General features: G+C 45.4%; 1 long non-coding RNA gene across 1 annotated transcript; it reads right to left on the reverse strand.

Annotated features, from left to right (window-relative positions):
• Positions 1–8,264: 8,264 nt before the first annotated feature.
• Positions 8,265–44,184, reverse strand: LOC149452430 (uncharacterized). The gene is made up of 3 exons (XR_016314866.1): positions 43,986–44,184; positions 30,211–30,791; positions 8,265–8,430 (listed from the first exon to the last, which is right to left on the reverse strand). It is a non-coding gene; the product is annotated as an uncharacterized LOC149452430 (long non-coding RNA).
• Positions 44,185–72,089: the final 27,905 nt, after the last annotated feature.

Genomic DNA, 72,089 nt, shown 5'->3' on the forward strand with positions numbered 1-72,089 from the left:
TTACTGAAGCATAGTAAACTGTGTTTTTTATGCTTCAGTTCATGAATGAACAAGAAGCCTCAGATTGCTTCCCATATATTCACTGTCCAGTGCAGTTGAAGCGCAGAGAAAGGGACTGATGAATCTATATCAGATCTGTCTAAAAAATAAGACATCAGTGGTCTGCTGAGACCTATCATATTTCACTAAAGCCCCCCAACAGAGCAGTTAAAAAAATATTTACAAAATTATATAAAAAATAAAATTTTATAAAAATGTGATAAAAAATTAAAATTCTAAAAAATTATTTGAAAAAAATTTAGGATTCATTTAAATGCTTTATGCTCTGAAGAGCAGTCAGTATTTGGATTGCTCTTCAGAGAGATTTTGACAGGCGGTGAGGAGGCATATTGCTTCCTTGTCGCCTGCTTTAACCTGGCACCAGCATACCCCAACAGGGGAACTTGCAGGGTAGCACTATTCACTTGAATGGGTCTTGAATGGATCCTTCCCTTAGCACACACACCCCTCTTCCCATATTCATGCCGTACACAGAGCTCTCAAGCCAGTTCTCACACCAGCAATAAGTGCATTAAAGTGGAACTTTAGGTAAAATAGAAAAAAAAAAAGTGAACAGGCAGGAATTTTAATGCAGAAGAGACATGCTTTGTTTCTTTTGCATTAAAATTGCTTTCCTGCCTGTCCGCCCCTGTATATTGAGCCACGCATGCACAGCTCACCGCACAAATTCGGCAATGTCGAATCTGACAGAACTCCTCACCCGACCAATGACAGCATCAAGATGTCAGCAGTGGGGCGGTGAGCAGAAGAACACCGCCTCGCTGGAACTGAGGTGAGTATAGCAGAACCAGTATTTGGGTTATGCCCATTAACCCTTCAGTGACCAACCTCCACTTTATGGGCAGTATCCTCTCAGTGACCAGTCTTTAGTGTATGGATATTAAAGTGGAGCTCCACCCAAAAGGGGAAGTTCCGCTTTAAGTCTTTGTCCCCTGCTCCCTATTAAGGATTGGCACCTTTGGGGAGGGGGGAGGAGAGCGGGTACCCGAATTTGACAAGTACCCGCTCCCACTTCTGCTGCGATCTCCTAAGGCGATCAGAAGTGGAAGTTGCCCTCCTCCCCTCCCTCCCCGTAGTCTTTTGGGACTCATGACAGGCCTCTCACAAAGCACAGCACTTCTTGTGCATGCGCAGTGGGCACCCGGCTGTGAAGCCACAAGCTGTCACAGCCAGGTGCCCACACTGAAGATGCCAGCGCCTGGGAGAGAAGACAGCCGGTGAAACCAGAAATAGTGAGGACACTGCTGGACCGAGGGACAGGTAAGTAACTGTATTTTAAAAGTCAGCAGCTACAGTTTTTGTAGCTGCTGACTTTTTTTTTATTTTTTTCAGCTGGAACTCCGCTTTAACCTTCAGAAACCAAACCCTAGAATGTGCTTTCCCAGCCAGAGCTCTGTGTAGAAGATGGAGCTGGTATGGAAATTGTAACACTTGGGGGTTGATTTCCTAAACGCAGATAGACTGTGAACTTTACAAGTGAAGTTGATTGAATCATGTTTAAGCAAAAATGCATATTTGTTTCCCTTGCATGTGATTGGGTATTTTTTGCAAAGTGAGGCTTTACTTCATTTACTGAACTCTGGAGTAACTGCACTTGCAAAGTGCACAGCCTATTTTCCTTTAGTAAATCAACACATTGGGCAGCACAGTGGCTAAATGGTTAGCACTTCCACCTGGCAGTACTCGGGTCGTTGGTTCGAATTCCAACCACGGCACCACCTGCCAGGAGTTTGTATGTTCTCCCTGTGCCTGCGTGGGTTTCCTCCAGGTACCCCAGTTTCCTCCTACACGCCAAAGACATGCTGGGAGGTTAATTGGCTCCTGTCTAAATTGGCCCTTGTATGTGTATGTATGAATGTAAGTTAGGGACCTTAGATTGTACACCCCTTGAGGGTTAGGGACTGATGTGAATGTACAATATACAGTATATGTAAAGCGCTGCATAAATTGACGGCGCTATGTAAGTACAGTCAGGTCCATAAATATTGGGACATCGACACAATTCTAACATTTTTGGCACTATACACCACCACAATGGATTTGAACTGAAACGAACAAGATGTGCTTTAACTGCAGACTGTCAGCTTTAATTTGAGGGTATTTACATCCAAATCAGGTGAACGGTGTAGGAATTACAACAGTTTGCATATATGCCTCCCACTTGTTAAGGGACCAAATGTAATGGGACAATTGGCTTTTCAGCTGTTCCGTGACCAGGTGTGTGTTATTCCCTCATTATCCCAATTACAATGAGCAGATAATGCTATTTGCATTTGGAATCTGTTGCTGTCAACTCTCAAGATGAGATCCAAAGAGCTGTCACTATCAGTGAAGCAAGCCATCATTAGGCTGAAAAAACAAAACAAACCCATCAGAGAGATAGCAAAACATTAGGCGTGGCCAAAACAACTGTTTGGAACATTGTTAAAAAGAAGGAACGCAACGGTGAGCTCAGCAACAACAAAAGACCCGGAAGACCATGGAAAACAACTGTGGTGGATGACCGAAGAATTCTTTCCCTGGTGAAGAAAACACCCTTCACAATAGTTGGCCAGATCAAGAACACTCTCCAGGAGGTAGGTGTATGTGTGTCAAAGTCAACAATCAAGAGAAGACTTCACCAGAGTGAATACAGAGGGTTCACCACAAGATGGAAACCATTGGTGAGCCTCAAAAACAGGAAGGCCAGATTAGAGTTTGCCAAACGACATCTAAAAAAGCCTTCACAGTTCTGGAACAACATCCTATGGACAGATGAGACCAAGATCAACTTGTACCAGAGTGATGGGAAGAGAAGAGTATGGAGAAGGAAAGGAACTGCTCATGATCCTAAGCATACCACCTCATCAGTGAAGCATGGTGGTGGTAGTGTCATGGCGTGGGCATGTATGGCTGCCAATGGAACTGGTTCTCTTGTATTTATTGATGATGTGACTGCTGACAAAAGCAGCAGGATGAATTCTGAAGTGTTTCGGGCAATATTATCTGCTCACATTCAGCCAAATGCTTCACAACTCATTGGACGCTTCACAGTGCAGATGGACAATGACCCAAAGCATACTGCAAAAGCAACCAAAGAGTTTTTTAAGGGAAAGAAGTGGAATGTTATGCAATGGCCAAGTCAATCACCTGACCTGAATCCGATTGAGCATGCATTTCACTTGCTGAAGACAAAACTGAAGGGAAAATGCCCCAAGAATAAGCAGGAACTGAAGACAGTTGCAGTAGAGGCCTGGCAGAGCATCACCAGGGATGAAACCCAGCGTCTGGTGATGTCTATGCGTTCCAGACTTCAGGCTGTAATTGACTGCAAAGGATTTGCAACCAAGTATTAAAAAGTGAAAGTTTGATTTATGATTATTCTTCTGTCCCATTACTTTTGGTCCCTTAACAAGTGGGAGGCACATATGCAAACTGTTGTAATTCCTACACCGTTCACCTGAGTTGGATATAAATACCCTCAAATTAAAGCTGACGGTCTGCAGTTAAAGCACATCTTGTTCTTTTCATTTCAAATCCATTGTGGTGGTGTATAGAGCCAAACATGTTAGAATTGTGTCGATGTCCCAATATTTATGGACCTGACTGTATCTGCAGTGGTGTATTAGGTTTTGTGCTGCCCTAGGCAACACAAAAATTGTCAGAAAGAGCCAAACATTGACCAAGAACACCCCTGTCCTCCACCCGAGCCTTCCACTACCACTGGCACCATCCCCAGTATACACCAGCCACCATCCCCCATGGCGAGAGAGAGAAAGACACCTTCACAGCTCCGGACATCCCCGGGAATGAGAGTTGGGATGTGCATACACCGTCATGAAACCCACAGCATCTATCGGAACCCACCAGGTCCCCATGCCGCGTGTGTCGCTTCTTCCAAGGGGCAGTCCTGCCCCCCCCCCTGAAAAATGCTGCCCTAGGCAAATGCCTTGTATGCCTTGTGGTAAATACACCCGAGTACCTGTAATAATAATAATAATAACCCCTTTGTGTCTGCATATCCCTGAAGGACCTACCACCCTCCCCCACTAGATGGGCTGCAGAGCCCTGATGGTACCTGAAGCCTGGCTAGAGCCCATCTGCACATGTGCCGAACTAAATACATGGTGGCACCAAAAGGAGGTGGGTTTGAACGGTTGCATGGGCAAAGCTGAAGGGTAATGAAGTTGCTCTTTAACAAGAAGCAGTTAAAACAAATACAAATATATAAAAATCCATGTACAAACTTGTAAAATGTAAGGCTCCATGCACACTGGGTGTCTTAATAATGCTGGCAGCAATAGCTGTGTAAAGTCATTTTAAAAAAGCAAGTTGTTCTGCGTTTTTTTATGGTTTTTGCATTAGCTTTTAGCTAATGCAAAATGTCCAAAAATGCCGGTTCAAATAAACGTCCAAAAATGCCGGTTTGCTGCGTTTTACCACATTTCTCTGCATTTACCAGCGTTAGAGTGTTTTTACAGCTAAAATTTTTTTTTAGAAACCCACTAGTTCACCCCTGCAAAAAATGCTAATTAAAGCCTATGTGTGCATGGACACATAGGATAACATGCTGGGGGGTTTACTGGCTGTACACAAAAATTACAAAAGCCAAAAACAGCCGCTGTAAAAACGTCCAGTGTGCATGAGGACTTTAAGAGTTACTAAACCCCGGACCCTGCACTCACTATATCTGGTCTCCCCGGACCCTGCATTCACTATATCTGATCTCCCAGGACCCTGCATTCACTATATCTGGTCTCCCCGGACCCTGCACTCACTATATCTGGTCTCCCCGGACCCTGCATTCACTATATCTGATCTCCCAGGACCCTGCATTCACTATATCTGGTCTCCCCTGACCCTGCATTCACTATATCTGGTCTCTCCAGACCCTGCATCCACTATATCTGGTCTCCCCGGACCCTGCATTCGCTATATCTGATCTCCCAGGACCCTGCATCCACTATATCTGGTCTCCCCGGACCCTGCATTCACTATATCTGATCTCCCAGGACCCTGCATTCACTATATCCGGTCTCCCCGGACCCTGCATTCACTATATCTGGTCTCCCCTGACCCTGCATTCACTATATCTGGTCTCCCCAGACCCTGCATCCACTATATCTGGTCTCCCCGGACCCTGCATTCACTATATCTGATCTCCCAGGACCCTGCATTCACTATATCTGGTCTCCCCGGACCCTGCATTCACTATATCTGATCTCCCAGGACCCTGCATTCACTATATCTGGTCTCCCCGGACCCTGCATTCACTATATCTGGTCTCCCCGGACCCTGCATTCACTATATCTGGTCTCCCCGGACCCTGCATTCACTATATCTGGTCTCCCCGGACCCTGCAGTCACTATTTCTGGTCTCCCCGGACCCTGCAGTCACTATTTCTGGTCTCCCAGGACCCTGCATTCACTATATCTGGTCTCCCCGGACCCTGCATTCACTATATCTGGTCTCCCCTGACCCTGCATTCACTCTATCTGATCTCCCACAGTACACAGAACATGGAAATGCAATTATTTTAGTAAATATAAACTGCTAAATACCTTTTCTCATCAGAAGTTAGAGCAGTCTTGTGACTTCAGCAGAGCACTGGTTAAAGCTTGTAGGAGGAGTTTTCCTTCTGCTCTAGGAGGATGTAAAACCCCTGAAGCTCTGTCTGGATAGTGCTGATTAGCCCTGTGCTGATCACATGCACTCTCCGAAGAAAAAAGACCCCTCTCTAGCAATACACACCAAACTGAGCATGTGCATGAGACTACGGATTCAGTCTGTATCAGGTGGTCATTTCAACAAGAGGAGGGGCAGATAAGTCAGGATCAAACAGCCTTTTCACACGATTAGGAGGATTAACCCCTTAGGTACTACAGTGAGTATAACAAGCATGCTTTACTGCATATACAGACTGATTTTACTGTTGTGGGTTTAGTAACACTTTAACCGCTTCCCGACCACCCTATAGCAGATATACTGCTACAGGGCGGCAGGGGTGCGCAAAATCACATGTATATATGTGATTTTGTGTTTCCGGGTAGGGGGCATGCGTAAGCTGCGCACGCCCTACTTGCGATGCCATTCGCAGCCACAGCTGTCAATTACTGGGTCCCGGCCGATGTTTCCCCGCCGGCACCCGGTGATTACCGAGCATCTCCGACGAGAAGAAGGACTACTCTGTTTACTAACAGTCCTCCTCCCTGTCAGCTCAGGGACACTGCTCTGGATGAATGTGCACAAAGTTCCCCTGATAGCACAAATACCCCTAATCATCCTTACTAGCATAACCCCCCCTTAAAACAAAGTTCCCCTCCTAGAACAAGTTCCCTTCCCCTCTACCATATCAGCTTTTCTAGTCCCCCCCTCAGACTAAATCCTCTTCCCCCAGCAGCCCTCCCAACATAAATCCCAACACAAATCCCCCATCCTAGCATAAATTGTCCCCCCCAAAGTTTCCCTGCTAGCACAATTACCCCCACTAGCATAGCCCCCCCCTAAAAAAAAGTTCCCCTCCTAGCACAAATTCCCTCCCCCCTCTATCATATCAAAATTCTCTCCCCCCTCTATTAGCTTTTCTAGCACACCCCCCAACCCCCCCTCCTAACCTAAATCCTCTTCCCCCATCTCCCCTCCCAACATAAAATCCCACAAAGTTACCACTCCTAGAACCCCCCCCCCCCATAACTCCTCCTAGAAAAAACACCTCCCAACCAGGGGCGGACTGGCAACTCATGGGGCCCCCGGGCAGTAGGGGATCATGGGGCCCCTGTGTCCTTGACCAAACTCAAAAAAGCCTATGAAAAAGGTAGCAGGGGCATCTCATGGGGCCCCCTACTGAACCCGGGCCCTCGGGCAGTGCCCGAGTTTCCAAATTGTCAGTTCACCCTTGCTCCCAACACAATTCTTCTCTCCCCAATATCCTTGTAGCCTACCCTCCCACCCCCCACAGGATACCAAAGTACCTAGGGCAGCCGCCTTCCCTGCCCACCCCTTGTACTGGCCTTGCCCTCATCCATCCCTGTCTCCATGCTTTATTTTGTTGAGAAATCACTTTGAACCCCCCCTCCCCCCCCTCTTCCCTAGCATTTCTAGCCACCGCTATCCTGAGTTAGTGTAGGTTCACACCTATGTGTTCTTCGCTGCATTTTGCAGAAACACACAGCAGTCCATTTAACATGATTTCCTATGGGTCAGGTTCACATCTCCGCGTTTTCATCCGGTGCGTTTTTTTAGAAAGGGTCAAGGACTTTTTTTAAACACAAAACATTGCGTTTTTGGTTCTATAGACTTCAATGGAGATGCTGCAGAAAAGCATGTAGTGCGTTTTTAATACGTTTTTGAGGCATTTTGTGGTTTATTCTGCCCAGCAACAAGTTGGAAAAAAAAAAACGCTAAACGTGTCAAAAACGCATAACGCACCACAAAATGCACAGCAGAAACGCATCAAATGCAAACTGCATAGGTGAACCTAGCCTAAGGGCTTAATTTAATTTGCATTCCTGGAATCCATATGCCCTTAGCTGAGGCATGCAGGCAGTAGGGCATGCCTAACTGAAATAAAACCCCTCCTCCCCTCCAGATTATTATATTATTATACAGGATTTATATTTCGCCAACAGTTTGCTCAGCGCTTTACAATATAACGGGAGACAATACAGCAACAATACAGTTCAATACAAGAGGGATAGGAGGGCCTGATCCTGGGAGCTTACAATTCAGGAGATGAAAGAAAAAAATGCCCATGAAGACTCCTGGGATGTATGACACATGTTGGCCTAGGCCAGAAACCAGGAAGCAACTGAAGAAAAGTAACAGAAAAAAAAAAGGTTTACAACAAGTAAATATAATTTGCCGTTTCTATCTATTGACTAATGTTAGCAGCATTAAAAATAGTTAATATTGACTGAGAAGGTTTACTTCCGCTTTAATAATAAATCAGGCAGGCTCTTGTACTATGTAGTTGATGGTAAAGCCTAAAGGAGATTGTACAATCAGATTGTATAGTGTATGGACAGTCTACAAAACATCCTAGCTATTTAAAAAGTCGGTCAGTCCCCAACCCTGCAGCTAACAACAACTGTGTTTAGGTAAGCGTACACAGAGCTACCCTGTTACTACGACTCACGGGTGAAGAATCAAATCACGTTTAGAAATAAAAGTCAGAGGAGCAGAACGTGCATTTGTCAGCGGCGGCACACGAGCAGGATACCTTTCCAGAGAGAATCGAGGAGCAGCACAGTCCAGCGAAGCAGGTTTGCCGAATTCAGCTGCTTCATCTTCTCAGGAGTCGCCGTGTTCTGAGGACATTGTTTGCCGGAGCGGTGGGTTGGGAAGAAAGATACAAAGAAACCGCAAGCGCCATTATCTTTTGCATCCATTACCTGTGACAATAAACAGAGAACAAATGCCATTAAGGCTTGCCACATGAGCAAATACATTTATTGTTCCATTCCAATTAGTTCCTCTTATAAAAGCAATAGTCTCCTCCGAACTCTTCTGGGTGCCTATTATTCCAGCCGCGTCGGTTACCTGGCAGTTCTGCCTTCGGAGATTACAGTACATTTCATTCTGACACGTGAGTGATCGACCGCTGGGCAGGACACAATGAACCGTACTCTGCAAATCGCACACTGCGAACGCCGTTTATGTACACTATATATACTCACACATGCTGTATATATAATTATATAGAGGTCTGGGGATTAATGCACATAGTGGTTAATACACTTCATTAAAAGGTCTGTCTACTTCCATTTTGGATAAACATGCACTACTTTTAAAAACACACTGGAACTGCATCAGTACCAACGGTTCACACCGAAATTGGATAGGAACGTGCTTTGCATTGCCAAGTGATTCCTGCACGATTCAGTGTGATGAGATTTTCAGCCCATTCATGAGAATGGGCTGAAATCGCATTGGATCGCACCAAAAAGTACATGCACTACTTAGAAAAAAAACACTGTCTCTGGATCAGTACCAACGGTTCACACTGAAATCGGATAGGAACGTGCTTTGCATTCCCAAGAGATTCCTGCACGATTCAGTGCGATGAGATTTTCAGCCCATTCATGTGAATGGGCTGAAATCACATTGGATCGCACCAAAGAGTACATGCACTACTTTTAAAAACACAGTGTAACTGCATCAGTACCAACGGTTCACACCGAAATCGCACAGGAACATGCTTTGCATTGCCAAGTGATTCCGGCACGATTCAGTGCGATGAGATTTTCAGCCCATTCATGTGAATGGGCTGAAATCGCATTGGATCGCACCAAAAAGTACATGCAGTACTTAAAAAAAAAACACTGTAACTGGATCAGTACCAACGGTTCACACTGAAATCGGATAGGAACGTGCTTTGCATTGCCAAGTGATTCCGGCACGATTCAGTGCGATGAGATTTTCAGCCCATTCATGTGAATGGACTGAAATCACATCGGATCGCACCAAAAAGTTACATAGTTAGTCTGGCGGAAAAAAAAACAAAAGTTCATCCAGTTCAACCATTTAAAAAAAAAGTTATAATCCTATACCCACAGTTGATCTAGAGGAAGGCAAAAAAAACCAAGCAAAGCATGAACCAATTTGCTCCTGCTGGGGATTGCACCAAAAAGTACATGCACTACTTTTAAAAACACAGTAACTGGATTGGTACCGACAGCTCACATCGACATAGGATAGCAACGTGCTTTGCGTTCCCAAGTGATTCCGGCACGATTTAGTGTGATGAGATTTTCAGCCTATTCATGTGAATGGGCTGAAATTGCATTGTATCGCACCAAAAGTACACTCACTACTTTTAAAAACACACTGTGACTGGATCGGTACCAACGGTTCACACTGAATTCACACAGGAATTTGTTTTGCGTTCCCAAGTGATTCCTGTGCAATTGAGTGATGAGATTTTCATTCCATTCATATGAAAATCGCACAGGATCGCACTAAAAGTACATGCACTACTTTTAAAAACACACTGTAACCGGATCAGTGCCAATGGTTCACACCGAAGCTGCACAGGTGCGATTAAATTTTCAGCCCATTCGTGTGAATGGGCTGAAATCGCATTGTATCACACCACAAGTACATGCACTACTTTTAAAAACACACTGTAACTGGATCGGTACTAACGGTTCACCCCAAAATTGTACAGGAACGTGCTTTACATTCCGAAGTGATTCCTGTGCGATTCAGTGCTGAAATTGCATTGTATCACACCAAAAGTACATGCACTACTTTTAAAGACACACTGTAACTGGATCGGTACCATGTGACCCAGTGCAGGCAAACGTACTGCGTTTATTATCTGTGTTTGGGGTGTCATTAGGATTACATTGACACCCACACCGATCACAGCAAAATTAGTGCATGCTTTACTTTTAACCACTTCAATACCGGGCACTTTCACCCCCTTCCTGCCCAGACCAATTTTCAGCTTTCAGTGCTGTCGCACTTTGAATGACATTTGCACGGTCATGTAACTGTACACAAATGAAGTTTTTGACATTTCTTGAGACAGATAGAGCTTTCTTTTGGTGGTCTTTAATCATTTCTGGGTTTTTTATTTTTTGCTAAACAAACAAAAAAAGACAAAAAATTTCTGGAGGCTGCACTGAAGGGCACTGATGAGGCGGAACTGATGAGGATGCACTGATAGGCGGCACTGATGAGGCTTCACTGATATGCACTGCTAGGTGGCACTGATGGGTGACACTGATGAGGCTGCACTGATGGGCGGCAGTGTTGAGGTTGCACTGATGGGTGGCACTGATGAGCCTGCACTGATGGGTGGCACTGATGGGCACTGATAGGCGGCGGCAATGATAAAAGTTCCCATGTCAGAATTGTTACTGATCTATGATCAGCTGTGTCCAAAGGGGGCACATGGGGGGCATGGTTACATAGTTAGCCTGGCTGAAAAAAGTCCATCCAGCTCAATCATTAAAAAAAGTTATAATCCTATACCCACAGTTGATCCAGAGGAAGGCAAAAAAAACCCAGCAAAGCATGATCCAATTTGCTCCTGCAGGGAAAAAAATTTCTTCCTGATCCCCCGAGAGGCAATCGAATATTCCCTGGATCAACTTTACCTATAAATGTTAGTATCCAGTTATATTCTGTTTATCTGGGAAAGAATCCAGGCCTTTTTTTAAGCAATCCACTGAGCTGGCCAGAACCAACTCTTGAGGGAGTCTATTCCACATTTTCACAGCTCTCACTGTGAAGAAACCTTTCTGTTAAATCTCTTTTCCTCCAGATGTAAAGAGTGCCCCCTATAAATATTAGTGTTCAGTTATATTTTGTGTATCTAGGAAATAATCCAGGCCTTTCTTCGACAATCTACTATGCTGGCCAGAACCAACTCTTGAAGGAGTCTATTCCACATTTTCACAGCTCTCACTGTAAAAAAGCCTTTCCATATTTGGAGATTAAATCTCTTTCCCTCCAGACGTAAAGATTGCCCCCTTGTCCTCTGTGATGACCTCAGGGTCCAAGTATACCATGTCCACCGCCACCCCTCTGTCCAAGTATACCGCGTCCACCGCCACCCCTCTGTCCAAGTATACCGCGTCCACCGCCACCCCTCTGTCCAAGTATACCGCGTCCACCACCAACCCTCTGTCCAAGTATACCGCGTCCACCGCCACCCCTCTGTCCAAGTATACCGCGTCCACCGCCACCCCTCTGTCCAAGTATACCGCGTCCACCACCAACCCTCTGTCCAAGTATACCACGTCCACCCCCACCCCTCTGTCCAAGTATACCACGTCCACTGCCACCCCTCTGTCTAAGTATACCACGTCCACCGCCACCCCTCTGTCCAAGTATACCACGTCCTCCGCCCCCCCTCTGTCCAAGTATACCACATCCACCGCCACCCCTCTGTCCAAGTATACCACGTCCACCGCCACCCCTCTGTCCAAGTATACCACATCCACCGCCACCCCTCTGTCCAAGTATACCACATCCACCGCCACCCCTCTGTCCAAGTATACCACGTCCACCACCACCCCTCTGTCCAAGGTTTTGCTCACCTCCTCATAAAAAGAAATCAGATTTGTTTGACAACTTCTGTCTTTCATGAATCCATGCTATCTGTTGCTTAAAATATTTTTTCGAGCAAGAACTCATCTATGTGGTCTTTTAATAAACTCTCCAGTATCTTCCCAACTACAGAAGTTAAACTAACAGGTCTATAATTACTTGGTAAAGATTTTGACCCCTTTTTAAATATTAGCACCACATTGGCCTTACGCCAATCCAGTGGTACTATGCCAGTCATTAAAGAGTCACTAAAAATGAGAAACAATGGCTTTGAAATGACAGAGCTCAATTCTTTAAGGACCCGTGGGTGTATGTCACCCAGTCCAGGTGCTTTATTCACCTTTATTCTGTCTAAATAGTTCTGGATCATATCAATTGTGAGCCAATGTGGATCATCTGGAGCTGTGTCAATACCATGCCCATTATGGACAAGAGCTCCCCCATGATCCTTTGTATACACAGAGCTGAAGAAGGTATTTAATACATTTTCATTCTCTTTGTCCCCAGTCACCCACTCTAGATTATTTTGTAAAGGGCCTACATGCTCGGACCGGACCATTTTACTGTTGATATATTTGAAGAATTGTTTGGGGTTGGTCCTGCTGTTGCAATCTGTCGTTGGCTTTCAATTTTTGTGGCCTTTATTTCTTTTTTGCATATTCTGTTATATTCTTTGTAATGTTTAGACGATGATAGCGTTCCTTCATTTTTATATTTAATAAAAGTTCTTTTCTTATTATCTATAGCTTTTTAACTTTGGCCGTAAGCCACATAGGTTTGATTTTTAGCCTTTTAAACTTTTTGCCCATGGGAATATATTTTGCAGTGTGTTCACATACAGTCTTTTTGAAGAATCCAGTGTTGCAACTTGCTCCTCCAAATCTCTAAGGGCTTGTTCACACTTGAATATAAATAAAGGTGCAGCGCTTATATAATTAACAGTATATATCATGCAGTCAGATGATACCATGAAGATTTATAAAATACAATCATGTGTTAGGTACACAAAACAAAAGTCCACATAAAGGTCAAGAGTAAATATATGGTAATGAGGATTTCTTCCCAAAAGACTTCTGGTGATAAATAAATAAATTGCGCACTCACCAGATGCACAAAGTTATTGCGCATTTGAGAAAACAATATCTCAGTAGGTCAGCTAAAGCGTCTTAAGGGTGGCCTCTCCCATCTGATGTGGATTCCTCCCTGGGTACCTCGTGGGTGATAATTCTAACACCTAATTCCTGCCAAAAGTTGGCAAATCTGCAAAAGATCTCATGAAATGACATAAAATCTATAGTGATGGTACTGGATGGGGTCCAACCATCCGAAGAGTTCTTTGCAGAGGAGAAGGAAGCTGCTATCACCCACTAGGTATCCAGGGAGGAATCCACATGAGATGGGAGAGGCCCCCTTAAGACACTTTAGCTGACCTACTGAGATATTGTTTTCTCAAATGCGCAATAACTTTGTGCATCTGGTGAGTGCGCAATTTATTTATCACCAGAAGTCTTTTGGGAAGAAATCCTCATTACCATATATTTACTCTTGACCTTTATGTGGACTTTTGTTTTGTGTACCTTACACATGATTGTATTTTATAAAACTTCATGGTATCATCTGACTGCATAATATAAGCGCTGCACCTTTATTTATATTCTGGTTTTAGAGAGGTTGTGTTTGGTACCTTTTGGTGTCCCAGCTGCTTCGATATATATAGCACTCACTTTCTTCCTTTTGCTTGTTCACACTTGACTAATTTTCCAACTCTTGCCAAATGCCCTTATAGTGTTTGACAAGCGTTGGTCCGCTCCAAAAACGGCGCATGCACCGTTTAGCGGTGGTTGGTAGGAGTTTGCCAAGCGTTAATGCCTCGCAAATACCTCGCAACCGCACTGCAAATGCCGGCCGGGCGTTTGCGAAGCGGTACCATAGACTTGAATAGGAGGCTTCAACTCCTCCTGACTCGACCGGAGGTGTCCGTTTTGCTGCAATGCGATGCCACGCTATCGCTCCCGTTTGAACAGCACTATGTGCTGCAATGTGAAGAATTTTTCCAAGCGTTTGGGAAACGGTAAACACGCTTCCCAAACGCCTGTCTGCCGCTTGCTAACAAGGCTAGTGTGAACGTAGCCTTAAGTAAGCTCCCAGAAGGGCAAGCCGCTCACATCTGTTGAAGTGGTATCCATCCTGGGGCTGTTGCTCCATTGTTGCATACATGTGGCACACTGCACTGCACAACACCTTCCACCCCGCCAGCACACATTATCCCAGTGACAATATTAATAGGAAATATCAGTTGTCACTTACAGGTTAGTAGGATCCTGTTATAATCTCCTGTTTTCCACTCCGGTTGTTTAACTCCATGTATCAAATGTCCACCTAGTCAAAGGTCCAGTGAGCACAATACAGGCAAGCTCAAGAATGAGCAAGAATGGTTCTGGAAGGACATCCATGGGTACCCTCCCAGAACTGGACGACCGCACTGTAGCCGTCTTTTGGCTATAGCGCGGTCAGGAAAAACCTCACTGTAACCGGATCACATGATACTGCGGCACCATGTGATCCAGTGCAGGCAAACACACTGCATTTGTGATCTGCATTTGGGGTGTCGTTAGAATTACACTGACACCCTGAGTGTGCCGGAAACTAGCACAGAACGGGGGTTTCCCGCATCGCGCCACGGTGTGAGCATGCCATGACTTTTGTTTCATTTATTGCACTCCATGAAGAGACACAACAGAGATGAATGGAATCTGGATGTCTTGAAAGATAAAACAGGTCCAGCCCATCAGTATCACACAGAACCAGGGGCAGACTGACAACTCATGGGGCCCCCGAGCTATAGGGGATCATGGGGCCCCTGTGTCCTTGCCCAAACTTAAAAAAGCCTATGAAAAAGGTACCAGGGGCATCTCATGGGGCCCCCTACTAACCCCGGGCCCTCAGGCAGTGCCCGAGTTTCCGAATGGTCAGTCCGCCCCTGCACAGAACTGAAATTCCAGTTTTGGTTTACTAAACCTTTAGACTTAGTTTACGCTTAACCACTTGCCGCCCTGCCACTGTATATATACACGTGTGCAGGGCGGCACTGGGGCGCAAAACCACGTTTTAAAACGGGCTCCGCACTCCCGACGTTTTCGCTGGCAGGGGGCACGCTCCCGCCGACCCATGGGTGACACCATTCGATCCCGGAGGGATCAATCATTCGATTTCAGCCAGTGATGTCTGGCTGAAATCAGATGATCGGTCCCTGTTCTATCCTGTCCTGTGTTGACATTTACACAGGACAGGATATGATGTCATTCTTCTCTGCCTGGACACATTCCGTTCCAGACAGAGAAGAAGACATCCAAACAGTGAGTAAAACAGCACATACCCACAGTTAGAACACACCTAGGACACATTTAACCCCCTGATCGCCCCCCCCCCTCCAGTTAACCCCTTCACTGCCCTGTCACCAGTGTCACTGATCAGTGAACCGATTTTTACTGATCACTGTATCAGTGTCGCTGGCGACTTCCGATAGTGTTATCGCCCCTCCCAGATAGCGCCAGATTTCCCGCTAATACACCAGTAATCCCGTCTAACCCCTTGATCGCCCCCCCGAGTTAACCCCTTCACTGCCCTGTAACCAGTGTCATTGATCAGTGAACAGATTTTTACTGATCACTGTATCAGTGTCGCTGGCGACTTCCAATAGTGTTAGCGCCCCTCCCAGATAGCGCCAGTTTGCCCACCAGTACACCAGTAATCCCATTTAACCCCTTGATCGCCCCCCCCCCCCAGTTAACCCCTTTACTGCCCTGTCACCAGTGTCATTGATTACAGTGAACAGATTTTTACTGATCACTGTATTAGTGTCACTGGTGACTTCCGATAGTGTTAGTGCCCCTCCCAGATAGCGCCAGTTTGCCCGCTAATGCACGGGATTTTTTTTACCAAAAACATGGAGCAGAATACATTTTGGCTTAAATTTATGACTAACTTTGAGTTTACTATATATTTTTTATAGCTGAAAGTAGAAAATATAGTTTTTTTTCAAAATGTTTGTGTTTTTTTTGTTTATAGCGCAAAAAATAAAAAGTGCACAGATAAAATACCACCAAAAGAAAGCTCTATTTGTGTGAAAAAAAGGACGTAAATTTCGTTTGGGTGCAGCATTTCATGACCGCGCAATTATCATTTGAATTAGTGCAGCGCCAAACAGCAAAAAAAGGCCTGGTCATTAAGGGGGGTAAATCCTCAGGAGCTCAAGTGGTTAAGGTAGGGGGGGGGGGCTTTAAAAACAGGTGGTTTCGCTTCATTTTTACCCCTCCCCCCTCAAGTTGCCAAGACAGCTATATGGCGGTGGCTGGAGGTGTGAAGCTTTGCGTCTGCGATGCTTTGCAAAAATGATCTCCACCCTGTTACATTCGGTGAGTAGTACCTCCCACCGAACGCAACCTATTCAAGTAAATATGTGCAATGCATGCCATTATAGTGCAGGCTACTATGGGTTAGAACTGGCAGAGAGGAGGCAGCATAATGCCTCCTTACTGGCTGTCAAATGTCCTCTGAAAAGCAATCCATCACAGATTACTCTTTACAGGGCTAACCCATGTGTAAACAAGCCCTTACCCTCTTTTTTATGTCCTTTCACATCATACTGCACATAAGAAAATGGAAAATGTGTGGGTGTTGAGGTGCATGTAACACGCATTTTCATGTGGATTGTGTGATGTTACGTAATGTTTTTATGTCATCCATTGAGAAGAGATGTCAACATATTAAGGCTAGGGTCTGTCTGGCAATCCAATGGACGTGTCTGGGTTTGGTGGTTGCCAGGAGAACGGTACTTGCCTGACTGCATTGTGCCAAGTGCAAAGTTTGGTGGAGGGGGGATTATGGTGTGTTGTTTTTCAGGGGTTGGACTTGGCCCCCTAGTTCCAGTGAAGGGAACGCTTAAGGCGTCAGCATACCAAGACATTTTGGACAATTTCATGCTCCCAACTTTGTGGGATCAGTTTGGGGATGGCCCCTTCCTGTTCCAACATGACTGCACACCAGTACACAAAGCAAGGTCCATAAAGACGTGGTTGTGTGAGTTTGGGGTGGAGGAACTTGTCTGGCCTGCACAGAGTCCTGACCTCAACCCGATAGAACACCTTTGGGATGAATTCGAGCGGAGACTGCGATCCAGGCCTTCTCATCCGACATCAGTGCCTGACCTCACAAATGTGCTTCTGGAAGAATGGTCAAACCTTCCCATAGACACCCTCCTAAACCTTGTGGATGGCCTTCCCAGAAGAGTTGAAGCTGTTATAGCTGCAAAGGGCGGGGCCAATTCAATATTGAACCCTACGGACTAAGACTGGGGGGCCATTATATGTGCGTGTAAAGGAAGGCCGACCAATACTTTTGGCAATATAGTGTGTTTTAGTCCTGTGCAAATCAATGGCTGGCGCCAGCGCTTTTCACCAATCAGGGGCTCTGATTGGACCGACCATAGCATACTGCGGCCATAGCATAGAGTGCCGCTGCGTCTAGATGCAGACTTGAGCCACATCGGAACGCTACAATCTGGCAGCTTTCATTTGCCTGCCTGAATGAGGCCTTACTATGAAATCTGTCATGAACGACGACTAATATTTTCAGAAGACTAGCAATGCTGTAGAACTCCAGACAAACAGCTAAATACGCCATTGAAATACATATATCACCCGCTAAATGGTTTGAATTTCTGTCCATCCAGTTCTGAGATTTATACAGCCATGACAGATGGCATAGCTATCCTGAAGACATAACTGCTGCAGTCAGTGCCGGGACAAGGTCATCTAGAGCCCAGGGCGAATATGTCAAATTGTGCCCCCCTCTTCAAGATGTATGAGCATTATGTGTCAGCAAAAATCCCCCCCCCCAAAAAAAAACAAATCAAGCACTAATCTGCTTGCCAACCTCCTAAGCATAACTCCCCCCCCCCCTCCACAAATCCACCCACTTAATGAAATCCTCCCTCCCAGCACAAAACCCCCCCCATCTCAAATCCTCCCCATATGCCCCAGAACAAATCGCACTCCCCCAAATCTCCCATCCTAGCACAAACCCCTTCCCCCCCCCCCACACACCATATTACCTTTTCTAACACAAACCCCTAAAATCCTCCCTCCTAGCTCAAATCCTCTCCCCCCCCCAACACAAATTCCCTCAAATCACCATTCCTAGCACACATCTTCAAATTTAAACTCCTAGAGCAATTATTACCCCCTGCCACCCCCCAAATTCCCCCTCCCAACACAAAGTACCTCCCCCCAATCCCCTCGTGGTGCCCCCACCTCACATGGTACCACAGTGACCAGTGCATCGCCCCTCCTGCCCACCCCTCGTCCCGGCCCTGGCTGCAGTTAAGTAACACTGCTAGATCACCTCCCAGCCCCCATCCTATAATGGGACAGTAAAGAGGCAGCAATGTAATCTCTCTGCTCTCCCCTCCTGTCAGCATGTTCCTTTTCAGCAGATGTGAGTGCAAGACACCTGATGGATGGAAATGGCTACCCCTTCTTCTCCTTGAATGTTTTTTATATTACTTGAATAGGTGTAGCCAGGTACTGGACTACAGAAACATGGAGGAGACATTTCCGTCTTTACAATTAGTTTATGGATCTTTACAATACAATTCCCATAGGACATTGAGGAGGAAGGAAATGGAGGAACAGCTTTTACCAGACTGCACTGGAAACCTCTTCTTCTTTGCAATGCAGGAGCTGAGATGTGCACATCGGTCCTGGAGCACATGGATCATCCACGGGGTGAGTGACCAGAGACTGAGACCTTGGGCCAGAGACACCCAAGGCAGCCCAGACCAAAGTGACTGCATTTGAGCTGTTGCCGCAGGGCAACCAGAGCATCCATTTACCCTTACCCTCTGCTTCCCACTACAGAATTTCCAGAGGTCTTCTGTGGAGAGACTTAGGGGGCTCCTCTTCTACAGCGAGAGGTCACTACAGCATCCCAGAGACTGGTGAGAGGGCTATTCGCCCATTGCTGACACTGTTAGCAGGGACTGAGCCACTGAGAGTAGGACAACAAGTGTATCCAATCCATATTATACCCATACTCTATACTGCACCTATTCCAAACCTAGACTTCACTTATACCAACCCTAGACCACATTCTACCAAACCGTTACCACATCTGAACCACATCTCCCCTGCATCTGTGCATACCATATCTGTACTGCATGCAGGGTAACTAGGACTGATGTTAAGTGCACCAACGCTCTTAAAGGGCCCCGACAATAGCTGGCAGAAGAACATCTCAAAGGACTCTGTAAGTCCCTTTCTTTCCCCTGAAACTCCCCCGGTCCACAACCACCACCACCTCTGCCATCCTCCTTTTCCTTTGGACACTGCATAACCAGTCAGTCTAGGACTTGCAGCACCGCCATAAATGCAATCAGTTCCAGCACACGGTAGATTCAGCTTTGCTGCTCACCGCCGTATTTGACACGGCCTTGCTATTGTTTATACTGATCTGAACACCACATGTCATCTTATGCCTTCACCTTACTGTTAATCACTTTGTATCCTAAATTGTGTTTTTTCCATTATTAATCCATTTTATGTTTGCCTGGTTACAAACCATATTGGTTGACAATATATTTAGTTGGCCTTTACTATCTTGTTTGGTTTTGTTTAATACAGCGCTACTACTGGCTACTAAGTATCACCTTCAGTGATTTCCTGTGATATTGCATGTTTATACACTCACCCTGGTGGGTTAGAGGTGCTGAGGTTTTTTAGAAAACATCAATGCAAAGAACAGAGACCCCATCCTAATTAGCAGCTCCTATGGGGGTAGCGCTACATAGGCAAATATTTTCCTGCCCATCATCCCTGCTGAGATATCTGCTTGTCCCTGATCATTAAGAACCATCCGAAATCTGCATAATATAGGTTAACGTGTGATCTGTCCAAAATTTGTTCTGTGGGTGGCCCTGTCACTATTCTCCCGCCCGACATCCCCTAGCTGAAAAATCAGAGCTAGACAGAAAATAGTCAACATCTGATTGGTTGCATCTATTCTACAGGTATTCTGACAGCGATTGATACATAATTACTGCTGCAGATATCCATCTGTGTTGCATATTATGGAAGAATCTGTTAGATTTTGTTTTTTTGTTCAGCCCACAGGCTGTGCAAAAATGTCTGAACTGTGTATGACCAGCTTCGGGCAGACAAACACAAGACCAGGGGCGGACTGACAACTCATGGGGCCCCCGGGCAATAGGGGATCATGGGGCCCCTGTATCCCTGCCCAAACTCATGAAAAAGGTACCAGGGGCATATCATGGGGCCCCCTACTGACCCCGGGCCCTCGAGCAGTGCCTGAGTTTCCAAATGGTCAGTCCACCCCTGCACAAGACTGAAAGGGGAGGATGACCAGCACTGCTCTGCTGGATCCCTCCGCTGGATAAAACAAGTATGATACACTGTACAATCTGGGGAACCGAGGAGAGGGAAAAGAGATATGATGTTACCATACAATAATATATTTTAGGTTCACATTTTAAATACACCAAGGCTGACCTCTCTTCTGAAAATTCTGGTTTCCTGGCTGCAACACTGATATATAGACATATGATCAGGGGTGTATTTATCACAAGGCAAACAAGGCATTTGCCTAGGGCGGCATTTTTCTGGGGGGCAGCACCACCCTCCTGGAAGAAGGGATGGAAGAAGGGCCACATGCGGCTTGGGGACCAGGTGGGATCTGAGAGAGGCTGCGGGCTGCTTGACTTTCATTCCCAGGGATGTCCAGAGTTGTGGAGGTGACTGTCTTTCTCTGTCCCACTGGGAGAAGAGTGGCCGGTGTATGAAGGCAATGGTAGCGGAAGGCTCTGTTGGGTGGGGCAGGGGTGTTGTTGATCAATGTCAGGATCTCTCAGGGAGGGGAGCAAATTTTGTGTTGCCTAGGGCAGCACAAATCCTAAATACACCACTGTATATGATGAATAAAACCATTTTACCTCCAAAAGTCTGATTTTAAGCCCTCAGGCACACTGGGCGTTTTGATAACTCTGGTAATGTTAGCTGTGTTTTTTTATTGTTTTTGCATTAGCGTTTAGCGGCATTTTGCGTTTGCATTTTTTAGCTGTTTTTTTTACCCCCCAAATTGTTTTTTCTCCAGCCAAAAAATGTCTCTGCCAAAAAACGTTGATTACAGTCTATGTGTGCATGGACACATAGGATAACATGCTGGGGGGGTTTACTGGCTGTAGAAAAAACCATCAAAAGCCAAAAACAGCCGCTGTAAAAACAGCCCGTGTACATGAGGACTAAGTCCTCATACACACGGGGCGTTTTGATAACGCTGGTAACGTTAGCTGTGTAAGTCACGTTAAAACGTGAGTTTTTCTGCTTTTTTTTAGCGTTTTTGCATTAGTGTTAAGCATCGTTTTCCCGTTTTTTTCCGCTTTGTGTTCTTTAGCATTTTTTTTACCAGCAAAAAATGTTTTTGGAGGGTCCAAAAAAATCCAAAAGCGCTGGTTTGCGGCGTTTTACCACGTTTTTCAACGTTAGAGCGTTTTTACAGCTAAAATACTCCTCTAGAAACCCACTAGTTCTGGGTTTTTTTCCGAGCCAAAAAACCTGGATTACAGTCTATCTGTGCATGGGCACATAGGATAACATGCTGGGGGGTTTGCTGGCTGTGGAAAAAAACGTCAAAAGCCAAAAACAGCTGCTGTAAAACCTCCCGTGTGCATGAGGACTGAGTTCGAGATTTACCAGCTGCTATCTTGTCAAAGTGTAATTAAAAGCCAGAACTGTATGGAGCACTTAGTGCGGCAGAGCTCAGCGTTGTCGCCTTCACTGCGTACTCTATTGCCTTTTTAAGCCTTTGTTTGCTTTGCATTCCTCTCTTGCAAAACCTCTCTTCCTGGCTCCTGTTCTCGGTGGCTTCCTCCCAGGGGCCGACTGACAACTCATGGGGCCCCCGGGCAATAGGGGATCATGGGGCCCCTGTGTCCTTGCCCAAACTCAAAAAAACCTATGAAAAAGGTACCAGGGGCATCTCATGGGGCCCCCTACTGACCCCGGGCCCTCGGGCAGTGCCCGAGTTTCCAAATGGTCAGTCCGCCCCTGCTTCATCCCCGTAGGCTCATCACACACTTTACAATCTGATTATCCTCTCCCTCTACTTTAGGGGGAAAGCCAAGCTACATGCTTAGATAGGGGTCTGGTATTTACTTTTTTGGGGGTCCATGCTGTTCTTTTATTTTGCATGGGCCCCCCCCCCACATCCACACCAGACCTGAAAATCTCACACCATTTATCCCTGCGCCTTTGTTTACATCCACCTGTCAGCCGGGAATCCCTGACTTTGGAAGGATACCCCTCTCTTCTGTTGTGGTAGTGGGCTAAACAACTGAAGGCAAAACGTTTTGTTTTGGATGTTGTGGAGAGGGATTAGAACCCCTGTCAGTAGTTCTTGCTGTCTGTGTCCCCGTTAGAGATATTCACCCTCTCTATTTGTCCTGTTTACCATTATCATCAGAAGCAAAAGAAAATCCCAAATATTGAGTTGTCCCCAGAACAGGAATAGAGGGGAAATCTTCCAATGGGGACACTCAGGGATTCCCTCTATTTGGAGGGAGTTTCTCTCACTTCCTGTTGTGGCCATTGGACAGGAAGTGAAGGTAAGTCTCCCTAAGAGGTCACAGATTGCAAAAAAACCCCCCAAAAAATCCTCTCCTCTTACTCTATCCAAAATAACAAGAAATGTTTTGCCCATAGTTCTAGTTTAAACCACTTGCCAACCACGCTATAGATGAATGTTGGCTACAGAGCGGTTGTCCAGTTCTGGGAGGGCGTCATATGACATTCTCCCGAACGCACCCTCCCACGCGCCCCCAGCAATCACATGATATGGTAAAAGGACAATCACAGCAGCCTTTTATCACGTGTCCAATGACATAGCAAATCACCAGTAAATGCAGTTGCCGGTTATTGGCTGCACTTTCCTTGCGCTGTCACAGCGAGAGGAAAGTACTGCCGATAACCAGCAATTGTCAGAGGACGGATCAACACCGATCATCAGTGCCCATCAGTGCTGCCCACAAGTGCCCAGCAGTGGCACCCACCTGTGCCAATCAGTGCCCAGCAGTGCCACCCACCAGTGCCCTCATCAGTGCTGCCCATCAGTGCCCAGCAGTGCCGCCAGTCAGTGCCACCCATCAGTGCCGCCTATCAGTGCACATCATTGTTGCATATCAGTGCAGTATCATCAGTGCCAGCTCCTCAGTGCTGCCCATCAGTGCCACCTCATCAGTGCTGCCCATCAGTGCCACCAGTCAGTGCCCAGCAGTGCCACCAGTCAGTGCCATCAGTCAGTGTCACCCATCAGTGCTGCCCATCAGTGCCGCCTATCAGTGCCCATCATTGTTGCATATCAGTGCAGTATCATCAGTGCCAGCTCATCAGTGCTGCCGATCCATGCCACCTCATCAGTGCTGCCCATCAGTGCCATCAGTCAGTGCCACCCATCAGTGCTGCCCATCAGTGCCGCCTATCAGTGCCCATCATTGTTGCATATCAGTGCAGTATCATCAGTGCCAGCTCATCAGTGCTCATCAGTGCTGCCTATCCATGCCACCTCATCAGTGCTGCCCATCAGTGCCACCAGTCAGTGCCCAGCAGTGCCATCAGTCAGTGCCACCCATCAGTGCTGCCCATCAGTGCCACCTATCAGTGCCCATCATTGTTGCATATCAGTGCTCATCAGTGCTGCCTATCCATGCCACCTCATCAGTGCTGCCCATCAGTGCCATCAGTCAGTGCCACCCATCAGTGCTGCCCATCAGTGCCGCCTATCAGTGCCCATCATTGTTGCATATCAGTGCAGTATCATCAGTTCCAGCTCATCAGTGCTCATAAGTGCTGCCTATCCATGCCACCTCATCAGTGCTGCCCATCAGTGCCACCAGTCAGTGCCCAGCAGTGCCGCCAGTCAGTGCCATCAGTGCCACCCATCAGTGCCGCCTATCAGTGCCCATCATTATTGCATATCAGTGCAGTATCATCAGTGCTAGCTCATTAGTGCTCATCAGTGCTGCCTATCCGTGCCACCTCATCAGTGCTGCCCATCAGTGCCAATCAGTGTTGCCTCATCAACGTACATCAGTGAAGGAGAAAAAATACCTGTTTTCAGATTTATAATAGAAACCGCGTAATTGTCTTTCAAATTGCGACAGCGCTGAAAGCTGAAAATTGGCCTGGGCAGGAAGAGGGTATAAGTGCCCGGTAGGGATGTGGTTAATCAAACGATATGGAGAATCTTCCATATCTATGTGACATCTCGGAGACATGTACTGCCTGGTATACGAGGGGTCTGACATAAGGACCTTCAGCCTCCTATCTTTTCTACAAAGCCCAGTCTACGAGACAATTCATCTTCTACCTCTCAGCATGTCAGATGACCATAGAGAGACATTTTATGGCTGGTTTCATGGAGTGCACAAGTTACTGTCCAGCTCTATATATAGACAAGTATTCCATTCTTGGCAGACGCCGAGACACAGACCAGCAGTAATATAAACGACTCTAAACAGAGAAGAATACCACAAAACACCACGACTGAGAACACCTCCCGGACCAGGACCATCCCTCTAAGTGACATTATATTGTATCACTGCCAAAAGTGATCCAATCAAGTGAATGGGGCCGTGCCGCAACCGCCTGACACTCTGTGTAATGTGCGCGTTGTCAGTGTACATTTACCAGCACATCAGAGATCGTCAAATAGTTTCCGATGGTTTTATTCAAACGGGATCAAATTGCAACGGAAAAGTGCAACATTATGGGGAAACGCAGGACCACCTCATCAGGCATGTGATGCAATGGGGTCCTGTGTGGCCCCGGAAAACATTGCAGTTTTCCGCTGTGATGTGATCACATTTGAATAAATTCTTGGCATGCTATTTTGAAGATCCATGATGTGCTGGCCAATATGTCCATTGGTCTGTGGTGTTTCCAGTTCCCGGCTGGCTGTTGCTGCAGCTCTGGCTCTCCTTAAAAACGCTTCCTGATCACCCTATAGCAGAACTACTGCTACAGGGCGGCAGAGCTGCGCAAAATCACGTGTATATATACTTGACTTTGTATGTCTGGGTAGGGGGCACGCGTGCGTCCTCCCTGCGCCGCCATTGGCGGCTACAGCTGTCGATCACTGCATCCTGGGCGGAGATTCTCCGCCGAGGAACAATGACAGGTGAGAAGTCTGTATGTAAACAATACAGATCTCTACCCTGTCAGCTCCAGCACATTGCTTTGTATAGCTCTGCATGGCAGAGCAATACAAAGCAGCATGCTTACATAGTAAAACACACACAGCACAGTTAACCCTTTGATCGCCCCAGATGTTAACCCCTTCTTGCCCTGTGTCATTAGTACAGTGTCAGTATTAGTGTGACTGGGCATGTCAGTGACAGTTAGCCAGTTCCCCCCCAGTGTCAGAATGCCCGCCACAGTCCTGAAGTCCTGCTATAAGTCGCTGATCGCCGCCTTTACTAGTATTTAAAAAAAAAAAAAATCCCACTATTTATGCCACCATTTGTAGACGCTATAACTTTTACATAAACCAATTCATTTACACAGATTGGGATTTTTTTTTAGCAAAGACATGTAGCAGAATTTATGACAAATTTTAATTCATTACATTTTTTTTACTGGATATGTTTTATAGCAAAAAGTCAAAAACATATATTTTTTTTCAAAATTGTTGGTCTTTTTTTGTTTATAGCGCAAAAAATAAAAAACACACAGGCGATCAAATACCACTGAAAGAAAGCTCTATTTATGGGGAAAAAAAAGATATAATTTTCATTTGGGTGCACGGTTGTATGACTGCGCAATTGTCAGTTAAAGTAATGCAGCACCGTATCGTAAAAAATGGCCTGGTCAGGAAGGGGGGTAAATCCTCTGGAGGGCAAGTGGTTAAAGTGGTTGTAAAGGCTGAAGATTTATTACCTTCATATATTCTATGCATAAAGGTAAAAAACCTTCTGTGTGAGCCATTGGCTCCCACTGCTGTCAATCACAGCCAGTGAGCCAATGAGGAGAGGGGCGGGGCTGAGCCCTGGCTCTGTGTGTGAATGGACACACAGAGCAGCGGATGCCCCCTTAGCAAGCTGCTTACTGGTGGGGGCACCCGACAGGAGGGAGGGGCCAGGAGAGCCTACGGGGGACCCGAGAAGAGGAGGATCCGGGCTGCTCTGTGTAAAACTACTGCACCAGCCTCTAGAATCACTTTAAGCCCATTTCAAGAACGTGTACAATGGGAATATTGACATTGATATCCATGCAGTTGTAAGGCAGTGTTTAAAGGATTAAAAAAGGAGGCAACAGCTGACTGTCAACTGCCATATGAAAGGTGATCCACCACAGATCACTTTTCAGAGGGGCGGAAGACACCACTGAAGATGTAAATGAGCCCTAAAAGTCTGGTTGCTGTGGGCGGTGCTGGTAAGTTCTTGTTTTCAGATACTCAATAAGATCAGTTATTGGTAGGACTGTAGTTTTGCTCCTGTACAGGATGTGTACAGAGTGGTATAAACCTGAATTAGGCCAAGCCCACATCTATGCAGATCGTTTGATTTCACAGTGCGTTTTGCAATTTTGAACACATGTTTTTGATGCATTTTGCAATAGGAAAGTTTTGACTTTGATGCGACTTTGCATGGGTGCCACTTTGATGCAACTTGGATGCAACTTTGGATGGCTGCAACTTTGATGCAACTATTTATTTATTTTTGGCTAATAGGAAAGTATAACAGTTCTGTTCATGTAGTGCAACTTTGATGCGACTTTACACCTTCAAGTAGCATCAAAGTCACACCAAAGTAGTGCTAGCCCTTAACCCCAACCCCAGCCTTAACCCAAACATGCAACTTTGGACACATAAAGGTTCCTGCACTACTTTGATGCAGCCTTGATGCTACCTGCGTGTCAGAGACTGTGAAGTTGCATCAAAGTCACATCCATCCAAAGTCGCATCAAAGTCACATCCATCCAATGTCACATCAAAGTCACATCAAAGTCAATACTTTCCTATTGGCAAAAAAAACCCCACAAAACACAACACTTGTGTTTTTCATGCAGGTCCATTGAAGTCTATTACACACAAAACTCAGTCTGTTGCGGGAAAAAAAGTACCTGGCCCTTTTCAAAAAAACGCTGCAGCTCAAAACACACAGATGTGAACTAGATCCATAGGAAATCATATTAAATGGACTGTAGTGTGTTTCTGCAAACTGGAAAACGCTCTGAATCCACACAGGCTAAAGTAGATGTAAGCCCAGCCACTAATCCTTATGTGTTTAACATGTAAATATAATTTCAAAAGCCAAATATCTTTAAATCTGTGTAACCTGCTTCTCCTGCCAATGTCCTTGTTTAGGCACTTCTGTTATGGGGTGACAACGCTCTGTCCTCATCTCTCAGCTGCTCCTCTGTGTTGTCACCTTGTCACATGCAGGGGCGAGCTGACCATTTGGAAACTCAGGCACTGCCCGAGGGCCCGGGGTCAGTAGGAGGCCCCATGAGATGCCCCTGGTACCTTTTTCATAGGCTTTTTTGAGTTTGGGCAAGGACACAGGGGCCCCATGATCCCCTATTGCCCGGGGGCCCCATGAGTTGTCAGTCCGCCCCTGGTCACATGTGCTTCTATAGAAGTGCTATGCTCATTATGCTGGCATGGTCCACTGTTGTCACTATCAGGAGGCCGGTTCTGAGCAATGAAATGCAGCCACTGATCAGGAAGTGTCTGCAAAGAGGCTGCATGAGATTGGCAGCACTGGGTTGCAAAAAATGGGCAAAAGGTGAAAATATTATAAAAGGGAAAAAAAAAGCATTTGTATATACCAGGGGCGGACTGACAACTCATGGGGCCCCTGGGCAATAGGGGATCATGGGGCCCCTGTGTCCTTGCCCAAACTCAAAAAAGCTATGAAAAAGGTACCAGGGGCATCTCATGGGGCCCCCTACTGACCCTAGGGCCCTCGGGCAGTGCCAGAGTTTCCAAATGATCAGTCCGCCCCTGGTATATACTGTATGTGGGCTGCACAGTGGCTTAGTGTTTAGCACTTCTGTCTTGCAGCACTGGGGTTCTCAGCTCCAAACCTGGCCAGGTCATTATTTGCATGGAGTTTGCATGTTCTCCCTGTGCTTGTGTGGGTACCCCAGCTTCCTTCCACACTCCAAAGACAAGCTGGTAGGTTATTGGCTCCTGTCTACATTGGCCCTAGTATGTGTATGTGTGAATGTGAGATAGGGCCCCAACCACACAGTGCAGTTTTATCAAATTACGAGAACAGCAAAAGCCTAAAATCTGGTGTTAAGCCCACCATACACTATACAATCTGACTGTACAACCTCCTTTAGATCGATCAACAAGCATGTAGTGCAAGGGTCTGCCTGAGCAGGCACAGACTGAATTAATTGTTCAGGTAGGTTCTTCTAGTAAATCTAATGCTGAAAAAAAAATAGGCCGATTTTTGCACTGTTAGTGGATTAATTGGTCGGCCGTTTTTTGGGTTTTTTGCACTTTGAGATTATCGGTCATGTTGGAAAATGTGCGGCCGATTTGGATGATTGGCCGATTTTCCCGGCAATGATGGCCAAATCGTTTTAACGATAAAAAAATGGCGCATGAGCCGTGACCTGCAAGGGACAGAAGTTGTGGGGTGAACTTTATGATTTAGTCGGCTGATTTTTTTCATCATTGGTGGTAACGTCGGCCGAATGAATGACCGATTTTTCGTTTATCGTTCGAAAAATCGTCCGATATTCGACCCGTCTATGGCCTGCATAAGGGTGGGAAAAGCAGACGGCTGAGCCGTGGATTTACTGCACCCTGACCTCCCACCCAAGGCTAGTTTTAGATCTTTCCATGCAAAATCACACGCTTTCTCTACATGCAGAGACATACATTGCTGTTTAGCAGATGTGCAGCGATGCTATTAATCATTAATGTCACCTGCAAACACCAGAGTGCAGTACCATGCGATTTGGCGCATTTTCAGAAAAGAGTCAGAGACTTTTCTTCCATGTTTCTTGCGCATAGGGCATCCAATTATGAATGCATAGGCTGCCCTACACAGAATGTGCAAAAAACGTGCAGAAAGGCACCCACACTCGGTGACACCAGTCGGTGGAAATCATGCCTAAATTCTTACGTTGCTTTGCGGCCGATGCAATTTTCAGCTTAGCTTGCAGAGTTTGACAACCTCACCCACTGGGGTCAACGCCGGTCAGACCAAAGATTGGCACGGTATTTTAATACAAATCCCACATACAAAAAATACAGACGTTTATAAAGTGTCAGAATCACCTCCTGAACGCATGACAGCCGCTGCTCTATTGCCCTGTGGTGAATCGCTTTTCAGAGGGCGGTATGTACTACCACCAGGGGCGGACTGACAATTCATGGGGCCCCCGGGCAATAGGGGATCATGGGGCCCCTGTGTCCTTGCCCAAACTCAAAAAAGCCTATGAAAAAGGTACCAAGGGCATCTCATGGGGCCCCCTACTGACCCCGGGCCCTCGGGCAGTGCCCGAGTTTCCAAATGGTCAGTCCGCCCCTGACTACCACCCAAGGGCCGACTGACCATTCGAGCACTCGGGCCCGGGGTCAGTAGGGACTCCCATGAGATGCCCCTGATACCTTTCATTGGCTGTTTCATAGGCTTTTTTGGATGTGGGCGAGCACACAGGGGCCCCATGATCCCCTATTGCTCGGGGGCCCCATGAGTTGTCCGCCCCTACTACCACCCGTGTGAAAGACCCCGAAAGGAGATTGTACAATCAGATTGTATAGTGTATGGCCATCTCTAGATAAGATTCTTGAGGGCAGGCAGTGGATGTTCAGTATGTAAAGCGCCGCGTACTGTGAATTGTCGGCGCTATATAAATGCCTATAGGAAATTATAAGCGTCTAGGGTAATAGGGGTGTAGATCTAATGTAAGCAGTGCTACGCTCAACGGCTCTTTCCAATCAAGAAATGTAACATCTCCTAGAAATAGCAGCCAGCAATCACAGGCAGTACTGGAAGCACCGAGGGCAGGAGGAGTGAGACTTACGCGCAGCGGTGATGGATGGGTGCAGCTCCATTCTGCTGGACAGCTCCTTTGTTTTCAGCAATGCACTGCCAGGAGTCCTCCTTCCACTCTACACCCCACAGGGGTGTTCTGCCGGCTCTGCTCCCGACCTTTGCCCCGTCTTCTCCCACTCAAAAATAAAAAAAAAAATCTGGAGCTCGCCCGAGGTAATTTATTAAAATGAATTCAGCAGCTAAACGCTTTAATTAAACCGGAGAGGGGGGGGGGGGGGGCTGGAGCAGCCGATCGCACCGAATGACACCGCCGGCCGCCCTGATGGATGGGAGGATGGAGACTTTTCATTAGTTTTGCTGTTGAGAGATCCAGTGGCTTCTATTTCCAGAAAAGTGATGGAAAAGTTACCGGCTCCGGGGCAGCGGAGGCAGCTGACGTCACTTCGGTCCCGTCGGTGCAGTTGCCGAGGCTCATCTGTCAAGAGGTTGGGTGGAGGTGGCACAGGTGTGTGGGTGGAGGCTTCATGTTAAACATTCTCACTAGCTCCGGCTTTGTTTCAGTGACCTTTGGCTAATCGCTGTATTCTTCTGCTCCGTAGCAGTGAGTGGCTTTAAAAGAAAAAAAAAAAATAGATTGTAAGCTCTTAAGAGCAGAGCCCTCCGATCCCTTTTGTATTGAATTGTGGTGTGCTTGTACTGTCTCCCTTTATATTGTAAGGTGCTGCACAAACTGTTGGTGGTATATAAATCCTGTATAATAATAATAATAATATTAATTCAACACCACTTTTTTATTTTTACAGTCACTACCTTTCGTATCACTTGCCCCTCCCTTTTAGATTGTAAGCTCTCAAGAACAGAGCCGTCCGAACCCTCTTGTATTGAATTGTATTGGAACTGTACCGTCTCCCTTTACATTGTAACGCTCCGCAAGAAATGTTGGTGCTATAGAAAGCCTGAACTATAATAATTCAACCCAGCGTCTTCATTTTTACAGTCACTACCTTTTGTATCACTTGCCCCTCCCTTTTAGATTGTAAGCTCTCAAGAACAGAGCCGTCCGAACCCTCTTGTAGTGAATTGTATTGTAACTGTACCGTCTCCCATTACATTGTAAAGTGCTGCAAGAAATGTTGGTGCTATAGAAATCCTGAACTATAATAATTCAACCCAGCATCTTCATTTTTACAGTTACTACCTTTTGTATCAATTGCCCCTCCTTTTTAGATTGTAAGCTCTCAGGAGCAGGGCTGTCCAATCCCTTTTGTATTGAATTGTAATGTAATTGACTGTCTCTCTTTATTTTGTAAAGAGCTGAGCAAACTGTTGGTACTATGGAAATCCTGTAAAATAATAATAATTCAACTCCACTTTCACAATTTTTACCTTTAGCACCACTTGCACCTCCATTTTAGATTGCAAGCTCCCATGAGCTCCCTACCAGGGGCGGACTGACCATTTGGAAACTTGGGCACTGCCCGAGGGCCCGGGGTCAGTAGGGGGCCCCATGAGATGCCCCTGGTACCTTTTTCATAGGCTTTTTTGAGTTTGGGCAAGGACACAGGAGCCCCTATTGCCTGGGGGCCCCAGGAGTTTTCAGTCCGCCCCTGCTCCCTACCCTTTTGTATAAGAACAGAGCCCTCTGATTTATATTATAAGGTGCTGCACAAACTGTTGGTACTATGGAAATCCTGTAAAATAATAATAATTCAACTCCACTTTCACAATTTTTACCTTTTGCACCACTTGCACCTCCACTTTAGATTGTAAGCTCCCATGAGCTCCCTACCCTTTTGTATAAGAGCAGAACCCTCTGATCCCTCTTGTATTGAATTGTGTTGTACTTGTACTGTCTCCCTTTATACTGTAAGGTGCTGCACAAACTGTTGATGGCAAATAAATCCTGTATAATATTAATAATAATTCAACACCACTTTTTCATTTTCACAGTTACGGTACTACCTTTTGTATCACTTGCCCCTCCCTTTTAGATTGTAAGGTCACAGGAGCAGAGCCCTCCAATCCCCCTTGTATTGAATTGTATTGTATCTTTACTGTCTCCCTTTATATTATAAGGTGCTGCATGAACTGTTGGTGGTATAGAAATCCTGTATAATAATAATAATTCAACCACACTTCTTAATTTTCACAGTTACTACCTTTGGTGTCACTTGCCCCTCCCTTTTAGATTGTAAGCTCTCAGGAGCAGAACTATCCCATTGAATTGTATTGTAATTGTACTGTCTCCCTTTATATTGTAAAGCAATGAACAGACTGCTGGCGCTTTAGAAATCCTGTATAATAATCATTAAACCCCACTTTTCACAATTTTTACCTTTTGTACCACTTGCACCTCCAATTTAGGTTGTAAGATCCCATGAGCTCCCTACCCTTTTGTATTAAATTGTACAATTTCCCTATATAATGGAAAGCGTTGTGCAAACTGTTGGCGCTATATAAATCCTGTATAATAATAATAGTAATAGAATCTCTCCATGTACTCAGGCAGGAGGTACGTAATTGTATATTGTTATTGCAGAATATTCATAAAAAATGTATCAGTTCACTAAAAGATGTTGACATCACTGAAACAAGGAGCCCATATGGACTTATGTAATAGCAATGTAAAGTGCTGTTTTGTGCATTAGGTATTAACCAACCAATCAGGAATCAGATCTGAGGCCCCTAAGGGCGGCTGTATACCTTGATTTTTTTTTTTTTTTGCAAGCAAACACTTCTAAAAGACAGAAAATGCATATTATTATGAAAAGTGCTCGTTAGCAGTTACAGAGATTTCCTGCCATGTTGAAAATTGCTTTTACTATAAGGCTGAATTCCAGGCAGACATAAAAATATCAATTACTGTATTTTCTCAACAATAATTAAAGTGGAACTCAGCTTCCAAGCAAGCAGAATTTCTTTTGTGTTTTCTTTTCTTTCTATTTTTAAAACTTTAAATATTAGTTTTTTTAACCCCGCTGCAGCCTAGGCCAGAATAATGTGTACCTAGTCCGTCAGGTGCACACGCACTTTCACTTGTCGCCTCCGATAATGAGTCTAGGGGTTGTTGTTTTTGTTATTTTATTATTGGAGAACCTGGATAGGGATGGGGAATTTAGTAGGATACTCCAGAGGTAGAACTAATTGTAGTTGAGGACAGAACTTCTTTAAAGTGGAGTTCCACCCAAAAGGGAAAGTTCCACTTTAAGGACTGGTCCCCCACTCCACGTTAAGGAATGGCACTTTTGGGGAGCCAGGGGTGGGGTGGGGGGTACCTGAATTTAGAAACGGAAGTTATTCTCCCTGTAGTCTTCTGGGACATGTGACAGGTCCCAAAAGACTATGGGACCGTTCAGCCGGGTGCCCACACTGAAAATATTGGTGCCCGGAACACAGTAAACGGTCTGTGAGATTGAGGGGCAGGTGTGTGGCTGTTTTTTAAAAACCCATGTGGACTATGAAGCACCAGAGGGGTAACAAAGTACACAGTCTCCAAGTACTCACAAGGCCCAAGGACAGAACGGTTGCCTCCTAAGGCTACAGCTTCCTTCCGGGTTCGGTTTGAACACAAGTTCAGAGCAAACCAAAGTTCATTCCAAGATACCTTGATTGGGCAACAGTGGGCGGGGTTGACATCTTCCTTCTAGGTTCAGTCTGAACCAAGGGCGGACTGAAAACTCATGGGGCCCCCGGGCAATAGGGGATCATGGGGCCCCTGTGTCCTTGCCCAAACTCAAAAAAGCCTATGAAAAAAGGTACCAGGGGCATCTCATGAGGCCCCCTACTGACCCCGGGCCCGAGTTTCCAAATGGTCAGTCCGCCCCTGGTTTGAACCCATTGTTGGGGAAACCTAATCTCATCCCTAATGGTATCCTACCGGGACCCTAGGGACGCCCTTGTCTAGTAACCAATAATGTGTAATGCATGCACATGTGCTGGCAAGAAATTTTCTGACAGGAGGAGAGAGGAGAGAGCAGTGTGGGTAGTGGAGTGAACTGTTGCTTCTCTTTCTCTGTCCAGTCACAAGCTGAGGCAAGGAGATGACCAAGCTTTATTGCTTAACTGCAGCAGAGAAAAGGCAAATCAGCAGTTTGGCTGTGTTGAGTTGCAAGGCTGTGTACATTTTAGAACTGGATGGACAGAAATACTAATCCATCCATAGGTGTTATTTAAATTCGGAATTCAGATGCTTACCTGGAATTAATATTGAATACTCCTGGGCAGGGGTGGACTGACAACTCATGGGGCCCCCGGGCAATTGGGGATCATGGGGCCCCTGTGTCCTTGCCCAAACTCAAAAAAGCCTATGAAAAAGGTACCAGGGGCATCTCATGGGGCCCCCTACTGACCCCGGGCCCTCGGGCAGTGCCCGAGTTTCCAAATGGTCAGTCCGCCCCTGCTCCTGGGTGACAAGTTGCAGAAGAAAGAATGGTGTGCTGTCTGAAGATCACTTGCTATGATCCCTATTAGAATATGTGAACTAATACAAATGTTTTCTGATTGTTTGTTGCACAAAACTGCTCTTTGCACAGTCAGGAAAAATATATTCTGGGTTCCTGAATCACCTAAAGTGTATGTAAACTCTAACAATAAATCTCTTGTATTCTCTTTGATTTGTTAGATATACAATTGAAAGTTTTATTCAATTTGTTCAACAAGTGCAAAAAAATTGCTGTTCATCAAGAAATCTTGCTGATAACTTCCCGTACTCTGCCTCTGGACTGTCATCAATTGGCATTTCTCCCTGTCATCTACATCTACAGACTACAAAACACCCCCCCGTTATGGAGAAGGAGGATTTGTATAGTCCTTACACTGTGTTATGTAGTCTTAACACACTCCCTGGCCTACGGTGACAACACTGCTCAGTACAGTTGTCACTCCAGAACAGGAAGTACCGGATGTAAATGGCAGGATAAAATAAAGGAAAAAAAGAAAACGAATGCAGATATGATATCTAAGAACTGCTAATCTGCAATACAATCAGTTTTGTTCTTGGGTTTAGGTACGTTTTAAATAATGGTCAGCCTTCCTAAAATTCTGCCTCTCCGAAAACTGTAGAATAAGCCAATAAATAAGTGACAAGAGCCATAAATGATAAATTGTAACTTGCAGGCGTAAGGGTATAGTGTTACATTGAACACAGAATGTTAATCCTCCAAGGGGTTCCTTTATTCTGTTGAGTGAACATTTTCCCTGGAGACAAAGTAAAAAGATGAGGTTTCCCCGCTCATAATGAGCTCAGTTCTGCAGAGTGACATCTGGCCCTACAGGCAGCCATAGCTAGAGGGTTTCAGTCATTCATTAGCACACTGCTCATTATTGAAGGGTTAATCTCAGCTTTGCTGGGAGTAATAAGTAACTAGTAGGCTGAGACTTGTAGGACCACACTGGTGTCCATACTCTTGTAATGGCACACCCATAAACAATCTCCTATTCAGCCAATGTCTGATTGTGCTATTGGAAAGACCAGATCATAATGATGAGACAAACAGTTCTAACACCTAACTAAACTTTTATTTTAACCCAGTGATCTCTAACCTGAGGCCTGTAGTCAGGATTTGGCTCTTTGCTTGCCTTTTTCCAGCCCTTGGGGCACTAATCCTTCCAATTATATGAGGCTCTATGCCTTCCACTGACACCATTGATGGGGCATTATCCCCCCCACTAACATGAACGATGCGGCACTATTTCTTCTACATACACCAAAGATGGCACACTATTCTTCCCATTGACACCAAAGATGGGGCACTATTCCTCCCACTAACACCGATGATGGGCCCCTATTTCTACCACTAATACCATTGATAGAGCACTATTCCTTCCACTAATACCAGTGATGGACCACAATTCTTCCCACTAAAACCAATGATGGACTCCTATTCCTTCCACTAATACCAATAATGGACCCCTATTCCTTCCATTAATAACAATAATGGGTCCTATTCCTCCCACTAATACCAATGATGGACCCTTATTCCTCCCCAAATACAAATGATGGACCCTATTCCTCCCACTAATACCAATCATGGACCCCTATACCTTCCATTAATACCATAATGGGTCCTATTCCTCCCACTAATACCAATGATGGACCCTTATTCCTCCCCCAATACAAATGGTGGACCCTATTCCTCCCACTAATACCAATAATGGACCCCTATTCCTTCCATTAATACCAATAATGGGTCCTATTCCTCCCACTAATACCAATGATGGACTCTTATTCCTCCCCCAATACAAATGATGGACCCTATTCCTCCCACTAATACCAATAATGGACCCCTATTCCTTCCATTAATACCAATAATGGGTCCTATTCCTCCCACTAATACCAATGATGGACCCTTATTCCTCCCCCAATACAAATGATGGACCCTATTCCTCCCACTAATACCAATGATTGGCCCTTATTCCTCCCATTAATACCAATTATGGACCCTACTCCTCCCACTAATACCAATGATGGACCCTATTCCTCCCACTAATACCAATGATTGGCCCTTATTCCTACCATTAATACAAATGATGGTCCCTACTCCTCCCACTAATACCAATGATGGACCCTATTCCTCCCACTGATACCATTGATGGACCCTATTCCTCCCACTAATACCAATGATTGGCCCTTATTCCTTCCATTAATTTGAATGATGGACCCTAATCCTCCCATTAATACCAATGATTGGCCCTTATTCCTCCCATTAATACCAATGATGGACCCTATTCCTCTCACTAATACCATTGGTGGGCTCTATTCCTCCCATTAATATCAATGATGGGCCCATATTCCTCCCACTGATACAAATGATGGGACACTATTCTTCCCACTAAAACCAATATTAAGCCCTATTCCACCCACTAATACCAACGATGAGGTATTATTTCTCTCACTGATACCAATGAGGGGCGATACTCCTCCCATTAATACCAATGATGGGGCACTATTCCTCCTCATACTGACCACAGAGGGTGTGTGGGCCCTCTTCAGAGAGACCAGTGATTCCTCAGAGCTAGGACGCTGGCAGGGAACTTGGAATGCATTCTGTTGATTTAAACTGAAAGTACATTTGGGCTTTAAAAGTTGGCAGTATTTATTTGTTAATTGCTTGACTTGGCAGTTTATGATGATGCCTACCAACAAAGTTATTTTGTTTAGATCGTTCATGTGCTGCAGAACTAAAGCAAGAGATCAGATTCAATTTTCATCCTCATCTTGCAGGTTATATGTGTAGTTGGTCTTAGGTATAAGAGGAGATTTCACACAGAAAGTTCTAGATCAATCTGCCTGATACCTATGAAAGCTTAAAGCATTTCTAAACCCAATAACAAAACATGAATATATTGTAGAGTGCCACTCTTTAGATATGATGTCTGGATTAATTTTAATTATTCAGGCTAACAACATTTTCAGCAAATATATAAAATATTTATTGATTCTGCCAGAAATGCAATGTCCAGATAAATTCCTACAAGCCAACCTAAAGCAAAAAGAATATCAAACTTACACTATATTGCCAAAATTATTGGGCCACCCCTCAAAATCACTGGATTCAGGTGTTCCAATCACCTCCATGGCCACAGGTGTGTAAAATCAAGCACCTAGGCATGCAGACTGCTTCTACAAACATTTGTGAAAGAATGGGTCGCTCTCAGGAGCTCAATGAATTCAAGCGTGGTCCTGTGATAGATTCACATATAGAAAGGTGCAGCGCTTATACGTTAAACATGCAAGATATCAAAGTGCAAATATGTATCACTGCAAAACGCAGGTGGGGTATAATTGTTATAATACCCCTTATAGTCTCAATTTGCCACACAAATATATAGTTCACAATCTCCCAGTGAGTAGGGTGAGGTGAAGGATCGAATGGATCCCTGTTGACACACGGTGATAGCAAAACGGTGATGTATGGTGATATACAAAATTGGTAAAAGATTGTGCACTCACCAGATGCACAACCAATATGCGCATGTAAGAGATAACCTGCTTTGCAATGCAGGATGGAGACAGCAAGACAAGGATAGGTGTTTGATCTTGGTCAAGGCACCATGAAAACTGAGTGTTACTCAATACAAACAAATCTAAAGAGCAGTTTGAAAAGTCTAAGCAAGGGAGATTACCTACAGTGCCATGGGTTGTAAATTCTTGACAATGTTGCGCACAGTGAACACGGGAACATTAAGATCTGTTATTTGATAAAGGGGCTCCCTGGTGAGCTTCAAACTACCTGCAGAGCAAAGAGCAATAGGGGGCAGAGCCATGCATGACAGCTGAGGGTCTACATCGTAGAGATTGACCAGATCTTGCCTTTGATGAGTCCTGGAACCATACCTTGAGAGGGGTTATCTCTTACATGCGCATATTGGTTGTGCATCTGGTGAGTGCACAATCTTTTACCAATTTTGGATATCACCATACATCACCGTTTTGCTATCACCGTGTGTCAACAGGGATCCATTCGATCCTTCACCTCACCCTACTCACTGGGAGATTGTGAACTATATATTTGTGTGGCAAATTGAGACTATAAGGGGTATTATAACAATTATACCCAACCTGCGTTTTGCAGTGATACATATTTGCACTTTGATATCTTGCATGTTTAACATATAAGCGCTGCACCTTTCTATATGTGAATTTTTTGGAGGTTGTTTTTGGTACCTTTTGTGTTCAGCGGCTTCGTTATCTTTAGCGCTCACTTATACCCATTTTTACAGTATATCTCCTGTGATAGATTGCCACCTGTGCAATAAGTCCATCTGTGACATTTCCTTATTACTAAATATTCCACGGTCAACTGTTAGTGGTATTATAACAAAGTAAAAGCAACTGGGAACAACAGCAACTCAGCCACCAAGTGACAGAGCGGGGTCAGCGCATGCTGAAGTGCACAGTGCGCAGAAGTCACAAACTGTCTGCAGAGTCAAAAGCTAAAGACCTCCAAACTTTGTGTGGCCTTCAGATTAGAATGACAACAGTGCGTACAGACCTTCATGGAATGGGTTTCCATGGCCAAGCAGCTGCATCCAAGCCTTACATCACCAAGTGCAATGCAAAGTGTCGGATGCAGCGGTGTAAAGCACGCCACCACTGGACTCTAGAGCAGTGGAGATGTGTTCTCTGGAGTGACCAATCATTCTTTTTTGTCTGGCAATCCGATGGAAATGTCTGGGTTTGGCGGTTACCAGGAAAATTGTACTTGCCTGACTGCATTGTGCCAACTGTACAGTTTGGTGGAGGGAGGATTATGGTGTGGGGTTGTTTTTCAGGGGTTGGGCTTGGTTCCTTAGTTCCAGTGAAGGGAACTCTTAAGGTGTCAGCATACCAAGACATTTTGGACAATTTCATGCCCTCAACTTTGTGGGAATAGTTTGGGGATGGCCCCTTCCTATTCCAACTTGACTGCACACCAGTGCACAAACCAAGGTCCATAAAGACATGGATGAGTGAGTTTGGAGTGGAGGAACTTGACTGGCCTGCACAGAGTCCTGACCTCAATCTGATAGAACACCTTTGGGATGAATCAGAGTGGAGACTGTGAGCCAGGCCTTCTCATCCGACCTCACAAATGTGCTTCTAGAAGAATGGTCAAACCTTCCCATAGACACCCTCCTAAACCTTGTGGACAGCCTTCCCAGAAGAGTTGAAGCTGTTATAGCTGCAAAGGGTGGGTCAACTCAATATTGAACCCTACGGAGTAAGACTGGGATGCAATTAAAGTTCATGTGCGTGTAAAGGCAGGCAGTCCAATACTTTTGGCAATATAGTGTATCTTTCTTATAAACCATCTTCCAATTCCTCTTACCCATGTCAATAAACAAAGGAGAGCGGCCTAGGTGACAACCATGGCTCCCTCCATAGATACAGTGGTGGAATGAGCATAGCCATCCTAGGACATGGAAGTGTTACCAACTAGGTCACCAGGTGAAAATAAATGTAAAAAGCCTGAAAAAGAGACAGCCAATGTAGTCATCACATCTAAGGGCTGTTAAGTTGCAGTATATTAAAGTGGATCTTTAATTATTTTCTATTTTAGTTTTGGATAGGGAATGCTGTGACCTATGTCGTACATTTTATTGTTGTCCCTGTTTGGTAAAATTTTACCCAGAATAAAAAGTGAGGGCAATCCCAACAAGGATTCTGACCGTCCCTATTTATATAAAGAAAAAAAATGTGGGTGTAGATAGACCTTAAAGCAGAGTTCCATTGTGAACAAATACAAAGTCAGCAGCTACAAAAACTGTAGCTGCTGACTTTTAAAAAACAGTCACTCACCTGTCCCTCGGTCCCGCGGTGTCCTCCCCGCAGCCCATTTCACCAGCTGTTTGGTGTTCCAGGCGCTGGCATCTTCAGTGTTGGCACTCCGCTGTGACAGCTTGCGGCTCCACAGCCGGGTGCCCACTGCGCATGCGCGAGAAGCCCTGCGCTTCCTGAATGGTCCCATAGTCTTCTGGGACCTGTCATGTGTCCCAGAAGACTACGGGGAGGGAGGACAGGAGGACAACTTCCGCTTCCGATCGTCTAGGCGGTTTCAGCAGAAGTGGGAGCGGGTACCTATCAATTTCAGGAACCCGTTCCCCCCCCACTCCTCAAAGGTGCCAATCCTTAATGGGCAGCGGGGGACCAATGTTTAAAGTGGAACTTCCCCTTTTGGGTGGAGCTCCGTTTTAAGACAGCTTTTACATGGGCAGAACCCCTACTGAATTGGAGCAGAATGGAATAGAAGTCACTTTTGTGTCCAGTCAGTTTTTTATTGCTGCAGGAAGTTTCTGGACCCATTTTAGGTCTATGGGTCTATGGATATACAGGTTTTTTTTCTATAGAAAAATCAACCACAGCCTGAGCAGAAAAGCCTGTGTCCTATTCTGTACAGAAGGTCCTTTGCTCTCTGCTTGGAAGCAGTAGCCTCTCTGTAGAGGACCCACATGCCTCCTGCTGGGTCAGAACTAGAGCTCTCCAATCAGTAAAGGTCATGATAATGATTTGAGAAAGGGAAAATTCATTGTAAGACCTGTTGTGTGCAAAGTCCTACAGGAGAAATCCGTCTTCTCCTCCTCTCTCTCCCGCTGCATTCAGGGACTGCAAGAGAAAAATGTACATTATGCTATTCAAAAAAAAAAAATCTAAATTGTGAACCATTTTATTTCATTGTGACCCGCGACCGGTTACCAAATCACTTAAAAGGCCCTCATTCTTCAAAAGGATGAGCAACTCTGATATAAATTATTCCATTTATAGTTAAAGCGATAATAAACCCAAAACCAAAAATCTATTTTATTGCAGCCTAGTAATTCTTAGATGTGATGGCTGCATTAGTTTTATCTTTTTCCCTTTATCTTTACCTGATGATCCAGCTGGAAAATTTGTTAACTGATCACGTTGTGCACACAAAGTGGCAGTAAGAGGGTTTAGACAAACCATTTAACACTGATAGGGGTGCTTACAATGGTCAGCTTGTATTCATTTATGTAAAATCCTGTCCCAAAAGACAAAAAAATACTTTTTCTGTAAAGAAATATCTGGAATATAGCTTGAATATTTTAATCTATTTGTCCATCTAAAGCTGGTCATACATGGTTAGGAAATTGTTAGAAAAAAACAGTTGTATTTGATAAAGATCTGTCGAACGTGCATGTGATAATGTTATCATTCTATCAAAATGTTTCCCTCAATTGTCAACATATTATCGATTGTTAACATAAATGGTACACTTTTCATCGTCGTGTATTTAAAAGAAAGATCTTTCTTTTTGTTTTAACACATTCATGCACTGTAGATTTTTTCAAACTGTTTCAGATCGATTCCATTACTAACGCTTAGAAAATAGATAATTTTCTACAAAAATCCGACATGACTGTTCATTTTTGACATAAAACGTTACATTTCAAGAATTGAAGTGATCCCACTAATGTTTCTAAAGTTGATGTTATAGAATGCTTTTTCAAACGATTTTCTAAACATATATGGATGCCATTAATCTGCAAGTCCATCTAATACAAGATTGAAAAATGCTGCTGTTCAAAGGTGTCTCTGTTGCTCTTCCATCCAGAGTGGAGACACTCTAAGGCTAGGTTCACACCTCTTGCGTTTGATCTGTCTCTGCAGTGCGTTTTGCGTTTTTGCCGCGTTTTTTTTTTGTTGCTAGGCAGATTAAAACGCATCAAAAACACAGCAAAAATGCACTACATGCTTTTCTGCAGCGACTCTGTTGAAGTCTATCCAAAAAAGCACCAGGTGAAAACGCAGAGATGTGAACCTGTCCCATAGGAAATCATGTTAAATGGACTGTAGTGCGTTTATGAAAACGCACACCGCTGTGGAAAACGCATAGGTGTGAACCTAGCCAAAGACAGGAAGTCTGCTACTGGCTGGATCACCAGGTGAAAATCAAAGAAAAAAAAGCCTAAGCCCCCGGTCACATCAAAGCTGATTTTGAAATCGAGCGACTTACAGTGAAGTCGTATGATTTCAAAATCGGGTGACCTGCCGATTTCAGTTGCGATTTGCTGATACAGATGTCTATGCAAATCGCAACAAACTATGTCTATGCAAATCGCAAGAAACTGGTGCAGCTCCGACCAAGTCGCACTGATATGACCGCTCTAATAGCGGATAATAGGGTGCGACTGGGCATACAATTTGCAAGTCGTCTGGCATGCAAATCGCTTGCCAAGTCGCACCCAATGTGACCGGGATGTAAAAAAGAGAACTAATGCAGCCACCACATTTAAATCAGAGCTCCATCCAAAAGAAGAAGCTGCACTTTAAGTCTTTGACCTCTGCCCCCAATTAAGGATTGGCACCTTTGGGGAGCGGGGGGGAGAGCATATCCGAATTTGAAAGGTACCAGCTCCCATGTCCGTTGTGATTGCCTAGGTGATCAGAAGTGGAAGTTGTCCTCCTCCCCGTAGTCTTCTGGGACATGTGACAGGTCCCAGAAGACTACAGGACCATTCACAAAGCGCAGCACTTCTCACGCATGCGCAGTGGGCACCCGGCTGTGAAGCCACAAGCTGTCACAGCCGGGTGCCCACACTGAAGATGCCGGCGCCGGTGAGAGAAGGCAACCGGTGAAACCAGCCATGGTGAGGACACCGCTGGACCCCAGGACAGGTAAGTGTCTGTATTTTCAAAGTCAGCAGCTACAGTTTTTGTAGCTGCTGACTTTTATTTATTTGTTTTTTCAGCTGGAACTCCGCTTTAAGGATTGGTAGTCTTCAATATATTACACTTTTGCTTTTGGGTCTAATACTGCTTTACATTTTCTCCTGATTAGCTTGAATCGGATTCTGTGGAATTTTAGTGATAGAAGAGGAAAGAAAAAGAGTATAATGTAGATAAATTAAAAAAATTTAAAAAAGGCATAATATAATGCAGCAATGCACAAAGTTCCTGTAGGGTGCTGTACAAAGAAGGAAATCTACAGGAAAAAAATAATCATAGAATATGTACTGAATACTAATATATATATATATATATATATATATATATATATATATATATATATATATATATATATATACTGAATGTCCCAGTTTGAGTTTTCTGTTTTAAATCAAAATTTTAGATTAAGTTTAAAGTTACATTTTCTGATCAGCCGATTTGCTTTTTGTTGAATTTTAGTAATATAAAAATAAATAAAATTAAAAAAAAGTATAATATACAATGAATGTACTGCATAATGTAAAATAAAAGAAATATTATAAATTCATATTATAAATGTCCCTATAAGATGGTTTACAAAGCATGGGATCCTGGAAAGATGACTCGATCACAGAAGACTTCATTATAGGCTGTACCTTATAAATATCGTCCATTGTCTCGTCTCGGGATGAGGATTCTTCTTATCTTGCCCGCTGTCTAAAACTTCCTCTCTGTATCTTGCGTCTCATTAGCCATCGCGGATCCAGTGCTGCCAACTTTCTCAGAAATTGTTTTTAAGGAAACAGACAAAGCACTGACCTCGATTACACGACACAGTTTTGAAGTATATTAAAAAAAAAAAAAAAAAAGGCCTTTTATATGGAGGAAATCCTTCCCAGCATCTGCATATGAGCTGAGTACAGCTGCTTTTCCGGCTCCTCTGGGGTCCTGAGCTGAACAGCAAAGTGTTTTGCACAAATTGAGTCGCTGTGGGGACCTTAATTCCGCCCCGGGCCCTCCATTTAAATTTTAAACTAATCCAGTTTCTATGGATATATGTACTTTCTGTGCAAAGGATACAGCAGGCACCAGCAAAGAAGTTTTGTGTGTGTTTGTATGTGTGCGCCTTTTAATTCAATCACGGCATTTTAAAATGGATCTGGCTTGGTGATGTAATTGATGGTTTGTTTCCACTCGCAGGCTGCCAGCCCTTGATAATTATTCCTCTGGGAGAGACGGAGGTACTGTAAGTGCAATACAGCCTTCCATCAATACAAGAAGACTTGCTCTCCATAGCAACAGAAGGGATTCCAAAGTCTTTGCTGGTCCTGATGCTGCAGATTTTGGGAGATATGCTCCAGGTAGCAAAAAAGAAAAAAAAAAAAAGTGTCTGTTAAAAAGTCTTCGGGGGTTTGGCAAAAAAAAAAGAAAGAAAGAAAAAAACAAAATAACATGCAAATTAATATCAGTTACACCCACAGGGACCCGAGAGCAGCTGTGCAAAGTCCTCTATGTATCCTAATGAACAGAATAATCTGCTAGAATGGAAAATATCAACTGCCACTTTAAAGTGGAACCCCAAACAAACACAACTAGGCAAATTATTAGCCCGTTAAAAGATAAAACTAGAAAAAAAATGATGTTTTTTGCAATATTTTAATTCAGAGATTTCCATGTAGTACTTATTTTGTACCACAAGATGCCCTCAGTCTGATAGCCAGCATTACTCAACCTATTTCCTCTGAGCCCAAACTGTCCTGAACCTGCCCCCAGCCTGTGATTATACAGTGAAAAGGAGATGTAGCGCAGTGATGAGCTCATCTCTCTGTCACTCTGCCCTTTCCTCCTATGAGCATGCTCCTTGTCAGTCCATGAACTGATGGGCTCCTTCTGCTTCTAGTCTGAGCTGTGCTGTACAGGAACTGCAAAAGGCTGATACCACGTCAAATGCAGGTACTTATACTGCTTGTGTTTACACAATTTATTAAATGATTTATTAATGAGTACAGAGCTGCATTAATTTGTGACTTCGGGAGTTCAGCTTTAAACCTGAAAGAGCTATACAGTATATGTTTTTCCTTAGTAAAAAGTATCTAATGTGATCACAGAAAAAGGAGAGTAGTCACAGCTATCTGCAATCTTTATTGGTATACAGTGCCTTGAAAAAGTATTCATACCCCTTGAAATTTTCCACATTTACAACCAAAAACGTAAATGTATTTTATTGGGATTTTATGTAATAGACCGACACAAAGTGGCACATAATTGTGAAGTGGAAGAAAAATGATAAATGGTTTTCAGAATTTATTACAAATAAATATATGAAAAGTGTGGTGTGCATTCATATTCAGCCCCCCGGAGTCAATATGTTGTAGGACCACCTTTCGCTGCAATTACAGCTGCAAGTCTTTTTGGGGATGTCTCTACCAGCTTTGCACATCTAGAGAGGGATATTTCTGCTCATTCTTCTTTGCAAAATAGCTCAAGCTCTGTGAGATTGGATGGAGAGCGTCTGTGAACAGCAATTTTCTTGCCACAGATTCTCAGTTGGATTTAGGTCTGGACTTTGTGCCATTCTAACACATGGATATGCTTTGATCTAAACCATTCCATGTATGTTTAGGGTCATTGTCCTGCTGGACCTCCGCCCCAGACTCAAGTTTTTTGCAGACTCTAACAGATTTGTTTTCTAAGATTTCCCTGTATTTGGCTCCACCCATCTTCCCACCAACTCTGACCAGCTTCCCTGCTGAAGAAAAGCATCCCCACAACATAAAGCTGCCACCACCATGTTTCACAGTGGGGATGGTGTTCAGGGTGATGTGCAATGTTATTTTTCCGCCACACATTTGCTTTTAGGCCAAAAAGTTTAATTTTGGTCTCATCTGACCAGAGCACCTTCTTCCACATATTTGCTGTGTTCCCCACATGGCTTCTTGCAAATGGGACTTCTTATGGCTTTCTTTCAACAATGGCTTTCTTCTTGCGACTCTTCCATAAAGGCCAGATTTGTGGAGTGTATGACAAATAGTTGCCCTGTGGACAGATTCTCCTACCTGAGCTGTAGATCTCTGCAGCTCCTCCAGAGTTACCACGGGCCTCTTGGCTGCTTCTCTGACTAATGCTCTCCTTGCCCGGCCTGTCAGTTTAGGTGGACGGCCATGTCTTGGTAGATTTGCAGTTGTGCCATAGTCTTTCTATTTTCAGATGATGGATTAAATAGTGATCTGTGAGATGTTCAAAGCTTGGGATTTTTTTTTATAACCTATCCTTGTTTTAAACTTCTCCACAACTTCCTCCCTGACCTCTCTGGTGTGTTCCTTGGCCTTCATGATGCTGTTTGTTCACTAATGTTATCTAACAAACCTCTGAGGGTGTCACAGAACATTTGTATTTATACTGAGATTAAATTATACACAGGCAGACTCTATTTACTAATTAGGTGACTTCTGAAGGCAATTGGTTCCACTAGATTTTAGTTAGCGGTATCAGAATAAAGGAGGCTAATTACAAATGCACGCCACACTTTTCAGATATTTATTTGTGAAAAATTTTGAAAACCATTTATCATTTTCCTTCCACTTGACAATTATGTCCCACTTTGTGTTGGTCTATCACATAAAATCCCAATAAAATACATTTACATTTTTGGTTGTAGCATGACAAAATGTGGAACATTTCAAGGGGTATAAATACTTTTTTAAGGCACGGCACATACAAAAAAATTACACCCCAAATACATTTTGCTATTCCACCTGAGTATGGCGATACCACATGTGTGAGACTTTTTCTCAGCCTGGCCACATAGAGAGGCCCAACATCCAAGTAGCACCTTTAGGCATTCTAAGGGCAAAAAGTACACGTCTAATTTCCTGAAAACCTATCCTGTTTTTCAAAGCCTTGGAGCACCAGGAAAGTAGAAACACCCACTAAATAATCCCATTTTGGAAAGCAAGCTCTCCAACTTATTTTTTTTTTCAAGGTATAATAAGTCTTTTGAACATGTTATTTTTTTTCCACAAGTTTTAGAAAAATGTTGAAAGAAAATGGAAATATGTTATAAGTGGACAACTTTGTGTAAAAAAACATTTTCAACACATAGCATGTACATACCACAAATTACACACCACAATACATTCTGCTACTCACATGTGTGAGATATTTCCACAGCCTGGCCACACAGAGAGGCCCAGAAACTGAGTAGCACCTTTAGGCATTCTAGGGGCAAAAATTACACATCTAATTTCCTGACAACCTATCACACTATTGAAAGCCCTGGAGCACCAGGAAAGTGGAAACACCCACAAGATGACCTCATTTTGGAAAGCAAACAATCCAATGTATTTTTTTGTGAAGCATAATGAGTTTTTGAACATGTCATTTTTTTCCACAAGTTTTTGGAAAATGTGGAAGAAAATTAAAATGTATTTTTTTTTTAACACAAAGTTGTCAATCTACAAGATTTTTCTAACAAACAGCATAATGATACATAAGAAGTACACACCAAAATACAATCTGCTATTCCTCCCAATTATGGGGATACCACATGTGTAAGACCTTTTCAATGTCTGAACAGATTATGTACCCAACATTGCAACCTGTGTAACACAGAAATCAACAAACACTGTATAGAAAACAATGTAAAATAAATATTACCTGTGGTTTGAGGAGAGCATTAGCCCAGGAAGCAGGCAGAGACGTGGCCACCAACAGCCAAAGGAATCTTCCAGGCAACAGGCAGGAACAATATGCTCCATAAACATGCCAGAGTCAATACATGCAGCAGGCTGGCATCTAGGCAGCAGGCAGGAACAACTCCATAAAAAGTCCTTGGTCAGTACAGGCAGCAGGCAGAGATATGGTCAGCACAGTCAAAGAATTGGTCCAGGCAGCAGGCAGGAACATGGCCCATAAAAAGTCCTGGGTCATTGCAGGCAGAGATATGGTCAGCACAGTCAAAGTATTTGTCCAGGCAGCAGGCAGCAACATGGCCCATAAAAGGTCCTGGGTCAATACAGGCAGTAGGCAGGGATATGGTCAGCACAGCCAAAGCATTGGTCTAAGCAGCAGGCAGGAACATCAGGCTTAGGGCCTCGGTTAGGTGGGACCAGGGCACAGGGATAGGTGCTTTGTCCCGCCAAATCTCTTCAAAGGCTCCGAACTAACAGACCCTGAATTACAAAACCTGGAGAAAACCAAAAACTGTTTTTCTCTACTCAGAAGCCAGATGTGAGACCCCTGTGTTATTTTGAATACCACTACTACAGTAGCAGGGCAAAAGATCAATCCAAGTGGCAGGCAAAAAATATGGTTGAATGACAGGTCGAGGTCAGTGCAGGAAAAGGCAGAAACATGATTGATAAACAATTCAGACGACAAGCAGATGCAAAGTCAATAAACAGGCCAGGGTCAGTTCAGGTGGAAGGCAGAAATGTGGTAGAAAAACAATGCAGACGGCAGGCAGAGGCATAGTCGATAATCAGGACAAGGTCAGTTAAGGTGGTAGGCAATGGCATGGTTGGTTAAGGCAACAGGCAAATGAAAAGCAGAGATATTGAAAATGGGGAAATGGCAGGCTGTTAGAAATATGGGCTAATAATTTAGTGATGTGTGAAAACATCAGAAGCAGTCTCTGATGCGTAGGCCAGCTTGGGAAGGACATTGGGGACAATAAAAAATGGTGTCTTTTCTAACTCCCCCTCTGCGGCTGTGTGACGTGTACTCTGCTGATGGTGGCTGTGTGACGTGTACTCTGCTGATGGCGGCTGTGTGATGTGTACTCTGCTGATGGCGGCTGTGTGACGGGTACTCTGCTGATGGCGGCTGTGTGACGGGTACTCTGCTGATGGCGGCTGTGTGACGGGTACTCTGCTGATGGCGGCTGTGTGACGGGTACTCTACTGATGGTGGCTGTGTGACGGGTACTCTGCTGATGGCGGCTGTGTGACGGGTACTGTGCTGATGGTGGCTGTGTGACGTGTACTCTGCTGATGGCGGCTGTGTGACGGGTACTCTGCTGATGGCGGCTGTGTGACGGGTACTCTGCTGATGGTGGCTGTGTGCCGGGTACTCTGCTGATGGTGGCTGTGTGACGGGTACTGTGCTGATGGTGGCTGTGTGACGGGTACTGTGCTGATGGTGGCTGTGTGACGTGTATTTTGCTGATGGTGGCTGTGTGACATGTATTCTGCTGATGGTGGCTGTGTGACGGGCGCTCTGCTGATGGCGGCTGTGTGACGGGTACTGTGCTGATGGCAACTGTGTGACGGGTACTGTGCTGATGGCAACTGTGTGACGGGTACTCTGCTGATGGCGGCTGTGTGACGGGTACTTTGCTGATGGTGGCTGTGTGACGGGTACTCTGCTGATGGCGGCTGTGTGACGTGTACGGTGCTGATGGCGGCTGTGTGACGTGTATTCTGCTGATGGTGGCTGTGTGACGGGTACTCTGCTGATATTGGCTGTGTGACGGGTACTGTGCTGATGGTGGCTGTGTGACGTGTACTCTGCTGATGGTGGCTGTGTGACGGGTACTTTGCTGATGGGGGCTGTGTGATGGGTACTCTGCTGATATTGGCTGTGTGACAGGTATTCTGCTGATGGCGGCTGTGTGACGTGTACTGTGCTGATGGCGGCTGTGTGACGGGTACTCTGCTGATATTGGCTGTGTGACGGGTACTCTGCTGATGGTGGCTGTGTGACGGGTACTCTGCTGATGGTGGCTGTGTGACGGGTACTCTGCTGATGGCGGCTGTGTGACGGGTACTCTGCTGATGGCGGCTGTGTGACGGGTACTCTGCTGATGGCGGCTGTGTGACATGTACTCTGCTGATGGCGGCTGTGTGACGTGTACTCTGCTGATGGCGGCTGTGTAACGGGTACTCTGCTGATGGCGGCTGTGTGACGGGTACTCTGCTGATGGCGGCTGTGTGATGGGTACTCTGCTGATGGCGGCTGTGTGATGGGTACTCTGCTGATGGCGGCTGTGTGATGGGTACTCTGCTGATGGCGGCTGTGTGACGTTTACTCTACTGATGGAGACAGTGTGATGTGTACTCTACTGATGGCGGCTGTGTGACGGGTACTCTACTGATGGCGGCTGTGTGACGGGTACTCTACTGATGGCGGCTGTGTGACGGGTACTCTACTGATGGCGGCTGTGTGACGGGTACTCTACTGATGGCGGCTGTGTGACGGGTACTCTGCTGATGGCGGCTGTGTGATGTGTACTCTGCTGATGGCGGCTGTGTGATGGGTACTCTGCTGATGGCGGCTGTGCGACGTGTACTCTGCTGATGGCGGCTGTGTGACGTGTACTCTGCTGATGGTGACTGAGCCCCCGCCTGTCCATCATTCCACATTATGGTGGGCAGGAGCCAGTTAAGCCAGAGTTTAGGCTCCATTCACATGTCATAATTTGGAATTGCAGGCAGAATTGCCATGATTCTGCCCACAATTCAAAATGACATGGCAATCACAGCACAACACGTGGCACACATTTGGGTGCCATTATCCCTCAATGGCACCCCAAACACAATGCGATCCTGCCGCAATTTTTGGCCAACAGGATTATGTGGCAAACCTTGTCTTTAAAAATTCTATGAAGCTTGTCACATGGAAAGGAGTTTCTTTTCAGGTGACAAATGCACATACGGCAGCCATTCAAGTGAACAACAATGGAGAATAGCATGAAAATCACACTGTTAAAATTTCGGAGCAGGAAGAAGCGTGATATGAATGGGACCTTTTTAAAACCATTGAATCTGAGGCCTCTGAAAATGCTTCTCATCATATTTATAATTTCATATATAAGAGATGAAGTGAACCCTCCCTGGGAATATCTCCTTTGCGTCTGCTATGTGTAATGTTCAGGAAAGTGGAAAAGTGAGATCACTCTTAGTATCATTTTCTTTTCCCGGACATATGTAAACGCACAGACACTACGACTTCCTTTCCTTTCTCTGGCATTGTTAGATCTGCACTTGTAATAATCCCATTTACAGTATCTGTGTGTCTTCAGAGACTGGGGAACAATACAGACCAGATAAATACCACCACCCTACACTAATAAATTCTGAATGCAGCAAATGTGATCTTTTATATACGCCTACTTTGATATTTCATATATAAAAGGAATGTACACCAATTAGCCATAACTTTATGACTACTCACCTAATATTGACTAGGTCCCCCTTTTGCTGCCAAAACCACCCTGACCCATTGAGGCATGGACAACACTAGACCTCTGAAGGTACGCTGTGGTATCTGGCATCAAGTCATCAGTAGCAGATCCTTTAAATCCTTTGTGTGGGGCCTCCATGGATCAGACATGTTTTTCCAGCACATCCCACAGATGTTTGATTGGATGGAGATCTGGAGAATTTGAAAGCCAAGCTAACATCTGAAACTCGATGTTGTGTTCCTCAAACCATTTTTGATGTTTGAACCATTTTTGAACCATTTTTGCACTGTGCCAGGGTGCATTTTCCTGCTGCAAGAGACCACAGCCATCAGGGAATACCGTTTCCATGAAGGTTTGTACTTGCTCACCAATAATGTTTAGGTAGGTGGTATGTGTTAAGTAACATACATGTAAATGGCAGGACCCAAGGTTTCCTGGCAGAACTTTGCACAAAGCATCACACTACCTCCGCTGGTTTGCTTTCTTCTCATACTGCTTCCTGGTGCCATCTCTTCTCTAGATAAGTGAAGCACACGCACCCGACCATCCACATGATGGAAAGAAAACAGTGTCCATCAGACCAGGCCACCTTCTTTCATTGCTCTGTGGTCCAGTTCTGATGCTCACATACCCACTGTACGGTCCTGGCCAAAATTTTTGAGAATTACACAAATATTAATTTACCTGCAAGGAAACACGTGCGGTCATCATTGCTTTGCACAAAGAAGGGATTCACAGGCAAGGATATTGCTGCTACTAAGATTGCACTTAAATCAACCATTTATTAGATCATCAAGAACTTCAAGAAGAGAGAGGTTCAATTGTTGGCTTCAGGACACCCAAGAAAGTCCAGAAAGTGCCAGGACTGTTTTCATAAAGTAGATTCAGCCGCGGGATTGGGGCACTACCAGTGGAGAGCTTGCTCAAGAATGGCAGCAGGCAGGTGGGAGTGCATTTGCATGCACAGTGAGGCGAAGACTTTTGGAGGATGGTCTGGTTTCAAGAAGGGCAGCAAAGAAGCCACTTCTCTCCAGAAAAAACATCAGGGACAGACTGATATTCTGCAGAAGGTACAGAGATTGGACTGCTGAGGAGTGGGGTAAAGTCATTTTCTCTGATGAATCCCCATTCTGTTTGGGGCATCTGGAAAAAAACCTTGTCTGGAGAAGAAAAGGTTAGACCTACTATCAGTCCTGTGTCATGACAACAGCAATCTTGAGACCATTCATGTGTGGGGTTGCTTCTCATCCAAGGGAGTGGGCTCACTCACAGCCATGAATAACGAATGGTTCAAAAACATCCTCTGAGATCAACTTCTCCCAACCATCCAAGAACAGTTTGGCGATGAACAATGCTTTTTCCGGCATGATGGGGCACTTTGCCATAAGGCAAAAGGAATAATTAAGTGGTTGGGGAACAAAACATCGAAATTTTGGGCCCATGGCCAGGAAGCTCCCCAGGCCTTAATTACATTGAGAACTTGTGGTCAATCCTCAAGAGGCGGGTGAACACAAATTCTGACAAACTCCAAGCATTGATTATGTAAGAATGGGCTCCCGTCAGTCAGGATGTGGCCCAGAAGTTGATTGACAGCATGCCAGGGCGAATTGCAGAGGTCCTGAAAAAGAAGAGTCAACACTACAAATATTGACTCTTTGCATAAACGTAATATAATTGTCAATAAAAGCCTTTGACACTTCTGAAATGCTTGTAATTATACTTCATAGTAACATCTGACATTAATAATTTTGTCATTCTCAAAACTTTTGACCACGGCTGTATGCACCTTTGGCTGTGGACATGGGTCAGCATAGGCACCCTGACTGGTCTGAGGCTAAGCAACCCCACACATCAAACTACGATACCCTTTTTCTATTGCTTTCAACAATTCAACTTCAGGGATAACAAGTTTTCTGGCTGCCTAATATATGCCACTGACTTTCAGATGCCATTGTAACAAGATAATCAATGTTATTCACTTAACCTGTCAGAGGTGATAGTTATGGCTCATCCGTGTACAGCCTTTTCAATGTGCGGTTTAGGTACATTTTGTAAGACATCAATTTAATGTAAATAATTTTTGTCAATATACGTTATATATCTAAATATAGTTTATAATGATTTGTATATGCATGCAGGCAGCCATATTAGCTCATTGTATATGCAGGCTGTACTTTCTGCTTTGCAGTGCAACATAATGGTTACACTTTACTGCTCCTTCGCACAATACACAGATACGAGTCAGCCAACTGAATGAAAAAAAAATGTGTGGATAATTCATCAGCTGTTACATCAGCTCCAAAAAAAGTGAGTCTAAACTCATAAAGCCTCCAGCAGAATTGTCTGCACATAACATACTTTACAAATGTGTTGGGTGCCTTTTCTCCCCCTCTACATTTGATGGTTCCTTCCACCAACACTTATGTCCCTGCTGTGCTCTGTGACCACATAGGGCCTGTAGATGAAACCACAGCGGGCAGTGGGGGACACGGGTATCTGACATTCCTACAAGTGTTGAATGCTGAAGATTCTGAGAGTGAAGTGTGGACAGGTTGCCCACCAGACAGGTAAGTATTCAGTCTTCTAAACAACAAAATGTTATCTCCTTAACCCCTTCCCTCCCTGACATCCCTTTAAAGAGTTCTGAACATCAGGGGGCAGGAAGGAATAGAGATCATGTGACCACTGTGATTGGCTGTCACCATGTATAAATACATCAGTGGTTCATATAGTGAACTCGGTGTAGAGCTATTCACCCTGAGGTCATCACAGAGGACAAGGGGGCGCTCTTTATGTCTGGAGAAAAAGAGATTTAAAGTGAAGTTCCACCCAAAAGGGGAAATTCCTCTTTAAAGAATTTTGGCACCTTTGGGGAGCGAGTACCCGAAATTGACAGGTACCTGCTCCCACTTCTGCTGTGATCACCTAGGCGATTGGAAGCAGAAGTTGTCCTCCTACTCTCCATCACCGTAGTCTTCTGGGACACGTGACCGGTCCCAGAAGACTACGGGGTCACTCACAAACCTCAGCACTTCTCGCGCATGCGCAGTGGGCACCTGGATGTGAAGCCACAAGCTGTCACAGCCGGGTGCCCTCACTGAAGATACCGACACCTGGAACACAGGACGGCTGGTGAAACGGGCTATGGGGAGGACACCGCGGGATCGAGGGACAGGTAAGTGGCTGTTTTTTTAAAAATCAGCAGCTACAGTTTTTGTAGCTGCTGACTTATTTTTTTTACAGTGTGAGTGGAACTCTCGCTTTAAGGTCTATCTACACCCACATTTTTTACTTTATATAAATAGGGACGGGTCAGAACCCTTGTTGGGTTTGCCCTCACTTCTTATTCTGGGTACAACTTTTTACCACACAGGGACAAATATAATAATGCTTTAATCTCCAAACACGGAAAGGTTTCTTCACAGTGAGAGCTGTGAAAATGTGGAATAGACTCCCTCAAGAGTTGGTTCTGGCCAGCTCAGTGGATTGCTTTAAAAAAGTCCTGGATTCTTTCTTAGATACACAGAATATAACTGGATACTAACATTTATAGGTAAAGTTGATCCAGGGAATATCCGATTGCCTCTCGGGGGATCAGGAAGGATTTTTTCCTTGCAGGAGCAAATTGGATCATGCTTTGCTGGATTTTTTTGCCTTCTGCTGGATCAATTGTGGGTATAGGATTGTAACTTTTTTTTGGTTGAACTGGGTGGATTTTTGTCTTTTTTCAGCCAGACTAACTATGTAACTATGATTGGGAGGCTGTCCCGCTGGCTACCAATCATTACTCCGGATAGAGAGCCGTGGCTCGATCTCTATGCTGGGAGCGTGTGTAGAGTGCGCTCTCCGCACAGAAACATCAGCCGTCCAATGATGAATATGTGCAATGTGTGGTCATTAAAGGCCAATATTTCACCGCTGCACATATACAGTATGTTACGCAGCACAACATGTTCTGAGCTGGTTTACACTAACATTATCCTCTGAAAAATGATCCGTGATGGAGGGCCTTACATTGCCTCCTCACTGACCTGCATTGCACATGGTTGTGGGGTGGTTGTAGCACGGCCCCATTTTTTCTGCACCATGATGCAAAGCATCGCTGACACATTATGTGTATATGTCTGTTTAGCTGCCTTTGCAGCCTCTTTTTACCTCCCCTGCAACCACAAGTGAAAACTTGGCCAACAGGTGAAAGTCAAAATTTAATACATTATAATTTTACTTTAAATTGATAGGGCAAAGAGAAAATCATAAAGTGCAGAAACTTTTACAACTGTTCAGTAATTATCAGTATTGGTTTGAACATTCTTAGGAGATGAAAAGTAACACTGAAAGTAGTGACTGTTTTGGTTTTCTTTTTTTTTAGGCGTTTTCCCTTTATTTTCACCTGGTGATCGAGCCAGTAAACACTAGTACACACAATCAGAAAATCCTGCTTTCAAAGCGATCATACAATAATCTGATTGTTAGTACACAGCTTTAGTCTAAAATTATTTGAAGGACTAGCACAAACTTTTTTCTCGTACAATACCAGATTGTACGATTTTCATTTAATCAGCACAGTTTTTGGCTGAGAATACAATACAAATACCATACATCACTTCCAAATTTTTATTCTGTCATACGAGTAACCTCTTCACTTTCAATATGAGACTAGAATGCAAAAAGCCCCAAAAAATGGACAATCAATCAAGCCAAGCTGTCAAGCAGAAGTGACAGAAGATAGAGAAAAACCATTTAACACTGACAGGGGTGCTTACAACGATAAACGTCTTAACATTTATGTAGAACCTTCATCCCAAAATGACATAAAACTGTCGCTGTAACTGCCTAAATATGTTAGCTGGAATTCAACTTTAATTTGTTGGTCCATCCAAATCTGCTGCACTACCATCTTTCCATACTGAACAATGCTGCTGCCCAAAGGCGTCTCTACTGCCCGTCCAGTAGCATGGAGACACTCTAAGGCAGGGGTGTCAAACTTGATTTCATTGCAGGCCGCATCAGCATTATGGTTTCCCTTAAAGGGCCAGTTGTATCTGTAAGACTAGATGTCTGGAGAACCCCACTCCCCCTTACATCAGATGTCAAGAGCTCTCCACCCTCCCTTACATCACAGTGCATCTCCCTTATCTTGTACTGCTGCCAGGCAGAAGCTGGGGGAGGAGCTGGGAAGCAGAAAGTGCAGGGTCTGGAGGAGGACCAGAGGAGGGCTGGAGTCAGCTGTCAGAGTTCGTTGAATGCTGAGATCAGAGGAGGTGGAGATGAGGGGGTGCTGAGGCTGCACAGAGAGGCACAGGATCTGGCTGAGCTGCCCCCCACCCCACCTTCTAGCTGTCACTTGTCCTCCACTCCTCTGCCCTTGGGTGATCGGTGATTTATTTCCCCGCATGCCCCAGCCACGCCCACCTCCGTCTGGGTCTGCCTGCAGCGAGATCACCAAGGAGCCGGAGAGAAGACATCCGGGCACAGCACAGCTCCTAGGACAGGGGTTAAGAAGAGGCTGTGGCTGGAGGAGTGGATCCTGGCAGCTCATCCTTCTCTATGACTGCCAGGTGAGGGGAACAAGCGTACGTCTCTCTCCCTCTCTCTCTTTCTCTCTCCCTCTATTTCTTTCTCTCTTTCTTTCTACAGTTCTTTCTCTCTCTCCTACAGCTTCTTCTTTATTTCTCCCTCTCTTTCTTTTTTCTTCTACAGCTCTTTCTTTCTTACTCTCTCTCTCCCTCTTTCTTTCTCTCTCTCTCCCTCCCTCTTTCGTTCTCCCTCTATTTCTACAGCTTTCTCCCTCTCTCTCTCCCTCTCTTTTTTTCTCTCCCCCTCTCTTTTATCTCTCCCCCTCTCTTCCCCCCCTCTCGCTCTCTCTTTTTTCTCGATCTCAATCCATCTCCCCCTCTTTCTCCCCCTCTCTCTCTCTCTTCTCTCCCTCTCTCCCCCTCTCTCTCTCTCTCTTCCCCCCCCTCTCTCTCTCTTCCCCCCTTCTCTCTCTCTCTTCCCCCCTTCTCTCTCTCTCCCCCTCCCCTTCTCTCTCTTCCCTCTCCCCCTCCCCTTCTCTCTCTTCCCTCTCCCCCTCCCCTTCCTCTCTCTCTCTTCCCTCTCCCCCTCCCCTTCCTCTCTCTCTCTTCCCTCTCCCCCTCCCCTTCCTCTCTCTCTCTTCCCTCTCCCCCTCCTCTCTCTCTCTCTTCCCTCTCCCCCTCCCCTTCCTCTCTCTCTCTCTTCCCTCTCCCCCTCCCCTTCCTCTCTCTCTCTCTTCCCTCTCCCCCTCCCCTTCCTCTCTCTCTCTTCCCTCTCCCCTTCCCCTTCCTCTCTCTCTCTTCCCTCTCCCCCTCCCCTTCCTCTCTCTCTCTTCCCTCTCTCCCTCCCCTTCCTCTCTCTCTCTTCCCTCTCTCCCTCCCCTTCCTCTCTCTCTCTTCCCTCTCTCCCTCCCCTTCCTCTCTCTCTCTTCCCTCTCTCCCTCCCCTTCCTCTCTCTCTCTCTTCCCTCTCTCCCTCCCCTTCCTCTCTCTCTCTTCCCTCTCTATCTCTTCCCTCCCCCCTCTCTATCTCTTCCCTCCCTATCTCTTCCCTCCCTCTTCCCTCTCTATCTCTCCCTCCTCTTCCCTCCCTCTCTCTTTCCTCCCCTTCCCTCTCTCTCAACCCCTATTCCCTCCCTCCTCCCCTCTTCCCTCCCTCTCTCTCCCCCCTTCCCTCTCTCTCTCTTCCCTCCCCCTCTCTCTCCCCCCTCTTCCCTCTCTCTTTTCCCTCCCTCTCCCCGCCCCTTCCCCCTCTCTTCCCTCTCCCCCCCCTCTTCCCTCTCTCTCTATTCCCTCCCTCTCTCTCTCTCCCCTCTTCCCTCCCACTCCCCCCTCTTTCCTCTCTCTCTCTTCCCTCCCTCTCTCCCCCCCTCTTCCCTCCCTCTCTCCCCTCCCCCCTCTCTCTCTCTTCCCTCCCTCTCTCCCCCCCTCTTCCCTCCCTCTCTCCCCTCCCCCCCCTCTCTTCCCTCCCCCCCTCTTTCTCTCTTTTTTTCCCTCTCATTTGGGGGGGGGGCACCCAATTTTTGTGTTGCTTACGGCAGTATAAAAGCAAAATACACCACTGAGGCCTGAGGCACTGACATTTGACCATGATCATTTCTGGATGTAATTTCAGGCATTTCTATTGTGTGCATTTGAACGTACAATACATTCCTAGGCAAAATCCATTTACATGTATGCTCATATGCGTGTATTTGCTAGTACTGGTGCAAAATACTGACCAAGAATTTTTCTATGCTGGGCTTGTTTATGCACCTGTGTGTACAGGCACATGGCAAACATCGTGCTGCATTTTAAATCAGTAAAAATAACACTGTATTGAGCTTTTTCAAACTGCGAGTGCAAGAGGCCTAAGACAAGAAGTGTGTTGCTGGCTGAATCATAGGAAATAAAGCCTTAAAAAAAAAAGAAAACTAATGCAGTCACCACATCTAAGCATTGGTAAGCTGCAATATAATTAAAATTTTTGTTTTTAAGTTCAATATCACTGAAATGGGAAAGTACAATCTTTCGGTTACTGTACTTTTCATCATTCTTCAACAGCCATGTTACAGCCTGTTAGTGTGCTTGTATCACTCTGGACATGTGGAGCTACAGGCGTACCTCGGTTTACGAATTGAATGCGTTCTGTGGGACTTTTTTATGGTGCAAAAAATTCGTAAACCGAAATGCGGTTTCCCATAGGAATGCATTGAAAACCAATTACTCCATTCCGGAGGTCAGAAAAAAGTAAAAAAAAAAGTCTTTATCTGTTCAAAACTCTTTATAAAGTGCACTTTAAAGGCATAAATACTGTACAGGGACATGATTAAAAATTAATTCATAAATGCACTGAAAACCAATTAATCCATTCTGGAGGTCAGAAAAAAGTAAAAAAAGTATTTTATATGTTCAAAACTCTTTATAAAGTGCACTTTAAAGGCATAGTACTGAACAAGGACATAATTAAAAAAAAATTGGTAAATGCATTGAAAACCAATTAATCCATTCGTATTGTGAAAAAAAAATGTGTAAGCCAAGGCATTATTTTCAATGGATTTTCATTTGTAAACCGAAAATTACGGTAACCGAGGCGTTCGTAAACCGAGGTTCACCTGTATATATTTGTAGAGATAGGTGATGGGGTTCCTGATCAGCTGAACCAGGCTGGTAATACATAGAAGGGTGCAGAGGACACATTACTCAACAATCAGTCTTCTAACACTGTATTGATTATTCATAGATCCTTTCCGAAATGCAGGAACTGATCGATCATCATAGGGGTGAACAGTTGTGTGCACGGGAAAAATCTCCAGTGTAAAGTCTGATTGTCTGTAATGGCATCGAATTCCCGCAATGTGCCAATGCAGTTTCCGTCTAAAGCTTTGTTTAGATGTGTGGCTAAATTGCTGTCACATTCGGGTTGCTTTTCAAAAGCATTTAACAAGTAGTGGGGAGTCAAGATGACATCTCACATTGCCTGCTTTAACCCCCTAAAGGCCACACCAACGCACCACAACCACATGCATTGCACACAGTTGCAGGGCGATTGTGGCACATCCCCATTCACTGGAATGGGTCACGTTCGGCAGGCAGTAAAGTTTTGCAACCACAGCCTGTGAACACCCCAGTCTGAGGTCTCTGCAGATTAAAGAGGAGCTTCAATCAGTTCTGAAAAAAGATTAAATCAGCAGCTAGAAATACTGTAGCTGTTGACTTTTGAAAAATGGACTCTTACCTGTCCAGGGATCCAGGAATGTTAAAGGTACTAGCAGATTTAAAGGCCAAGTTCACCCTTTTTTTCTTTCAAAAATCCAGCTCCATGCACCAATATGCCATTAATGTACCTCAGTTGCAAAAATATACAAGCGCTCTTTGATTTGGAGAACAAGGCCTTACCTTAGCCTTTGGTAAATTTCTTAGAAAGCTTTTTCAATTCCTGGAAGGTAGACAGAGGACAGAGAAGCCAGTAGGACAGTAGGAAGCAGATTACCAGCTGATCTTATTAGCACACACATCCTGCACTGACCTCATTTCAGCCCCAATTTCAATCACTGTCCAACTCTTGTAGACTTCACCTCCGCAACATCTCCAAGATACGCCCGTTCCTAACCTCGGAAACTACTAAGCAACTTATTCACTCCCTTGTTATATCTCACCTTGACTATTGTAACTCCCTCCTCATTGGCCAACCTCATCGCAGGCTATCCCCTCTTCAGTCTATCATGAATGCTGCTGCCAGACTCATCCACCTTACTAACCATTCTGTATCTGCCATCCCTCTCTGCCAGTCTCTCCACTGGCTTCCCATCGCCCAACCGATAACATTCAAAATCACATATAAAGCCATTTATAACTCTGCTCCAAATTACATCACCAATCTGGTCTCCAAATATCACCCAAACCGTCCTCTCCGCTCCTTGCAAGACCTCCTACTCTCTAGCTCCCTTATCTCCTCCTCCCATGCTCGTCTCCAGGACTTCTCCAGAGCTTCCTCCATCCTCTGGAGCTCTCTACCCCAATTTATCAGACTATCGCCTACTCTGCTCACTTTTAGGCGATCTCTGAAAACCTCTCTCTTCAGGGAAGCCTATCCTGCCTTCAGCTAATAATGGAATCTTCTACTCTTCCAACCAGTCCATCCCCCACAGTTATTACCTTTTGTACCACTAGCCCCTCCCTCTTAGATTGTAAGCTCCAAGGATCAGGGCCCTCCTATCCCTCTTGTATTGAACTGTATTGTTGCTGTATTGTCTCCCTTTTATATTGTAAAGTGCTGAGCAAACTGTTGGAGCTATATAAATCCTGTATAATAACAATTAGTACACACCCTTCACCCATCAACTATTTTTTCACAGCATCCCGGGGATCTCTACCCACGTTCATTTGCCTGGCTACCCCAGCGTCCCTTCAGACAGGCTTAGGTCGCATGTAGCCCACGGGACACCCCTGATCTAGTGTAAGGGCCTGCTTGATTGGATATAGAGTGATTGGATAGATGCTGTTTCCTTCTATTATATAGTTTTGGTATATCTAAAGTAGATTGTACAAGCAGACTGTATAGTGTATGGCCAGATTTATACACAAAAAAATGAAGTAGTCAGCTTTCAGTGTCATTAATTTTTAACAGCACACCAAACACAGAAACAAACACACATTTTGCCACATGAAAAAACTGGTGACAAATGCAGCAAAACGCACAGTACAAAAATATGCAACACGCACCATGCCAAAATGTGCCATGAGCCACTTTGCCACGTGTAGCGCATCCCATTGAAATCATCAGGCTGCCCTATGTGTCCCTGGAAAAATGAGCCAAAAAATATGCGCTCCCACTACTCTCGGTGTGAATGCGTTGCCCAATGCGTGACGAGTGAAAATGCTTCAAAACACACAAAACAAACACATGCAGGAATGTGAGTCTTCACTACGTAGAGATGTGAACGGGACCTGACAACTGTGTGTCTCCATCCACTCCCTCCTATGTACTTGTATAAAGGTGGCCATACACTATGCAATCTGATTGTACAATTTGCTTTAGCAAATACTAGAACTATGGAATAGGAGGACACACCTGAACAATCTATTCCACTGGTATCAAATCAGACAGGCCCTTGTACTACATACGTAATGGGAGGAAGGTAGTATTGTAATGAGGGAGGTGTGGTCCAAAGTGGGGAACACGCCCTATCACACCCTCTTCTGTGATGTAACAAGGAAGTGAAGGCTTCTGGGAAGTGACCTACAGGAAGCGAATGCTGAGATATCATCAACAGGAAATGATTCAACTCGAAAATCAGTTCAAAATCTCGCATAAAAAACAAATAAAGTGGTTGTAAAGGCTCAAGGTGTTTCACCTTCATGCATTCTATACATGATAATAAAAAACCTTCTGTGTGCAGAATCCCCCCCCCCCAGCCCTCCTAATAATCATCTAAGCCCCCTCTCAATCCAGCATTGTTCACTGGAGTCTCAGCTATCCCGAGACTCCCTCCCAGGGGCAAAATGACCATTTGGAAACTCAGGCACTGCCTGAAGGCCCAGGGTCAGTAGGGGGCCCCATGAGATGCCCCTGGTACCTTTTTCATAGGCTTTTTTTTAGTTTGGCAAAGGAGACAGGGGCCCCATTAGTTGTCAGTCTGCCCCTGCTCCCTCCACTCATTGGCTCCCACTGCTGTCAATCACAGCCAGTGAGAACAGAGAGGAGGCAGGACCAAGTCATGGCTTTGAGTGTGAATGGACACACGGAGCAGCAGGTGCCCCCATAGTAAGCTGCTTGCTGTGGGGGTACCCGACAGGAGGGAGGGGCCAGGAGAGCCTGTGGGGGGACCCAAGAAAGGAGCTGCTTTGTGCAAAACCACTGTACACAGCAGGTAAGTACAGACATGTTTGTTATTTAAAAAAAAGAAAGCCTTTAGAATCACTTTAAATGTCCTGTGGATGAGGTACAGTAAGTGAGGGAAAAAAGCACATTAGGATGGCTGGGCCAGAAATGGCATTGGAAAACGTTTCTATTTATTATGAAATGTGAAATTCTGCCCGAAAAGGTGAACTTATCCTTTAAATAAACTAACAAATTGAAGCCAAACTCCACAGAATACTTTATATGCAGTTAACAGTTTTTTTTTCTTTTGGGATAAAAGTTTTATATAAATAATTAAAATCTGATTATTGTAAGCACCCCTGTCAGTGGTAAATAGCTTGTCTCATCCCTTCAAGTCCTCATGCACACGGGACATTTTTACAGCGGCTGTCTTTGGCATTTTTTTTCTACAGCCAGTAAACCCCCCAGCATGTTATCCTATGTGTCCATGCACATCCTAGAACTAGTGGGTTTCTAGAGGAGTTGTTTTAGCTGTAAAAACACTCTAATGCTGAAAAACGCAGCAAACCGGCATTTTTGGATGTTTTGTTAAGCAAAAAAAATTTTTTTTGGTAAAAAAAAAAAAAAAATGCTAAAAACCACAAGCGCAAAAAAAACACGGCAAAACACAAATGCAAAAACTCAAAAAAACTCAGGTTTTTAACGTGACTTTGCACAGCTAACATTACCAGCGTTAGTAAAATGCCTTGTGTGCATGGAGCCGAACTGTAAGAGAACAGCCATGACATCGAAGATTTGGTAAGATGCTATATGTAAGATGCGGGTCAGCACAGTGGCTAAATGCTTAGCACTTCTGCCTGGCAGTACTAGGGTCATTGGCTCAAATCCCAACCATGGCACCACCCGCCTGGAGTTTGCATGTTCTCCCTGTGCCTGCGTGGGTTTCCTCCAGGTACTCCGGTTTCCTCCCACACTCCAAAGACATGCTGGTAGGTGAATTGTCTCCTGTCTAAATTGGCACTAGTATGTATGAATGTGAGTTGGGGACCTTAGATTGTGCGCCCCTTGAGGGTTAGGGACTGATGTGAATGTACAATATATATGTAAAGCACTGCGTAAATTGACGGCGCTATAGAAGTACCTAAATAATAAATAATGCTATATCATAAATGTTTGCTTTTGGGGTTCATAACGCTTTACGTTGTCAATCTCTGGATGGTTCCTGTAGGGAGATGTACACACCCAATATTTTGTTGGGTAAATCTAGAAGTGTGTCTTGTCTTTCTCAGGTTTCTCTTCTATTGTTGGACTACAGATGGGATACCATGACCATTATCCAGCCATGTGTCTCCTCTGACAGGAAGCCTGGATGTTCCGGTTACTTAATATGACATATTGGATTACGCCGCTCTTCACAACACACTAATACAGCCTGACCCTTCATCACTGACAGACACAGGAGGGAAGTTCAACCACTATATGAAAAAGATGTTTTAGCAGCAGAAAACTGATGTGCATACATACAGTTGTGTTCAAAATAATAGCAGTGTGTTGAAAAAAGTGAATAAAGCTCAAAATCCTTCTAATAGCTTTTATTTCCATACACACAAATGCATTGGGAACACTACACATTCTATTCCAAATCAAAACATGAAGAAAAATACATCAAATTTGTGTTGTTCCTCTAAAAAAATTGAAGAAAAGTGAATATTAGACTATTCAAAAAAATAGCAGTGTTTGTATTCTTCTTTACAAACCTAAACATTCACTATATAAACTGAAAAATGTTTGAAGATTTTGCTTTCCTTTGAATCACTTAATGAATATTTCGTTGTATAAGCACTGTTTCTGAGAACTGCTGTACATCTGTGTTGCATGGAGTCACCCAACTTCTGGCACCTGTGATCAGGTATTCCAGCCCAGGATGATTGGACTACATTCCACAGTTCTTCTCTATTTCTTGGTTTTGCCTCAGAAACTGCATTTTTGATGTCACCCCACAAGTTTTCTATTGGATTAAGATCCAGTGATTGGGATGGCCACTCCATATCGTCAATCTTGTTGGTCTGGAACCAAGATGTTGCACGTTTACTGGTGTGTTTGGGGTCGTTGTCTTGTTGGAACACCCATTTCAAGGGCATTTCCTCTTCAGCATAAGGCAGCATGACCTCTTCAAGTATTCTGATGTATTCAAACTGATCCATGATCCCTGGTATGCGATAAATAGGCCCAACACCGTAGTATGAGAAACATCCCCATATCATGATGCTTGCACCACCATGCTTCACTGTCTTCACAGTGTACTGTGGCTTGAATTCAGTATTTGGGGGTCGTCTAACAAACTGTCTCCGGCCACTAGACCCAAAAAGAACAATCTTACTTTCATCAGTCCACAAAATGTTGCGCCATTTCTCTTTAGGCCAGTCAATGTGCTCTTTGGCAAATTGTACCCTCTTCAGCACGTCTTTTTTTCAACAGTGGGACTGTGCGGGGGCTTCTTGCAGATAGCTTGGCTTCACATAGGGGTCTTCTAATTGTAACAGTACTCACAGGTAACTTTAGACCTTCTTTGATCTTCCTGGAGCTGATTGTTGGCTGAGTCCTTGCCATTTTGGCTATTCTTCTATCCATTTGAATGGTAGTTTTTCACTTTCTTCCACGTCTTTCAGGTTTTGGTTGCCATTTTAAAGCATTTGCGATCATTTTAGCTGAGCAGCCTATCATTTTCTGCGCTTCTTTATATGTTTTCCCCTCTCCAATCAACTTTTTAATGAAGGTACGCTGTTCTTCTGAACAATGTCTGGAACGACCCATTTTCCTCAGAATTTCAGAGAGAAATGCACTGTAACCAGCATGTACAACATTTGCTGCCTTCCTTCCTATATAAGGGTGTAGCAGGCTTCTTGTACAAGAGGATTCAGAAGGAATCACATGTTCAGCAGTCGGTCCTTTCTCTCTCTCTCCTGTTTGTAAAACCTGGGCATTCTGCCAAGTTCATGACTCATCCACTACACAGCAAAGAACGCTGGGAGGGGGAGGAAGCAGGAAGTGAAGGGGAGAACAGAGAGACACGAGGCTGGAGAAAAGACAGGGACATGTGGAGCCCGTCCAAGCAGAGGAGGAGGCACTACAGCACTCAGCGCGGATAGAGGGACCCTGCTGTGTGTTCAGAGTCTGGTGAGCTGTCCCACTGGAGAGAGTAAGACACACCATTTACACTTTGCATATAGACTGGGACATCCGCACCCCACTGCTGGGATCTCACCCATCCGGGGCCCTGTGTAAGCCACAGATCCCTCTGCCTGTTTTGCCCCTCACCACCAGTGTAATTGAGACTGTCTGCCCCGGGGATTGACACATACTGGGAGATTGCATCCTGCAACTGCTCCTGGTCTTGGGGTGCTTTGTGTTGCGTTTAGACACTGAGGTTGGACCCTCTCAGCCCAGAAACCTAATGAAATCGGATGTAACCCACACCAGCTGAAACTCCAAAGAAGCCTTCAGCTGCTATTTACTTCATTGTAAGGACTAAACGTGCACCAACTAGAGCTCCACCGTTACAAGGACTGAAGTGGGGGAATCTGGCTTAGTAGCCTTATTAGAGGTACCTCTTTATTGCATTCTGTTCTGACTCTGAGGTGATTTTTGGCTAACGCCCCTCAGAAGCAGAATCGTACACCGGTGTGGGTAATACATTTCATTGATAGAGTATAAGTAAGTTTATTTGTTTGATATCAGTTGTATTCTGCTTAAAGTGCGACTCTGCCATCAGGAGACTCTTGGCTGTGAAGCCCTCTAGTGGCAGACCAAATTTACTGCATTGCAGAACAGAAGAAAAGTAAGTTTTGAAGTTGAAAGGGGAACCCCACCCCTCTACACTGCATTTCATTCTCCATAAAATTGTTCTTGTTTCATTTAACCCTGTGTCAGCAAATTTCTTGGCGGGGTATTTGCTATTCATTACCAGTTGTGCCAGAGGGATTAGGTTTGCTTAGGGTTGGATCTATTGAGCGCAGGACCCATAATATATTCCAGCTTGTCCCAAGGGGCAGTGCTACAAGGGCAATAATTGCCACCTGTTTTTCAAAGAATGAATGACCTCACTAATAGAACTCCACACTGCTATTATTTTGAACATGCCCCTTTCAATTAGTGATTCAATTACACAGAATCAGCAGCATGCATGTCATGACTGTCGGGTCTGTCGGATTTCTATTACTCTACTACACCTGCTAGTAAATTATTTGCCATGTAGAAATATAATTTCTACCAAAAACAGTGATTGATCTGGTTAGTGATGTCTGACTGCTATTATTTTGAACACAACTGTACATAACCACCTGGCCATTTTTTTGCAATACGGCGCTGCGTTACTTTACCTGACAATTGCGCCATATATCAATTAAATTTGTCATTTTTTTCCCCCACAAATGGAGCTTTCTTTTGGTGGTATTTGATCACTTCTGTGTTTTTAATTGTTTGTGCTATAAACAAAAAAAGACCGACAATTTTGAAAAAAAAACAACTTTTTTTTAGTTTTTGCTATAAAACATATCCGATAAAAAAAAAATAAAATTTCTTCATAAATTTAGACCAAAATGTATCCTGCTACATGTCTTTGGTAAAAAAAAACCCAAAAACAATAAGTGTTTGTTAATTGGTTTGTGTGAAAGTTATAGCATCTACAAATGGCAGTATATATACTAGAATGTATTATTTTTTTTTTTCATACTAGTAATGGTAAGTCAACCAGCAGAATCTAGAGGGACTGCGGCAGGCATTCTGACACTGTCACTGACATCCCCAGTGACACTAATACAGTGATCAGTGCTAATAAAAAGCACTGACACAGTACTAATGACTAGAGATGAGCGAAGTATTCAAAAATTCGATTCGGCTGATTCGGCGAATTCGAGGAATAAATTCGATTCGAGGCGAATATATTCGCTGCGAATTTAACTTATAAAAGGGTGTTTCTAGGCTTCAGAGAGCCTTTATATTAGTGCAGAACACTGTACCTTTAATTTAAATGCCCTTGGAGTCTACTGGGGAAGAGAAATAATACTGTCAGTCAGTATGACATGCAGATGAGTGCCATCGATCTTAGAATCACCGCACACTTCACTCATTTGGGCAGTCACGGGGCCAAAACCAGAGTGTGGAGCCACAGTGTGGCGGTGGAGGCAGCAGCAATTGGAGGCCATACAACACCCTATGACAAAATGGAACACACCAGCAGTGTGAGGAGACCTGAAAGTGGCACATGGCAGAGTGTGGCGATGGAGACAGCAGCAATGGGAGGCCGTACAGGGACCCATGAGAGACTCTGGACCTGGCAGCAGCATGAGGAGGCGGTACGGGGGCCCATGGCACATTACGGGCCTGGCAGCAGCAATGGGAGGCCCGTAATCTGCCAGCACCCTATGACAAAATGGAACACACCAGCAGTGTGAGGAGACCTGAAAGTGGCACATGGCAGAGTGTGGCGATGGAGCCAGCAGCAATGGGAGGCCGTACAGGGACCCATGAGAGACTCTGGACCTGGCAGCAGCATGAGGAGGCGGTACGGGGGCCCATGGCACATTACGGGCCTGGCAGCAGCAATGGGAGGCCCGTAATCTGCCAGCACCCTATGACAAAATGGAACACACCAGCAGTGTGAGGAGACCTGAAAGTGGCACATGGCAGAGTGTGGCGATGGAGACAGCAGCAATGGGAGGCCGTACAGGGACCCATGAGAGACTCTGGACCTGGCAGCAGCATGAGGAGGCGGTACAGGGGCCCATGGCACATTACGGGCCTGGCAGCAGCAATGGGAGGCCCGTAATCTGCCAGCACCCTATGACAAAATGGAACACACCAGCAGTGTGAGGAGACCTGAAAGTGGCACATGGCAGAGTGTGGCAATGGAGACAGCAGCAATGGGAGGCCGTACAGGGACCCATGAGAGACTCTGGACCTGGCAGCAGCATGAGGAGGCGGTACGGGGGCCCATGGCAGATTACGGGCCTGGCAGCAGCAATGGGAGGCCCGTAATCTGCCAGCACCCTATGACAAAATGGAACACACCAGCAGTGTGAGGAGACCTGAAAGTGGCACATGGCAGAGTGTGGCGATGGAGACAGCAGCAATGGGAGGCCGTACAGGGACCCATGAGAGACTCTGGACCTGGCAGCAGCATGAGGAGGCGGTACGGGGGCCCATGGCAGATTACGGGCCTGGCAGCAGCAATGGGAGGCCCGTAATCTGCCAGCACCCTATGACAAAATGGAACACACCAGCAGTGTGAGGAGACCTGAAAGTGGCACATGGCAGAGTGTGGCGATGGAGACAGCAGCAATGGGAGGCCGTACAGGGACCCATGAGGGACTCTGGACCTGGCAGCAGCATGAGGAGGCGGTACAGGGGCCCATGGCACATTACGGGCCTGGCAGCAGCAATGGGAGGCCCGTAATCTGCCAGCACCCTATGACAAAATGGAACACACCAGCAGTGTGAGGAGACCTGAAAGTGGCACATGGCAGAGTGTGGCGATGGAGACAGCAGCAATGGGAGGCCGTACAGGGACCCATGAGAGACTCTGGACCTGGCAGCAGCATGAGGAGGCGGTACGGGGGCCCATGGCACATTACGGGCCTGGCAGCAGCAATGGGAGGCCCGTAATCTGCCAGCACCCTATGACAAAATGGAACACACCAGCAGTGTGAGGAGACCTGAAAGTGGCACATGGCAGAGTGTGGCGATGGAGACAGCAGCAATGGGAGGCTGTACAGGGACCCATGAGAGACTCTGGACCTGGCAGCAGCATGAGGAGGCGGTACGGGGGCCCATGGCACATTACGGGCCTGGCAGCAGCAATGGGAGGCCCGTAATCTGCCAGCACCCTATGACAAAATGGAACACACCAGCAGTGTGAGGAGACCTGAAAGTGGCACATGGCAGAGTGTGGCGATGGAGACAGCAGCAATGGGAGGCCGTACAGGGACCCATGAGAGACTCTGGACCTGGCAGCAGCATGAGGAGGCGGTACAGGGGCCCATGGCAGATTACGGGCCTGGCAGCAGCAATGGGAGGCCCGTAATCTGCCAGCACCCTATGACAAAATGGAACACACCAGCAGTGTGAGGAGACCTGAAAGTGGCACATGGCAGAGTGTGGCAATGGAGACAGCAGCAATGGGAGGCCGTACAGGGACCCATGAGAGACTCTGGACCTGGCAGCAGCATGAGGAGGCGGTACAGGGGCCCATGGCAGATTACGGGCCTGGCAGCAGCAATGGGAGGCCCGTAATCTGCCAGCACCCTATGACAAAATGGAACACACCAGCAGTGTGAGGAGACCTGAAAGTGGCACATGGCAGAGTGTGGCAATGGAGACAGCAGCAATGGGAGGCCGTACAGGGACCCATGAGAGACTCTGGACCTGGCAGCAGCATGAGGAGGCGGTACGGGGGCCCATGGCAGATTACGGGCCTGGCAGCAGCAATGGGAGGCCCGTAATCTGCCAGCACCCTATGACAAAATGGAACACACCAGCAGTGTGAGGAGACCTGAAAGTGGCACATGTTTGGGGCATGATTCATGGCGGATTTAGTCAGTTGTGTCAGGAACTGGTGATTTGAAATCCAGACTAATCCACGCCTGATTCATTTTCACAAACGTGAGTCTCTCCACACTTTGGGTGGACAGTCGTGTCCTCCGCGGAGTTACAATACCTCCTGCCGCACTAAACACGCGCTCCGATGCCACGCTACTGGCCGGGCATGACAGCCTTTCAAGGGCAAATTCAGCTAGTTGGGGCCAAAGGTCAAGTTTCGTTGCCCAGTAGTCAAGGGGATTGTCTACCTCAGTTGGCAGGGTGCTGTCCAAGTAGGCCCAAGCCTGTTGTTTGAGGTCCTGCTCCAGGTCCACCTGATGCTGCTGCTGCTGCGGCTGGTTAGTAGTTTCCTCACTGCGCTGGTGAAGAAAGCTACTCATCATCGACTGCAGACTGTGGCAGCCGCTGCTGGTGGAGCTGCCACTGCTCCTACCACCCCACCCCACCCCTGCTGCCATGGCAGCGGAACGCGAGCGCACAGGGCCCACAGTGTCTGAGGATGGACGTTGGCGCAGAAAGGCAGAGACCAACTGACTACATAGGTGGTTTTTATAGTACGTTATTTTGGCCTCCCTCTCAGCAGGTGTGAAAAAGGCCACCATTTTTGAACGGTAGCGAGGGTCCAACAAGGTGGACAGCCAAAAGTCATCCCTCTGTCTGATGGTTATTATTCGGCTGTCGCTACGCAAGCAACCGAGCATGCTATGGGCCATTTGTGCCAAGGAATGCGAGGGACTCCCTGCCTCCATCTCCACAGCATACTGCCACGGTGCGTCTGGGTCCTCTGTCTCCTCCTCCTCCTCTACCAGATGCTCCTGCTCCTCCACTCCTGTCCGCTGAGTGGAAAAACCACCCATTTCACTCAATAATTCCTGAGCACCAATGTCCTCCTCTACCTCCTCCTCTTCTTCCTGTCCTGCCCCCACAGGGGTCATGTGGCGTTGAGATCTGTGCGCCACGTCTACCGCACCCTGACCAGCCATTGTTAACAGCATTTGTTCCAGGACGTGCAACAGAGGAATGACGTCGTTCATCCCATAGTCCTGCCGACTCACGAATAGCGTGGCCTCCTCAAAGGGCCTGAGCAAGCGGCAGGTGTCACGCATGAGCTGCCAATGGCTGACATCGAAGTTACACAGGGGAGTACCTTTATCCGCTTGTAACATCAGGAAATCAGTGATGGCCTTTCGCTGTTCCTAAAGGCGGTCTAACATGTGTAGGGTTGAATTCCACCTTGTTGCAACGTCGCAGATCAGGCGATGCTGTGGAATTCCGTTCTGCCGCTGCAGCTCAAGGAGGGTGTGCTTTGCGTTGTAGGAATGGCTGAAATGCATGCAAAGTTTACGTGACATTTTAAGGATGTCTTGCAGTGGGATGGTGGATTTTAGGAACCGCTTGACAACCAGATTGAACACGTGAGCCATGCATGGCGCATGGCACAACCTTCCTTGTAGCAGAGCAGACACCATGTTCTTTCCGTTGTCGGCCAACATGGTTCCGATTTTCAGTTTGCGCGGAGACAGCCATCTGTCGATTTCTCTGTTCATTACACTCAGAAGTTCCTCCCCTGTGTGACTACGTTCGCCAAGGCATACCAGGTGCAGCACAGCGTGACACCGTTGCGCCCTGCACATGTGATATGCCGGTCGGGTAATGGGACTTGGCAC

Source organism: Staurois parvus, unplaced genomic scaffold (genome assembly GCF_062004578.1).
Source record: "Staurois parvus isolate SC_StPar_1 unplaced genomic scaffold, SC_StPar_1.0 ptg000472l, whole genome shotgun sequence".
Lineage (NCBI taxonomy): Eukaryota > Metazoa > Chordata > Amphibia > Anura > Ranidae > Staurois > Staurois parvus.